Raw genomic sequence first — 72,089 nt, 5'->3', positions numbered from 1 at the left:
TATCACGACAACAAAGAATTCATATCACATGAAAGCAAATTCAATCTTTTATTAGAAATGTTAGCAATAATCGGAAAAACGGATTTATATATAAAATATAAGAAGAAAATTCCTCAAATGCCAACATATGAAGACTGCATAAATTTATCAAACGGTCAGACGCCAAAAGCAGCGATAATTGACTGACAACCAAACAAAAGCGATTACTATCCGGCCGAAGTTGTGGTCGCAAAACAAAAAGAACTTTTAAATATTTATAACAAATGATACTTTATAATATTAAGAATAAATATTAACTTTAATTTTTGTTGTTGTTCACACACAGTATAATATATATTATAATTATTATTTTAATTATTTTTGTCATTTTTGTTTGTTTTAGAACCAACTAAAAAAAATGCTCACAAAAATAAGGTAAATTTACAAAGACATTCAAACGTTTTCAGAAAATTTCAAAGATAAGTTATCAAACTGCTCTGAAGATTCTTTACCAACGCTGAGATTAGCAAATTTAAATCAAAATTGAACAAAGAAAAAAACCAAAAAAGAAAATATGACGGAGAAAGAAAGGAAGACTCTTAAAAGAAAATACAGCAGCAATTTATTTGCTATCAAACACAAACGTCCTCGAATGATAATGGAAAATGGAGAACATAGTTCATTTAATCCAGAGTTGAGACGATACACATACTACACTGAAATGTTTATTAATAAGGCTCAGATATGGCTTGATAAAGATAATCTTTCTAACACGTTTCAAGAACTTTATACCGACAAACCGATACTTTCTTTATTAGATTTATGTAAACGCAAAATGGTATTTATTCGAATAAAAAAAGAAATGACAAGTTTAACTCAAAATGTACTTTGTGTTCTCGAAAAATATTTTGATAAAAAAACTCTTCTTTACTACCTCGAAAAAAGAAAAGAAAATTCGATGAAAAAAAAAGTTGCCAAATATACTAAAAACTGATAAAGTATCAACAAAAAACTTGGACAAGTTTATAAAACCTCATTTAAAATTTTTTATTTTGCAGCATAATGTTTTAATAAATTTAGTTTATTTATTTGCACAAGTATATTATGAAACTGAATATTCAAAAAAAAAAATATTATCACTTGAATAAAGATTATCTGCACCATTTTTTTAAAATTATTTTAAAAACTATTGAATGGTTTACCGATCAATATAACTTTGTCATTTATGAAAAATTTGTTTGTAATAATAGTATACTCGATTATCTTTAATAAATTTTTTTTTTTCAGAACGAAAAACATTAAAAAATACACTTAAAAAATTTGGTGACACGGAAAATTATGAAGAACCTAAAGTTGATTTTTTGTGTGTTTTTCATCGAGATTTAGAAGAAAATATAGTCTGGGAAGAAATAATTAAACGGAAAAAAGCAAAACGAGAAAACAAGTTTATTCCTTTTTTTTACTATTTAAAAGAGGTGGCACAAAACACAAGAATTTGGTTTAATATTGACATTTACGATCAAATCATGAAAGAAATAAAATGTTGCCCCAATGGAGAAATTGATTTGTCATTAAAACAACTCTGTTTAAAAAAATTATCAATAAAAAAGTTAAAAAATAAAATGGAAGCAGTCATGGATGAAATTGAATCTATTTTGGTTAATTTCAAATTTAATTTTGACAAAATCTTGCAGAGATTTCATGACGAATATGGTTTTTCTGAATATAGGACACATAGAATATTTATAAAAAATTTAAACTACACTCGTGGACCGTATTGGCTATGGAGAACTTCTACAGATTTGTCTTCTTTTATTATACAAAAAGCTTTAATAAAAGGACTTCAAAGTATTTTTAGTTGTATTTTTGCAGAAATAAATTTTAAACCTTGTTTGGATAACCAATGCAAAAAATATCTTGACAATATATTTAATATTATTTTAAAAACTATTTATTGGTTAAAAAATCAATACGAATTTATAAATGCAAATTATTTTCTTAATTATAAAATAATTTACGAATATTTTTTATAATTTTTTTAGATGGATAAAAAAATTATAAAAAAAGGAAGAACAGGAAAAAGAAATAGGTATTGAGAAAAAAAGAAACGGAAAACACGTTCTCAACTGAAGGTATGTATACAGTTACATTTATAAACATGTCAAACTTGAGCACAACCTAATCACTTTTTTTTCTTTTTTAGAAATAAATTATGCCTACAAAAAAACAAAAAACGAAAAGGAGATTGATATGAAAAGAAAAAAAATGAAAGAGCTTGAGAAAATTAAAAAAGACTTTGACAAACCGGACAAAAGATATTTTCGCTCTGGTTGCTGTTTATGCAGTTGGCCAGAAAAACCATGCTGCTGGAAAGAATGCTCGTTTATATGGGATATAGACGAACAATGTGCAGGATGTCATTTTTGCATCCCACATTTAAAACAAGATTTTTTTTTAAACTGTAAATAGACTTTATTATAATACATTTTTAATTCATATTTCAATATTTTTTCTTTTTACAACAAGTCAATTTTCAGGATTATTTACTTTTTTATTGCAAAATTGGTATTTTTTATTGCTGTATTCTTTTATATCATGTCTGAAGCAGTCGAATAACAAAAAAGTTTTTTGATTTTTTAAAAAATCTTTTTTCCACCATAACTCTCTTTAATTTAATAGACAGGGAAACTATAGTGCGTGCTTTCGTATGGAATACCATTATGATACTTAATCGTGCTATCGTCTTGAGGGTTGTACGGTTTCACGACTGACGTGCTATCGTCTTGAGGGTTGTACGGTTTCACGACTGATATTTTTTTCGGCTGCTCAAACTGTTGCAACGCTTTATTTTTCTCCATCTAAAAATAATATCAATGCCGAGTTTTTATCGATTATTTTTATCGTTTTCTTGCGTTTTTTATTATACCATTTTTCAACACCTTTTTATTAACAGATTCAAATTTATAAACTTGAAAGTTTTTTTCCTTAAAGAATAACCCGTTTAAAATTTTTTTTTTTAGATTAGAATAAAAATGCCAATTTATTCGCCATCATTGACACAAGGAGAAAAAGATTTTATTGCAGAAGAAGCGTTCAGTTCTGAATTATCTTACAACTGTGAAGAAATAATATAAAAACATTTTTTTTTCTTTTTTAAACTGGTTAATTTATGGCAAACGACCCTATCGAGATTATAAACCGTGGTTTTTTTTAATAAATTCAATAAAATAAACGCGATTTTTTTCATTCTTTTATAAATCACCATGTCACAACATGAACACTGCGACAAGAATGACCCTGTCATGCATGCGTCATTTTCACTTATCACCATGTCACTTGTCACTTGTCACGTGTCACCGTGTCACCATGTCACCACGTGTCACCATGTCACTTGTCACCATGTCACCATGTCACCTTGTCACGTGTCACTTTTCACCACTTGTCACCATTTCACCATATCACCTTGTCGGGTGTCACCACTTGTCACCACTTGTCACCATGTCACCACTTGTCACTTGTCACCATGTCACTTGACACCACCCACTTGTTACACCCCTTGACGCCCCACCTTTTCAACCCATTTAATCTCACCTTTTCGGTCATGTGAGAACCATTACAACCAATCACGTTCTTGGGGCGCAATTATCATAATAAGAAAAAAAAAAAAAAAACCCGATTTATACATCTCATCATATATATATATATATATATATATATATATATATATATATATATATATATATGTATATATATATATATATATATATATATATATATATATATATATATATATATCCATATATATATATATATATATATATATATATATATATATATATATATATATATATATATTTATATATATATATTTATATATATATATGTACATATATTCTTGCGTAATCATTTTTTCAGACAAAAATGAAAAACAACAAAATAAGATTTTTTTTGTCAATATATTTTCCTACTAAATTTTAAAAGGTGAAATAAATTTTTTTGTGTAAGTCTACTAAATTTAAAGTCATTTTTGAAAACTTTTATTACTCAATAATTGATACTTCGTAATGAAGAATTCTCATTAAGCTTAAAACATGTAATCACTTAATAATTTAATTGGCTTTAGTGCTATGCATCAACTGCATTTTTAAATCATTGATAATTTTTTACTTTGATTTAAAATTGTAGGCTTGTAATATCAAAAATAATATTATATTCATAATAATAACTTTTACTTACAATACTTATACTTATAAATACTCATAATACTTAACTTATATTTACAATACTGATAAAATATTTATTGATATAGACTTTTGCATTCAAATTTCCATTATAAAACTTTAATTTAACTTATATATTAATTAGTAGAAGATAATAGTTATAGTTTACATCTAAAGCAACTCTTTTTGCTGATGACTCAAGTTTATACTCCTGTATTGACAAAAATTCTTCTCTTCTTAATCGCTTAGAACAGGTGGCCGATCTTGAATCTCATCTCACTTCTGCGAAAGATTTGGGCTCACAGTGGCTTGTAAAGTTTAACTCCAACAAAGCTCAGTTGAGTACTGAAAACATCTATTACAGTACTGTCATCATTCCTATAATGATGAATGGCAATCCTCTCACTGAGTCCTTTTCTATGTCTTCTTTGATTACCCTTTACTACTGACCTTTCACGGAAACCATATATACAATTGATTGCTAAAATAGCATCTGCTAAGTGTGCTTTATCGTGTTTACCATTTTCTCCATCCTGATTTCATTCTCTACCTCTACAAACCTCTTATTTACCCCTGTATAGAATGCTGTTGTCATTTGGGCTGGTTCTTTTAATGATGCTCTTTCTTTTCTAGTGAAGGCATGAAAACGCATAGTAAACGTAGTTGGACCCAGTCTATCTGCTAAGCTTCTCATCGTCATAAAGTTCCATCAACTAAAACTCGTTCTCGCTTGACTCGTCATTCATCAAAGTCTCATTCTTTTATTGTATCTGTCTCTGCATGCTCCTAAAACTTTTGGTTTGTCTAGCTTTCTACCCTGCACTTTAATCCTTTGAAACTCTCTCCCATCTTCATGTTTTCCTGACTCATACAACTTTCAACTTGGTAAGTCTTCTGTCAACCGTTTCCTTGCTCTATAAATCTATTCTTTTTTTCTAATAATTCCTAACTTAATAGTGGTTGCTTGCAGCCTTGTTGGGAGTAAATCAGAATAAAAATATAAGAATAAAAAAAGGAAAAATTATGAAATTTCGCATTTACTTTACAAAATTAAATCAGTAGTCGTTTCACCTTATATTGAATAATCCACAGTAAGGTCGGATCTCAGACGCCATTTTTGGACATTAACCTGAAGGAAAAAAAAGTCATTTCACTTGTTTAACATGATAATTACTTTAATATAATGTTGAAAAAGTGTTGAATAAGCACTTAATGTAAAACAAACTATTGAGATAATACAAATAATTTGTTAACATTTTGCCGTAAAAACTTAAAAAAGTGTTTTTAAGAAATATATTGTCTCACCGCAAAATTATAATTTTTTTTTTTTTGTTGTAAATTTTTAACATTTATTAATGAGTTTCACCTGCTAAAAGTTCTGCTGGATACAAACCAACTTTTCATCAGACTCGGGTTGAAGCTTTGTTCGTTTAATTGTAACGATTTATCCCGCGTACTGAGAAGACTCTTTTAGATGTTGTAGAAGGAATGGGTATGCAAAATCAACGTAAAGGAAATATATCTTTCTTACTTTCTACCATTTAAATGTATGGCACTATTCGTCTGTTTTTAATCTATTCATAGAAATATAATTTTCCCTCTTTGTTTCAATATCGCTTTTGCACTCCAAACTTAATGAGAGTTTTTCACTAAATTTGTTACAGCAAAAGAAGGTTTTTTGATAAAATCTCGTTTTGTCTCAAAATGTAGCTAGATTAGATCTTTTATTTATTGTTATAACGAGATGGCAACGGTAAATTTTAAGTAAGCGAATGTCTTCCGAAACAATAAATTGCCGATTCAGTTATAAAACATCAATATTTTTATCTTTTAGTTCCCATATGTATTTTGAGAGCAAGGTGTCTTTTAAAAACTTTTTATTTTTAATGGATTGCTTATGATTGGCAGAAGGTTTTTTGCATTCACCATCTGTTGAACCAATATATTATTTATCAGGTACAGTTTTAGAGGAAACCACACATTTATTATACGGATTGCCTCTTCTGGAATAACTGCGTGGCTTTTTGCAAATTAAATTGTTTTATCTAAAATATCTGCAGTTACTGAGGGGTGAAAACCATTAATATCAAACTGAATAAATGTACATTCATTTTTATTTTTGATTATGGATAACCAATTTTATACCATCAGTGGTATTTTTTCACTGTTGTAAGTTTAATTTATTTCTAAAAATGTTATTAATTTTATCCAGTTTGAATTGCTACTTTTTAAATTAATACAACATCCGTACGCCTTTAAAATGGCATCGCTAAAGCCATATAATTCAAATTTAGAATTTAGAAAATTTATGATTTTTGAAATTTAGAATTTAGAAAATTTATTAAGAAGTCAAATTGTGAATTTTCTTGATGTCACATTTGACCACCTTGAAAATTCATTTAAACCTTTCAAAAAACCAAACATTGAATTATTGAATATCAATATCGACTCAAATCACCCACCCCAAATTCTAAAGCAAATCCCAATTTCAATTAATAAAAGGCTAAACCATAACTCTTCTAATAAAAATGTGTTCAAATCCTCGAAACAAATTTATGAAGATGCCCTCAATAAATGTGATTTTTTAAATTACTGACCTAAAATCGAAATAAAACAAGAATGTATATTGTTTCATCCCCACATATGGTAAAAATGATTCCTCAAACATAGGAAAGTTGTTTTTAAAAATGATTGATAAGCATTTCTCACCCTCTTATAAACTACATAAATTTTTTAATCGAAATACAGTTAAAGTTAGCTACAGTTGCACAAAAAATATGGAAAAAATTATATAAGTTCATAATAATGCTTTGTTTAACAAAAAAAAAATCCTAAATGAAATATCGACAAAAAATTTTAAATGTAAACAAAACAAAAAATTGTCCAATGATTGGAAATTGTTTATCAAAAAACGTGATATACAAATGTCTGGTTTCCTCTATGAATATACCTGATAAACAATATATTGGCTTAACAGAGGACGAATGGAAAAAACGTTTTGCCTATCATAAGCAATCCTTTAAAAATAAATAATATTCAAAAGACACCCTGCTTTCAAAACACATATGAAAATTAAAAGATAAAAATTTTGATAAATTCATACTGAATTGGTTCATCCTTAAAAGCACCTGCATATAAAAATGTTCCAAAAAAAAAATATATATATCAAGGGTTTTGTAACTTCCTTTTTTTGGTGTTTCCCCGAGCTATGTTGGCATAATTTATATAGGTGCGAATAATGAGTTATAAAGTTAGGTCAAGGCTTTTTTGTTTAAATATGATCTAGATTTAAAAAAGACTCCGTTACTTTTAGATACTTTCGAGCAAATGTATTCAATATATGTATGTGTGCGTGCGTGCGTGCGTGCGTGTAAGTGTGTGTGTGTGTATATTTATATATACACACACACACACTTACACGCACGCACGCTTTTTATGAATAAAAAGATTTACATAATAGCTTTATTTAATTTATTTATCGGTAACTAAAGGAATGTTATAAATTTATTATATAAATCTCAAGCATGTGCTTACTTATTAGAAGTACATTTTAAAGCATTAAAATAAATTTCAATTATAACATTAAGAAATTTATTTTTCAACCTTAAAAGATGAAAGCTTTATTTTTTATCTGAAGAGTGGTGGGCAGAAATCAAAATATTTTTATAATATATTAAAACAATAAAACCTTGTATGTTATCTATTAAACGTAAGTCTAACAAATAAATTCATTTTTCTTACAGCTGATATTAAAACAAGATATTGTGTCAAGCAAGGGCGGATCCATAGGAAGAGGGGGAGAGGCAATGGCGATCGCCTCCTTACATGACTTGAAAAAGATTTTTTTATTTTTAGTATTTGTAGCCTTTTATAAAAAAGCATACTAGATTTGTTGATTATTTTACCAACTCATATTACAAATTCTAATTTACGATTTCCCTACGCAAAACTACTACGCAAAACTACTACGCAAAACGGTCAACCACTTTTTCAACATTTACTGAAACTTCTCTGTGCACATTAAGGCCAATCCGACTAGTCTGTTTTCTATCATTCGCGTTCTCAGCCAATTTTTAATTCTTCGCAAGGTTGAGAAGCGTCGTTCAGCACTGGCGACACTAACACAACATGACTTGATAACTTGAAACAACTTGTGAGTGATTGGATGTTGCATCTTGTCACACAAATCAAAAACAACTGAAAGATCAGTAAGTAGTGATGTGTTTCTTTTCTCATCTTTCATCCTTATACATTTACACTGTAATAGTTCAACTTCCGAGGTAAATTCAAGTGCAGGTAAGTTTTGGATACTAAGTCCAAGAATGATGCCATAGACATTAGTGATTGCAGAAAGAGTTTCAACAATATCTTCATTAGTCAGCCCAATAATATTTTGAAAAAATTGCATCCTTCCCCTCCTCAATACTTGAAGATCTGAATCCGCCCCGGGTGTCAAGAAAGAGGTTTTCAAATAAGTTGTTTTAACAACGATGAAAAAACTTCCAATTTGCAAGATAACCGTCAAAGCATTCGATACACGAATAAAGAATACTTAAAAAGTTTTCCTATTTTTGACAGTGTAATTTTACAGTATTTTGTTTAAAATATTTCCCAATGGGCTCCCATATGTGTCCCAGTTGCCAACCCATTTGGGCTCTTTACGGTTTTTAAGTACGAAATTCGGCTGGGACCCGTACGGAATACTCGAGGAGCATATCTATATGGGTCCCCTATGGAAACCGCGACTAAGATCCAACGGATACCATTGGTCTTCCATAAAGGTACCCAGTTAATAAACATATGGGCTCCGAACGATACCCATTTGTATATGTTGGCTGGGTACACTCTCAAGAGTGTAGGTAAAGTAATAACTTAACTTACTCACACAATATTTTTGTAAGTTAAGTAACTATGTTTAAGAAATGTATAAAATATAAGTTTTGAAATGTATAAAGTAGAAGCTCATTAGAGCAGTGCCTAGTATAGCATTTATAGAAAAGAGAAAGTGAAGCAATATTAGGGCAATGTGAATATGGTTGAAGGTTTATTATAAATATAAAACTACGTGAAATTTATTATAATATGCTACGTTTCCGTAACGGTTAAACCTTTAAAATTTTAATTTTTCAAAATTATTTATTTGAAATATTATTGGGGGAGGAGGGAGGGGGCAAATGCCTCTGCTGCCCCCCGGTTGCTACGGGCCTGGCATTATTGAGTATTTCAAAAATCTAAAAGTTACAATTGGTGTTTTTATTGACTTCTTAACAGCATTTGAAACGGTCGATCATAATATCATGCTGAAAAAAAAATTGAATTCTAAGTTGGTTCGAAAGTTATCTCTCTTACCAAAAGGAATTTGTTTTTAAGGAAGATTCTCTATCTCAAACATTATTGAACAAAGCATATGGTGTCTGAAAAGGATCCATACTTGGAGCACTTCTTTTCGTTATATTATAAACTATCTTAACAAGGCTATCTTAAGGCTATCTTAACTATCTTAAGGCTATAAGGATAATTACAAACGTAGACCGTTTCTCTCACACTCAAACATTATTTAATAAACTTAATATTCTAAATGTATATAAACTAAACCTTTATCATGTTCTTATCTTCATGTTTAAACTTGATAAAAAATATCACCAATGTTATTTAATTCACTTTTTGAAAAAATAAACCACATATACCCTACCAGATTTTCAAAAAACAATTACATTCAATCCAAAACACATTATTCAGCAACCAAATTCTCAATTGCTAACCAAGGTCCTAAGCTGTGGAATACAATATTAAATAATGAGCTGAAATTTAATTATTCTTTAAACCAGTTTAAAACAAAACTTAAGCAATTACTGATGATACATGAAAATGAATTAAAGTTCTTCTAAAAAGCTTTTTAAACTAGCAAATAAAAACAAAAATTAACCTACTAATTACTCTTTAATATTATATTTAATATTCTAAACAATAGTCTGCTATTGTAAATGTATTTCTTATCTTATAAGTTTTGAATTTACAAACGATTTTTTTAAGTTTTATTATTTGAAATACTAATTACTAAAAATATTGTAAAATTTTATAATTTCAATTTTTATTAAAAAAAGTTATTGTAAATTCTTTTTGTAATATTAATACTTATATATCATCTTATTTTACTAATCAGTTCTTAAATATAAATACTCTTTGAACTACTAAATATTTTAAACGTTATATATTTTATTTTTTGCATTTTGTTAAAACATTTTATTTGATGAATATGCATTTTTTTAGGGGGGGGGCTTAATGATAAGATGAATTTTGTCTTCTTCAAGCCCCAGTCATGTAAATATTTGTTTTTATAAATTACGAGTGTAAATTATTTTCAATCGGCAAATACAATACTAAAAAAAAAAAAAAACAAAAAAACAAAAAAACAAAGCATCTAATTTAAAGACCATATTTTTTGCAGACGACACAAACTTGTTTCAGTGAGCAGTAACAGTATCGAAAAACAGCTAAACTGATCTAATTTGAATATAGACTTTCCGGATTAATATTGAATAAGAGAATAAAATCGAAATAGTGAAAAATGAAAAATCGAAAATTCTAAAAGCAGTATAAGATCGAAATAAGAAGAGAATGAATTACATCGAAATAATTAAAAATCGAATAATTTCGAAAATTGAAAAAATGGTTACGATAAAATTTTTTTTATTTGGATAGACTTCCTGCCCAAACCAAACCCTCTGTCAATGTAGCAGCACTCTTAGCATGTTCTACCTATTTGTCAATCAATTTAGAAGCACTCCTTGCAAGTTCTACCTATTCGTAAGTCGATGTGGTAACACTCCTCGCATCTTTTGCCTCATTGCTAGTTTTTTTTTTAAACGGGCTATCTTTAAACATTGAAAAACAAATGGATACTTTTCTATTCAAACTATGAAAAACAGATACTGCCTTTAAATAAACCTGATCTCTTTATCGACAAAGTCATTTTAAAAAGAGAAAAAAAATTATCACAAAATTTATCGGTGTTTTTATTGAAGAAAATCAGTCTTGAAGATAACACAATAAAATTTCTAATATAGTTGCGAAAAGCATTGGAAGTTTATACAAATTCAGAGGTATTTTGAACAAAAACCAGTTAATACAATCATATTACTCTTTTAGTCATTGTCATATAAATTATGCAAATATTTATAAAAAAATATAAATTATGCAAATATTTATAAAAAAACATAAATTATGCCAATATTATTTGGGAAGTACACATAAAACTAAACTAAAGTTTCTTTAAGTTTAGTTTTATGTGTACTTCCACATAAAATAAACTAAAAGACGCAGCTCACGTAATAAGTTTAAAAAATTGTTTTTCGAACTCTGAACCGCTTTTTAAAGAAATGGACGCCTTAAATGTTATCAACAAAATGTATTTAATGATTTATATTTTGTACAAATGTAAAGAACTTATGCCCTCGATGTTTTTATAAACCTTTACAAAATTAAACCAAAAAACAAATATAACCTACGTAATAATAGCATCATAGAAAAATATATTTGCAAAAATAAACAAACTTAATTTTGTGTATCTATTCGCGGATCTTTTTCTGGAATGAAATAGCACGGTTTAATTTTGTTTTTTTAACTAAATTGACTTATTACTTTTTCAAACAATCTATAAAAAAAAATCATTTTTTCAGCAAAAAATGTTTACGATTTTTTTTTTGATATTTTAAAAAATATTTTCAGTTGTTATGCTGCATATCAATTTTTTATGTTATGCTGCATATTGGTTTTTTATTTTGAGTTTCACTTCTACAGTATTTAATTTATGATATATTTAGAGGTTATATTATTTAGTTATGTATTTATTTTATAAGGTATATAGATATTGCAGAAGAAAAGAGAGTTTTGTATTGTTAAGGGCTTCGTGATATTACGATTTTCTTGAAGTCCTGCCCGTATAATATTATAAATCTTATTGTGAATAATATTGTACGGCAAATAAAATAAATAAAATGAAATAAAAAATATTTATGCTAAATAGTAATAGCTAATTTCACAAAATATAAACTATTCTTGACTCGTGTTATTATTTTTGGTTTAAACACGCAACAAAAACCAAGCCTAACATTTTTCCCAGTTTTGCCAATTGGAGTATTTGCTCAATTTATTTTTACTCAATTTTACCTGTTTTATGTTTCAGATGTAACAGATTATGTGTATAGTTTATTTTATGTTTCAGATGTAACAAATTATTTATATAGTTTGTTTTATGTTTCAGATTTAACAGATTATGTATATAGTTTGTTTTATGTTTCAGATGTAACAGATTATGTATATAGTTTGTTTTATGTTTCAGATGTAACAGATTATGTATATAGTTTGTTTTATGTTTCAGATGTAACAGATTATGTATATAGTTTGTTTTATGTTTCAGATGTAACAGATTATGTATATAGTGTGTTTTATGTTTCAGATGTAACAGATTATGTATATAGTTTGTTTTATGTTTCAGATGTAACAGATTATATATACAGTTTGTTTTATGTTTCAGATGTAACAGATTATGTGTATAGTTTATTTTATGTTTCAGATGTAACAGATTATGTATATAGTGTGTTTTATGTTTTTTTTTTTTTTAATCTGTTACATCTGAAACACAAAACAATTTTTCATCATATCTATATTTTTACTTCTACCTTCTTAATATATATATATATATATTTTTAACCGATAAAAAGGTTGAAAGTGCATAACTTATGTTACGAGCATAATATGAGTTATGTTATGAGCCTTAATTTTGAAGTTTTAGCTGCAAAAATAACTTTTTAAATGAAAAACTACAACAATAAACAAAAAATAACGGCACAGTGATGTTTTTGATTTAGCTCTTCTAAATATGTCAATCTGAAACAGAATTGTGAAGAGATATAAAAGAAGCGCAACCCAGGAAAAAAAGTTTTATAGAATTTCTATAAACTTTTGAAACATATGGTCTATATTTTATCGAACTCTATAGAATTTCTATAAAATATTTGTTAATTTTTATAGAACTTTCTTTTCTACTTTTTTTCTATAGAAAAATAAGTTTTATAGCAATTTCTATAGAAATTAATAGACATTCTATTAAAATTCTATAGAATTCTATAGAATTTCTATTGACCATATTTTTCAAAAGTTTATAGAAATTCTACAAAACATTTTTTCCTTTGAAAGTTACTGAACTTTTATAACAGAAATTCCGGATCAAAATGTTGCAGAAAAAATTTTTTAAAAATAAAAAAAATGAAAAAAGCATATTTAAGGTACTGCTTTCTGAACTCCTTTTCTTTTAAGATGAAAAATGGTGAAATTTGAACGAGCTTACTTATTTACAATCAATTTGTTCTTCTACTGCAAGATTCAGATGACGACTTCAAAACTGGATTCGATGACTGGTGACATTGACAGATTATACAGTGCATGAACAAAGCATATAACTTCTTGATGCAGCCCAGCGTTAAAACATTAACAATTCTTGTAGTAAGTTTTATGACTTGGCATTTACTATTTCAAGAAATTACAACGACCAGCTAGAATTTACAGAACAACCTCTAGAAATTGCTACTGAAAAATGAAAGCCCAAACATTGATTTTTGTGCAGCATATTCTTTAAATTTAGTTGGTATAAATACTGATGGCAGCTGTGAGACTGCAATTGGTTTTTTGAGTTTTTTCAATGTCTGTATAATTTCTGTGCTTCTTTAACTCACAGAAAGCAGATTACTTGTTTTGGTCTTGAGAGTGGTGCAGAAAAGGGCAGGAAAATTATTATCAAAAATTGAGCCAGAGAAGGTGGTTAGCAGAAGATATTTCTATTTAAATTCTACATGCAAAATGCAGTTTTTTTTGTGAAGCATATTTGCTTCCAACAAAACTGCAGGCAACCACTAATTAGAGTTGGAAGTTACTAGAAAAGAAAAGATGATAGAGAAAAATAACGATTGACAGTCGACTTAAACCAAGTGAAAAATAAAACCGCGCCCCACGTGGGTTTCGTGTGGGATTGATGGGATTTACGTGAAATGGATTTTCCCATGTGGTATCCATAAGGAAATTTGTCACTTTAAACCCATGTGGGTAATCCCACATGGGTTACATGTGACATTACCCACATGGTAATCGACATTGCATTGCAGCCAGGCTACATTTATATTGTGTAAATAGATTTTACATTATTTTAGAGAATCGCAAGCAAGTATGTAAGTACCACGAATAATGTTTATCTTTCATTATAAAAATAAGATTAGGATTTGTGCAAATAGACATATCATTAGGATAATATAATAGTTATTTGAATATAGTTCTTGAGTATATTATCTGCAAACAATTGACTGTTCAAATGTTGTCAAAAACCAAGCATGCATGCGTGGGACACTACTGCGTCCCAAAAAGAGATGCAGGTTTGAGAGTCAAAAAATTCCCAATTTTCTTTATTAAAAAAGAAAAAAAATAGGAGGGAGTTGGGTTTCTGTAACTTTTTTAGGCTCTAAAACTTTTAACTTTAGATATAATAAGGTCCATAAGACTTAAGAGACTTAAGGGACAGAATATTTACAGAAACTTTTCAGTTTTTAATCTGGAGTACCACAGTGTTATTGGGAATAAAGTCTCTGGGTCCAGTTTTCAAGGCAATATGATCTAAAGTAATATATAAATAAAATAATATGATTTAAAATGCATAAAGTTAGACATATACTTCCTAATTTTTTAAGGTTATGCTTGAACAAATTAGTACCAATTAATTAAAATTCAAGTTTTAGTTAAAGTTCAAGTTAAAGTTCTTATTTGTTCATTGTTTCTTCACTATTTTATATTTACTTGTTTAATTGTTCAAGTTTGTTAATTAGTACTAATTCTTACTACAGTAAGAATGTTTGTCATTGTTGAACGTGATTTTATTAGAAACTTAATTTTAGTTTCAACATATTGATGTTGGGATGTTGAGAACAAACAATGTCAATTAAAAAATTGACTTAAAAAAAAGTAAAACAATTAAATTTATGCTATCTATGAGCAGGTTTTAGAGGTTAAAGAACTAATAATGATGCTCTAAATTGATTTTAACTTTGTAAATTGACATTAATATAGCATTTTGAAATAATAAATGAAGCTTACATGATTTTTATAATTTGCATTTATTTCCATAAATTATCAGTTGTAAGAATTAAGAGTTGTAAGATTTTATAAAATGAATTAAAAGACTATTTATTTATAGTATAATAATAATTTTACATAAATACTAGTTTTATAATGCTATTATCATCACATTGTTAATGGTATTCATTTTAAAATGAAATTTTGTATCAATTTTATTGTTTTAATGTATATATATATATATATATATATATATATATATATATATATATATATATATATATATATATATATATATATATATATATATATACATACATATATATACATATATGAATATTACAAATTTAATAATAATTAGTGTTGTGATGTGTTATATAAATAAAACCATAATAAATGATGATACGAAAACTAAATAGGATATAAAAACAATGATCAAAGAATAAATTTACTTATAAAAATGTAGATGTTTTTTTATTATTTTCAGAATATTACATTATGTGTGAGGAAATAGTAAAGATACTTTTGCATCCAGTTTCCATTGCGCCCAATGTCTACATCATTGTAAAGTAGGTTTTTACATTTTTGTTTTTGTTTTTTGTTTTTTTGTTTAACGACCTATCCTAATTGATCACTTTAAAATTGCTTTTTCTCTCTCTCTCTCTTTCTCTCTCTCTCTCTCTCTCTCTCTCTCTCTCTCTCTCTCTCTCTCTCTCTCTCTCTATATATATATATATATATATATATATATATATTTATATTTTTAAAAAATGTTTAAAGAAAATTAGAAGATACTAAAACCTTGGTATAATGCAAGCTGAAGCGGTTTTCGCAATTCAATCGACAAAAGACGTAAATCGCAAAAGAAAAAAATGATATTTTCAATACTTATTTTGAATGTATTTATTAATAGCATTTATTTAAAAAAAATTCATTTTGCAACACGTTTTTTAATTTTATGAAACTTCGTTATAATAGTTTGTGGTAAATCCCACATAAGTTATAGGTGAAAAATATCACATGAAAAAGATAAAAAAAATGCTACACATTTTGAATCCTAAATGTGATAAAGTTGCAAATACCAGATTAAGTTAAGCCTCTCTGAAAGCTTCGATAATTAATTTTAAATTACTGTTTAATTAGTTTTTGAATAAAAGGGTTTTTAAAAATTATCATAGAAGCATTCGGACTTTCATTTATCTGGTATTGACTACTTTTATACTATTTGGATTAAAATATGTGGCATTTGAGATCTATAACATGTACCATTTTCCACCTTTATCCCATGAAGGATTTACTTTATAAAACTTATGTGGGATTTAACATACAAAACCCACATGGGACAAAATAATAATCCCCATATGGGTTACATATGTTAAAAACCCACGCGTATCCCATGTGCGCTTTTTCACTTGTAAGGATTGCAAATTATATGAATCAGGAAAGCAAGATGAAGGAAGTTAATTCCAGAGAACCAATGTTCGAGGAAAAAAACTTGAGGTATAAGAGTTTTTGGAGCACTTAGGAACAGTCACAGAAACGGAATGAGACTTAATTGAATGAGGAGTAACACGAGAATGAATTTTAGTAGATGGCACCAAAGAAGCTAGCTCTTTGGAACAGTACCCATTATAGTATTTGTAGAAAAGAGAAAGATGAGCAACATTGCGACAATGTGATAATGGTTGGAAGTTGCTGCAAGAGCAGGTCCAACTATGTTTACAATGCGTTTTTGTACCTTGTCTAAAATAGAAAGAGCATCGTTAGTAGATCCGCCCCAGATATGACAATATTATTCCATACAAGGCCGGATTCGAGATTTATAGAGATCAGAATCCAAAAGTAAGAGTGTGTCAAGCTCGATAAAGAGATGTAACCTTAGAAAATGCTAATTTTGCAATGGATTTGATATATGGTTTCCAAGAAAGATCAGAAGTAAGAGTTAATCCTAGAAGATGAAGGGTAGATGACTCATCGAGTACATTACCGTTCAAAAGTATAGGAAGATCTATATTATTGTGATAACAATTGACTGAAAAAAATTGAGTTTTATCCGAATTAAAGTTCTAAAGCCACTGAGAGCCCCATGCTGTAGCAAAAATGAGACCCTTTTCAAGTTCAAATGCTACCTCCAAGCAATCAGAGAGTGTTTGCTTCTTCTCATGATAAGAATAAATGGTAGTATCATCAGCGAACAATGCCGCCTTAGATGTGAGAATATATGGAAGATCAATAATGTAAATTAAAAAGAGAATAGGGCCAAAAATAGAACCTTGAGGAACCCCTAAAGTTACAAAATAAGAAGAAAAGTTCTGTCCATCGAAGACGACTTTTATACTACGATTGAAAAGGAAGGATTCAATAATTTTAAAAATGTTGCCAGATAGACCATAAGATGAAAGCTTATGGAGAAGACCAGCATGTCAAACTTTATCAAATGCTTTTGAAATGTCAAGAGCAATGCCCTTGATCTCTCCATCTTTATCTAATGCACGATAAAACTCATTGGTTATTACTGTTAGCAAATCAGCTGTAGAACGAGAAGATTGAAATCCATATTGATGATAAGAAAGTAAGTTATTAGGTTCAAGGTGAGAGATTAAATGTTAGTTAATTAAAGATTCAAAAACCTTGCTTATGATAGGAAGAAGACTAATTAGACGGTACTTAGACGAATCAAATCGCTCTCCAGAATTTTTGAAAATAGGGATAACAGATGCCGTTTTTCCAGTAGGCTGGAAAACAAGACACTGATAAGCACTAGTTAAATAGTTTTGAAAGTATAGACGACAGCTCCGGAGAACACATTTGCAAGACTATAACAGGTATGTTGTCCGGACCACAAGCTGTAAAAGCGTCTAAGCAGGAAATAACTTTAGATACAGAAACTGGAGTGATACGAATGTCAAGTAATGGATCAACCTTTTTGACGGCTTTGTCAGCTAGAACGCAACTAGTGTAGTCAAGAAATGATTTTGATGAAAAGTTTTTAGCAAAAAATTCAGCTTTGTCTTTAGATGAGGTGATAAAGCTTGAAACATACAAGAAAGGTGGAATTACAGATTTGCCCTAATTTTTAATACTATTTAAAATTCTCCAGAAGTCACGAGAGCCTAATTTTTGTGATGAAAGATAAGATTTCATGACCTGAGAATAGCGGGCTTTGGCGTAAGACAAAGTCTTTATACAATGGTTTCTAGCAGTAATAAACAGACGTCTGTTTTCTGGAGAACTGTTTTGCTGATAGATATGAAAGCGATGGTTTTGATTGGCAATTGCAGCAGCACAATGTGAGGAAAACCATTCAAAGTAGCAATTTGTATATGAGAAATTATTAACTAGGAACTGTTTAAAACTTTCAAACTTAAAACTCACCCATTTCATTTAATAACAGCTGCAGTTTTTTATAAGCATTATGTAACTTATTGTAAATTTGATTTTTCAAAACTACTTTAATACTCTATTTCTTTTTGTTGAATTTTTTCTAACAATATCAAATGCTCTGTCTCTAAAGAAACATATAATACATATTTATACAAACAAATAATACATATTTATACGAACATAATAATAATTTTTACCATTACTGTAACTATTTTGGTCTCTATTTTATAAAAAATATTTAAGTATGATTACTACTAGTATTGTAGTTACAACTTTAAATTATTATTATTTAAACTATTTTGTCGATAATTTAATTGTATTTTTATTTTTATTAATTTTACTACTATTGTAATGAATGTTTTTTTAATTTTATACCTTTTTTTTTCTTATATTGATCATATCAAGCTAACAACCTATGCTTTTACTATCCCTCATTATTTATATATAGAGTTTAAAAGTGAAAATAAATTTAGTGAGTAATAAATAAATCATATTGAAATAAACTTTTAACCTTTAGTTTTCAATAATTCTTGCAATATAGATATTCCTTCTTTTTTACGATTAAAATAACTTATTAGTTTAGTCTTGTTAAATAAAAATGACTCATTAAAGGAACGTTTACAATCATATTTTGATGAATGACCAGAAATTTTTGAGCAGTTTTTTTTTTCCCACAAAGACTGAATGATTCAAAAATATATATTTGTGTTAAAATATTTTAATACTATAAATATATCTTAATATGATAACATAAAATAAAAAAAATTAAATTACTTCTTTGAATGATCTCACTCCATTTCTTGGTTGCACATTGCAAGTTAAGAGATTAGTAAAAAATTATTTTTTTACTTAAATCTTAAAAATCTTAAAAATAAAATTTTTTAACTGCCTAATTATAAACTTTGCAACTTATACAAAAAAAAAAAAATATTATTTCAAGAATTTTGTAATATTATTTTGTAATATTATTTAAAATTTCAAAATTTTATCATAATACGAAAGTAAAAAAAAAATTGCCGGCCAATAATTTTTCTGGAAAATCACTTGGAAATATTAAAGCTAAACTTATACTTCACTACCACTACATTTATAAAAAATTTTCACAAATGATCTTTGGTTTGTGAGGATAATATTTAGTATGAGATTTTAAAAATGATTTATTATTTTAGGTTTTAAGGCTTTTTGAAAGTTGAAAATGTCAATTTTAGCAAGAAAAAATCAAATATCTCAAGAAATACAATTTAGCTTTTAAAGTCTCTTGCTAAAAAGAAAGATTGTAATCCAAGTATCCTTTTTAGATACTTAACAATAAGTATGGAAGAGGTAACATAATGGTTTATCGATCACCTTTTTTTAGGCATCTATATATTAATACGGTAATGAATAGTGCGCATAGTTAGGCCTAATGTTCGTGTTGTTAATGACGGTTCTGTATTCTGTAAAATACACCATTTCTTAGTTTTCCGAGTAGTTTCTAGACTTTTGAATGCGCGGTTATATATTCCATGCGGTCTTTCGCAAGCAAGCAAGCAAATTAGAGCTGATATATTATTATTTTCGAAAAGAATTGATCTTGTTCATTGTTTAAAATAGAAAATTTAAATAATTGTTTGTTTGTTGTTGGTTGTTTATATTTTTCTAATTTTTATAGCCTGTTTTCATTTTTTAAAAGAAGTTTATAACTAAAATTTCTGTTTTAGTAAACTGTTTCAGTTTTGTCGTTAGTCTTTTTAGAACATTTTAAGCAAGTATTGTTTTATTTTCTGGAGCCATTTAATAATCTGAAAACCATTTTCTAATGAACAAATTATTGCATTCATTAAAACAAAAATGTTAGTATATTATTTTTTATTTTTTTATTTTTGTCACCCTAAACTGTCAACTGGTCATTTCTGAGCTGACATCTAACCAAACTCGCTGCTATTGAAACGTTATATAATTAAAAAAACTGTTTTTTAAAAAAAACGTCTGCTAACTCTAAACTGACATCACTTCTAAACTGTCAAACCAAAAAATAAAATATAAAACCATTTTCTAATAAACAAATTGTTGCTTTCATTAAAAAAAAAGAAGTTAGAATATTATTTTGTATTTTTATTTTTTTTCACTCTAAACTGTCAACTGGTCACTTCTGAGCTGACATCTAACCAAACCATCCTGTAACCAAAAAATAAACTATAAAAACATTTTCTAATAAACAAATTGTTGCTTTCAGTAAAACAAATGTATTAAAGTAATACTTTTTTAAAATACTTTTTAATACATATTTTTTTTTTATCACTCTAAACTCTTATGATGTCACTTCTATACTGTCATCTATGCAAACTGTCATTTAACCAAGAAGCAAAATATAAAACTATGTTCTAATGAACAAATAACAAAAACAATTTCTCTAAAATAACTTCAAAATAAACAAAATACAAATGAAAAATTTAGAATGATTTGAACGATAAAGCAAATTTAAAGTATAAAATAGCAAATAATGGTTTTAACTTAATTAACAGTTCAAAGAGTAGTATTTTTTTAAATAAAATTTTTTTATTTTTATTTCAATAGAATCAAATCACTGTATATATGCATATATATATATATATATATATATATATATATATATATATATATATATATATATATATATATATATATATATATTAGGGTGGTCCTCAAAAATGAAAAGTTGAAATGTTGTGCTCCCACCCCCTACAATTGTTCGTTTATATGATAAGATGTTTGTGTAAAAATATTTATACATTTGGTTGATGTTTAGAGGTCGCCCAAACATGTTCTATAAATGTTATTTTGGCTTATTTAAAAACAAAATTAGTTTATGAAACTTGTTCATGAAACATTGAAACTAATCAACACTTTCACCTTGTGGTCGATTCAGGTGTTTAGTAATATCAACCATCAGCTGATTAAGTAATACGTATTCTTTGATGCATGTTGGTTGACGTCATTTAGCATAAACGTCATTTTTTAAAATATTAATGCGTGTTTTGTGAGATAATTACCAGTTAATGCAATAGAAACGTCTCACTATCTGCAATTCAACTCAGTAAATACAATACAAGGAGTCAAAGGAATCTTCAAACCAGGAATAGTGAGTATAAATTTATCGTTTCATTTTGTTTTTTGCCCCTTGACCAGTTGAAATTGTATTGCGTCATTCGTTGTATTTGTAGGCAGCGCAAAAAATCAATTGCTGTAATTTTTTTTATGCATTGAAAGCAATTTACTACTTATTAATTTTGCATCACTCAACACTTTCTACAATTAATATGAATTTCATGAGCGATTGACCATTTTATCATTTTAAGAAATAGCCTATGGGCCTAACGCATGTCCCATCGCACTGTGTGAACTTTATTTGTTCTTTATTTCACTTTGTAGGCGAAACCTGACAACACGTAGTAAGTCGGCACTATATCTCCTGGGTGAACCAACTACTGCAGTTTCCAGCATCCGCCTTGCATCAAATGGTGAAGCACTAGGGCTTTTCTGTCATCATCATCTCAATCTTGGACTCACAACACGCCAAGCATCATCGTATGTGATTGAAGAGGTGACAAAAGTCTGGAACATTGCTCGTATTCCAACTTGCCGGAAGGATCATGCCATTGCCAAGTTGGAGCTACTGTATAAGGATTGGTCAACTCTGAAAAAGCACAAAACACGCCAGTCGGAGTCGCATACATCAAATAAAACCCAATTTTGTGGCAAAATGAACGATCTCCTTGATATCGCTCACGCTAACGCTGTCACGATGATAAAAATCCAGGAAGATCTCGAGTTTTTTGCCGCACAGCGGGAACCTGGTCGACGAGGTTTTATGGGCTCAATTGACACAGCACTGGTAGCCAAGGAAGAACGGAAGGCAAAGCGTACTGAGCTGGAAAATGCTAGAAGAAAACGAGCGAAGGACCAATGGGCTCAGGCTTCAGCCAGTGCAGTGCTGGATGAAAAAGACTACATCAGTGAAGAAGAGCGCATCGATGATGATGGTGAATTAAGTGCGCATAAGTTCTGTACTCCACCAAAAAAAAAAATAAGAGCAACGAAAAAAGTAATAACACCTCAGTTAGCTGCTGCATTAGATCGCACCAAAATGAGCGACAGGAAAGCCACTTTCGTCATTGCTGAAACTGCTCAAAGTTAGGGATATGACATCAGCAACCTCAGTATAAACCGTAGCACTATAAAGCGTGGACGTGAGAGATATCGGTCGGAAATTGCAGATGCTTTGAAGCACAATTTGTCAATGGATGTACCGTTGACAGTACATTGGGATGGCAAGTTAATGCAGGATCTTTGTTGAAGGTAAGCAAGATGGTTGGTGGAACAGGAAAAAATCAGGCGTCAGCGGTAGTCCAAGCACTTCAAGAGTGGAGAGTCCAAGATCGTGTTATTGGAATGTGTTTCGACACAACCAGCTCAAATACTGGAATTCACATTGGGGCTTGTGTTGAAATTGAGCGAGCACTTGGCAAGGATTTGCTGTACTTGGCATGTCGCCATCATATAATGGAGCTGTTGGCCGGAGCTGCATTTACAGCAAGCCTTACCCTCTCGTCTGCCCCAGAGGTTCTGCTTTTTAAAAGATTTCAGCAGAAATGGTCCGTTTTGGATCAGACAAAGTATGAGACAGGCTCAGAGTTGGGTGAAATTCCGTACGCAGTGAAGCAGGAAACACTGGAATTTGCTCATAGCCAGTTGCTCCGTGAGTCAGTGCGAGACGACTATTGTGAACTCCTCCAGCTGTCCATCATCTTCCTCGGAGGTTCACCCGATCCTGCACGTGGAATCAACTTCATGGCACCAGGTGCCATGCATCACGCTAGATGGATGTCGAAAGTTATATACTCACTCAAAGTCTGGATGTTCCGGTCACAATTTAAGCTCACAGCATTTGAAGAGAAAGGCCTCCGTAAGATGTGCGTCTTCACAGTCATCATATATCTGAAAGCCTGGTTCACTGCACCACTGGCTGCCAGCGCTCCTCGTAATGACCTTCAACTGCTTCAGAATCTCTACAGCTACAGGCAGTTTGACGAAAAAATTGCCATATTGTATCTGTCGGAATATTTAGTGGGCCTTGCCTTTTTCAATCCAAACGTTTCATCCGGGACAAAACGAAACATGGTGAATGCACTCCAGTCCAAACAATCTGTTCAACCTGGTCCAAAACGAATCATTCTAAAAGCCAGCGAGTCATCGCAACATAACTTAGAGGACTTCGTAACTTCAAACACTCGTGATCTTCTCAGCAGTCTCCACATTGGTTCTGATTTCTTGTGCGCGGACCCCGAAACATGGGAGGGCAGAGATGATTACAAGCAAAGCACAACAATTGTGAACAAACTTCTGGTCACAAATGACAATGCTGAACGGGGTGTAGCCCTTGTGCAGGAGTTAAATAAACTCATAACCCATGATGAGGACCAGTTCCAATTCCTTCTGCAAGTTGTGGCCGATCACCGACGTCGCTACCCGGATTGCCTCAAGTCAACACTGCAGGCACAGACTGTCTTATAGGCCTGCTAATTTAGTCATTACTGTGGTGATTTTGAACATTGAACAATTACAACACACTACACTAGTAATACTATATCTCTACACTGCCATTACATTAACTATGAGTTACAAACACTAATAAGAATACTGTTGAACTGTCACTTCAGTCAATTACTCTTTTCGGAATAATCGTAATCGGTGTTCATGTTTGCTATACCCTACAAAAAGACAAGCTGGGCGACCTCACAACACTCTCTGATTGCATAAATATTTTTTGCAGGCTCTCTTGTTACCCAAAGGAACATTTCAAAAGGGTGGGAGCTTAACATTTAAAAAAAAAAAATTTTTTATTGCTTTAAGGACCACCCTAATATATATATATATATATATATATATATATATATATATATATATATATATATATATATGTTCATATACATATACATATATATATATATATATATATATATATATATATATATATATATATATATATATATATATATATATATATATATATATATATATATTAACATTTGTATATATATATATATATATATATATATAATATACATTTCTATTTTTACATATAACTATATTTGTACATATAGTTTTATTAATGTATAAACTAAAGTTATATTTAAAAATAGATTATGATATATCAATAAAAATGGTTTCTATTTATATTTAACTACACTAACCATTTCTTTTTTGTATGCCAACATCAATACCTTTTTTCCAACAATCTAAAACACTAGCAAGTAAGTCATATCTATGCTCATATTCCCTCTGATACAACAGTGGCCGATTTTTGACATAATTGTAAAGTTTTTTTGTATTTTTCATTTTGTGACAAAATTGCAGTTGTTCTTGCTTTTTCATTACTAGTAACTACACTATATTGACCAGGATTACCCTGCACCAGAGATTTTACAACATGATGCTTTGATTTGTAGTAGTCTAATGACCAGCTTGTTGCACACAGCGTTCTGTGAAATAAATTAACTCCTTCCACTTTTCTAACTGCAAAAATGTGCCTACATGGCAATAGCATTGCAGACCTGAACCCACAATCACAAGACAGAACAGTCACTTTTAATTTAGCATATGTTGTTGTAACTTCATATTGGTTCTCGAAAAGCTTTTTTAATGACCTTACTTCTGATGCTAATTCTAACTGCTTTAAAACAAAACTAAATGCATAAGGTGTTAACAATTTCTTGTAAGACTCTTTAACAGAACCAGGGTCATAAAGAATAACAGGTCTTTTATGGAAAATATTTATTGCTTTGTGATCTTGCATAACCCTTGTGGACTGTAAAAACACTAAAAAATCGTCAAAAAACTGTCCAAGGTTTGTGTTTCTAGAACAAACTTGTTTGATCTTTTGATTTAAAGATTCCAGTCTGTTATTGGTTCTGTTCAGGAATGTTAGATTTACAGACTTCAGACCCTCAACCCATTCATTCAATTGTCTTCAAAATAACAAATAACACTATTAATTTTTGTTGATTTCAGAGATTGATAAAGGCTAGCATAGTCTTCTTCTGTTTTTGCATAAGTCATTTTTTGCAAGATCTCTAAACTTAAACGTCTCTCTTCAGATGTAATACCCAAATTCTCTAATGTCAATTTCCTTCTTAAGGTCCTTAGGACATGGAACAAACATAAATGCAACTTTGCTTGTGGGAACTCTATTCTTAAAACTTGTCTCTCGGTCATATCTTTATCTGACATGATATTTAATGTTTTTTCCCAATTAGGATTGACCTTCTTAAAAATGCGTATAATTAATTCAATCATTTTTTTATCCTCATTTGCAACCAGAAACGTTGCAAATATCTCACTATGGCCATTACCATCCTCTCCTAGCAAAATATATAATGGCATATTCAAATTATTAAGTTTGTATGTGGAATCAATAAATAATATTTCTAGAAATGCAGAGAAATAATCCTTCATTGCCTGGTCTTGATTAAAAATACCCAGTAAATTATTGTTTTCATCTGCAATAACTTCCGTTGTTGACTCTAGAAAGATGATTAAAAAGCATGCAATTATTTTACAATTAATTTATTTAACTTAACAAAACTATGTTGTGTTTTTAAAAGTTTAAAATTTTCAAAATATTTTTTGATTTACAAATTGTTTATATGCTTTTCACTCATTCTTTCATAACCAAAATTTCAAAAACATAAAAAATCCACCCATTAGGGGACGTAGTTGCCATAAAATTCCTAGATCCTAGATATTTTTTTTGAAACTTTTCATTTACCTTACTTGTAAGGTAAAGTGGGTGTTTAACAAATATATAAATAAATAAAATAAATAAATCAACTAAAATTTCATTCTACAGATTTTTCTTTAGAACCCTAGGGAACTGTTTATAAGGGTTAAAGTCCATAAAATAATTAAAAGAGCTATTTTTTATCTTAAAAAGATATAAATAATTTAAATATTTCTTACCTTCATTATTTTGCAATTTTTTAACAATACTTTCTACATTATTTTTTCCTATAGACTATGTGACATGATTTGGTTTTATATTTGAAAGGTCACAACCTGTTATTACTTTCCTAGTAATGTTTTTCAAATGATTTTGCAAAACCATCTTATTGCATCGCATTTTTAGTAGTTTGACTGCTTCATCAGAAGCAGATCCAGATAACTTTCTTTGATGAGGTAGATGATAAAATGCTACCTAAAAAAAAAATCAAAATAAAGTAAAGAAGCAATAACACTGTCAGTATTTGTTTATCTAAATTTCTTTATTCACCCTTATACTAAAATAAAAGAGAAAATATTTAAACAAAGTTACCTCACTAGATTGATGGTTATGATTCATATTTAAGGATGCAACTTTAAGGCAAGGACCTTCCTTTTCAACTGTGAATATTATTTCCACTGGACAATTCATTTTGAATGTACTTAATCATATATTATTTTTTATTACAGTTGCCAAAGTTCGTTGCAACAACACTTTCAACAATTTTTAACCTATTTTTCCAGTACATCATTAAAATCTAATGAACATGATATATAAACGAAAATGATCCTATCTTATTACAAAACTTATAATATATTATAGTATAAATTATGTAATTCAGACAAGTTTTCATAATGCAATTTTTTATATAAATGACATTATAGAAAAACAAAGCAATTTTTTTACAACAAGACACCTTTTCTAGAATTAACCTATTTTGCAGATCAGGACTGAATAATTTAATGGTGAAACAATCAATAAGATTACTAACCATGTTGACTTTTTAGATATAGTACAAGTTCTTCCAACCTTAACAAACAAATAAATGTGGGGTGGGGGCGGTAAAGCAATGATTTATTAAAGATCCTCCTGCAAGAAGGAGCTTTAATATATATATATATATATATATATATATATATATATATATATATATATATATATATATATACATATATATATATATATATATATATATATATATATATATATATATATATATATATATATATATATATATATATGATATATATATATATATATATATATATATATATATATATATATATATATATATATATATATATATATATATATATATATATATATATATATATATACATATATATATATATTTTTTTTAGGTGCCCCAAGAAGTCTGAAGGGTCTTCTTAGGGCAACTAAAAAAAAGAGCACCACGGAAGTGCATTTAACCAGGAACTTCACGCCTCCTTCCTTACCGTGTCAGGAAAATTTGTCCAGAGCTCATATCGAACCTGGAACTACTGCTTATAAAGAAGGTGCTCTAACCACTGCACCACGGCCGCACACACACCTTCACACACACACATATATATATATTTTAAAAATGAAGACAACTTTTTTTATTTAGAAAATACATGTTTCTACTATGTACAATTCATCATCAGTTTTAAAGTATATAGTCATGTATTTTTAAAATAAACAAATTTGTCAATTTAAAAAAAAAAATCTTTAGGTCATTCTATGCTAAGTGGAAAAAAAGTACCTATATAGACCATTCTGATTTTGCTAAAACTTTTTGATTTTGCACATATGAGATATGCGAGAAATGAATGTTTTATAAAGTTAAGATCAATAACTAATACAGTTCTTGAGAAAACACTACTTAAGTGATGGTATATTTTGCAAAAAATTTCACTCTTCAAAGTTTTTTCATCATTTGCAACAGCTAATAACTTTTGAACACGCTGATTTTATACTTTAATTATTTCAAGATGGCAAAAATGTGATGGATAGCAAATAGAGCCACAACCTAATGATATTGGGAGAGCTTGGCAGGTAAAGCAGGCCCAACTACGCCTACAATGAGTTTTTGGACGTTGTCTTGGAAAGATATAGTACCATTAAAAGAACCAGCATAAAATGAAAATATTATTTCATACAGGGGCGAATAAGATATTTGTATATGGAATCAGGAGAAAGAAAATGTTAAGCACAATAAAAAGAAGCAACCTTGGCAGGCTCTAACATAGCAATCGATTGCATTCTATATTATTAATTTATGTAGAAAAGAAACAATTAATGTAGATTAGTATCAATACAGGCCAATACTAATACAGATCAAGGATTTCAAAAGCTTTCAAGCATTTCTTTAACAATAGAATGTTAAAAATTTATTAATAATATAAAAAAGGATGATCGGAAAATAGCTTTAGGGGACAGAGAGTTCTCCAGAGTTTTTTATAGTGGAACCATAGATGCTATTTTCTAGCAGGCAGGATAACAAGATTCAGCCAAGCACTTATTAAATACTTTAGAATTGAAGAGAGTTCTGGAAAGCAATTATGTAAGACCATAAAAGGAATGTAGTCTAGAACACAAGACATACAAGAGTTTAATTGAAAAATGACTTTAGCAGCAAAAGTCAGAGTGATTTGGATATCTAAAAACGGGTTAACTGGAAAGGCAGAAAGAGTTAGGCCATTAGATTTAAGAGTCATATTAGAGGAAAAGTTATTTGCAAATAATAGTTCTTTGAGAAGGCATTGAGATCAAACCCATGAACTAGAGATAAAATGTTTGATTTATCATGGTTAATGACAAAGTTGAAGATTAAGATGTACATATATGTATATATATATATATATATATATATATATATATATATATATATATATATATATATATCTGGTACCTTTACAGTTATGCGGTGTAAAATAATTTAATTTTTTTCTTTTTAAAAATGTATCTATAATAAATAATGATAAAAAATTCATGACATAAAGCATGAACACAAATATACTTTTATTGGTCTCTAGAAGAGCTTTTTCAATGCGTTTATAATCGATATTACCACAGCAGCATTTCTGGCATCCGACGTAAGAGATATGGACCTCCTTTTGATCATCGGATGGACACTGACAAGAAAGTTTGTATTGTAAGTAAGAACCATCTGAAGTTTTAAACTCGTCGTCATTTACGCATTCGATGAGATTTTCAGTGGGGTGAGGAATTGTCAAACGTACAAATTAAGCTATTAACATTATTCCAAAAATAACTATCAGCATTATTCCAAAAATAACTATCAATGTTGGTAACTATTAAAAAAAGTAAACATCAAAATATATACATTTTGATTCAAGTTATTATGATTGCATTGCATAAAAGGTATAAAAAAAAAATAAAAAAATTGGGACCTTTCAACCTATAAATAGGAAACTCTTTTGGAACTTCCTATTTAGAATTTCCTATTTCAAAATAACATTGAGCAAGCACGAGAAATTTTTTATTGTTTCGGAAGTTTCCTTCAAAAATATTTGGAATTTGAAAAAAAAATTAAAAAGAAATTCTGATGTGGAATTATACTTTTGCAACACAAAAGTATATTTCTACATCAGAATGTGATTTATCCCATACTTAAAAAGTATATCTTTTTAAGTACGGGATAAATCACATGAGACTATGGCGGGAATAAGTCAGCAAAAATCCTAGTCCATGGCCTAGCAAGATTTAAGGACCGGCGAGGCCCTCAAACCTGAGTAGGGCAAAATTTTTCAAGAACCGAATTAAACAGAAAGACGAGTTTAAATCATAGGCGTAGACCGAGTTTAAATGAAAGATGAATTTAGGCCGTATATGTAACCGTTTATTCTAGTTTAATCTAAAATTGTAAAGAACTTTATACTACTTTGTCTTCTACTTTGAAAATTTCGACTGGGAACTATTATTCTCTGTGACTAAGTGTATGTTACAAAATGTTATAGTATCAGAAAGTTGCTGTTTTTGGAAAACCAATGAAATGATTTCTTTTTTAAAATGTGTTTTAGATGTTATGATAAATTGTTATGTAAGTTTTATGTTTGATGATACTAAATTTCTTTTGAAAATGTTATGAAAGCCAATGAACAAATAAATTTCTAGTATTTATGTGATCAAATTCATTTAACTCTGCACACCATGAAAATCTAGGAAAATCTGAAACAATATTTCATCAAATCCTTTTAATCAATGATTGTGTATATTATAACGTTCTCATCACACCAAAAATTGAAATCGTAGTTTGAAATCTAACAGAGATCTTTTGATTTAAATATTTTGTGCAGAAAGTTAATTTTGACCGTTATTTTAATGATAGATATCACCTTATTTTACAAATTTTTAATTATCAAAGTTGTTAAAAAGTGTTAAAATGATCACATTAAATGCTTTATATGTACTTATAAAGAGCCTATCTGGAATTTCAATCAACATTTGTGAGCTTAAAGAATTTACTCAGCTTATTCCTATCAGGTACTTATTGTTTAGGTCTATGGAAAAAATATCTAATTTTAGGCGCGCATAAAACTTGTTTTCTATCATGCATACGTTTGCCGAAAACCATGAAGACTGCAGAAAATTTGTTTGCTTAATCTGTATAAAAATAGCAGACAGGCAATTGATAGAATCTTACCAAAAGAAAATTCACGAGATTATCTCAAATACTTTCAACTTTAGGGGTGGGTCTGTGTGTTCAGGAACTTGAAAGACTTAAAGATTTAAGATCAATAAGCCAAGTGGTAAAAATTTTCCAGACTTTATCAATTCATCGACTCCGCTGTTGTTAGAATCATCAGACGGCAAATAGCTAAGTGTGATTATTTGATCTGTTAAATTGCCAAAACCAACAAAAAAAAGAGAAACACTGTCCACAATTTAATGAAGGTTAAGCTAGTCCACATACTCCTGCAGCTAAAAAAGGTGTACAACATACGTATCAGTGCTTGCTCGTGGACATCCTCAAATGTGTAAAACAACTGCACCAAGAGGAACCTGAAAAATTTGTGTCGCCTGAATTATTTATTGAGAAGTGTTTTTACAGCCAATACGTTTGTTAATAAAAAAAAAGAGTAATAAAATAAATCAGGAATCAATTCTGTGTATTTCTATTTAATATTTAGACTTTTTTGAGTGAAATAGTTTTATTTGGGATAAGTCATAAGTCGTTATAACTTGAGATGAATATCAGTTGTAGAAAAATATTATTAACTCTGTAGGATTTCAATACAAGTTTTTAAAACCTCATTATGGATACTTTATGGTATACAGTATTACCACTATAAAGGATTTTGATGGGAATTTTCATCAGCATTAGGGTTTCAAGTTTTTAGGGTGCGTTTCTACTTTTTTTTATATAGATTAAGCAAAATGGATTTTCTGCAGTCTTTATGGTTTTATGTCTTTATGGCAAACGTCGGCATTATGTAAATCAAATTTTTGGCGCGCGGAAATGAAATATTTTATTGCATGGAAGTAAACAATAAGTACGTGATAGAGATATGCTGAGTGATTTCTCTATGCTTAAAAATATCGGTTGAAATAAATAACCTTTACAAAGTTTAGTATGAGCAAATATGACTTTGATAATTAAAAACTTGTAAAATGCATATTTAAGAGCTGATATCTATCATTAAATAACTGTCAAATTTAACTTTCTGAACAAAATACCCAAATAAAATTATTTCTAACTATGATTTCAATTTTTGGTGTTATGAGAACCTTATAACATACACAATCATTAGTTAAAAGGATTTTGATGGGATTTTTTTTAGCATTAAGTCCCAGATTTTCAATTCATTGTCAGTTTATTGTTTCCAAAGTTATAAAGGTCAAGTAATTCCTAATGTTTTAAGAACAATTCTTTTAACTGTTACATTTAACACGCATAAGAATGTCAAAAAATTGTAGAAGAATATCATATGATAACGTATGCAATCAGACAGATTAGTTAAAGAGAGAAAAATGCACCATATGATAATGTTTAGTCTGAGGGTTGAAAATGCAACAAAAGTGGTGTGTAATTTCTAAAAACAGGTTATTTTTATGAATTGAAGTTACCTCTATTGTAGTTTTTATACTTTTTTTAAGTTTCAACTTTCAAAAAATGCGTTATCATAGTTTTTTTTTCTTATACATTTTAGCTTGACTGGAGTGAAATACTTTTCAAATATTCGTATAAAGTTTTCAAATGTCAAATTTGTTGCTCTAATAATTAAGTTTCCTAAATACTACTAAATTTAGAATAGATGAAAACGTCAATTCGACGAAGATTAGTTAATCGAATGGACAACTATTTCTACAATAATTAACATTCTTTATAAATAACAGTAATGAACATCTTAGTTAATAACTCTAGTCTTTAAAAAACAGTTTTTAATAAAAAATGACTTAAAAAATAAATTAAAACAGTATATTTATTATTTAATTTTTCATAAGCTTTATTGTAATAAAGTTATTGACAAATTAAATGATAAATATATTGTTAAATATAATTATTTAGTTAACTAAATAATTATATTTAACAATAGTTAATTAGTTATTAAAAGTATAATTTATTTAAGTTCTATTGAAAATTTATAATAACTTATAGTTTACTAAAACAATTAATATACCTATGTTATGAATGTTGTTATATATTTTGTTATATATATTTTTATATTTTTTTAACTTGAAAGACTCGGTGTAAAGACTAAGAAAGTTTGCGTCTTGTTCTTGGCAGTATTTATATGCGTACTCAATTTATCTAATAGTAAATATCATCATATATTTAAAAAAGAATAAAAATAAAATAAGAAAGTATTATTGTAAAAAAAAAGAAATAATTTTACAAGAGACTTTAAAAAAATAAAAAAAAATCACAAAGCTTTTCCGAAATGTTTCACCAAAATAATAAGATATAATATTTTATGTAAAAATATGGATTTTCACATAAATGATAACATGTCAAAATTAAGTTGACCTAATCAATGCTCAAAAATATTTTTAGGCACTTAAACTATATAATTAAAAATTTTCATTACATTTCAAAGCACGAAGAAAGATTAATGTTAAAAAAAACATTTAAAAATTGTTTTACGCTTCTTCTTATAAATATTTTTATCGAGTAACTTGATTTTTTTTTTAATTTTTATTATTATTTTAATAACTTTTGTATTTTCTTAGGTAAACTAATAAAAAAAATGGAATTCTTTCGAGATTATAAATGTGGAAAATACATCTCTCGTAAATATAGAAAGTTGGATAAACTTAACGCAGATGTTGCTGCTGAATATAAAATAGTAAAATGTTTTGTTAAATATGGTGATAATTTTAAAGATTTTTTTAAAAATTTTCATGACGATATGTTAAATGAAGCAGTAGTTGAACTGAACCAATTAATAAAAAAAGATGCTGAAAAAGATGGTTTTATAAACAGATTAAGAACTTTGCAACTGTATTATCAAGCCATGTACAAATTATTTACGACAAATCATAAAAATATTGAATGGCTTAAAACAGATGTAGAAGAAGATATAAAGAAAAACAAAAAGAAAGAGATGTGGCTATGTTTGAGTATATTGAAAAAAATGTCCCTGAATTTCGCAAAGTAATGAATCGTTTTTCTTTTGTCAACAAGACTGAAAAAACAATACGTATTCGCGAAGAATTACAACTTTCTTTTTTAAAAACAATGGAATATTTGAGTACCTTTTTGATTAAATTTTTTTTTCTCTTTAGATAACATAATAAAAAAATGGTAAAATTAATAGTTCGACCAACAAACAGCATTACGGCAACAACACCAACAATTTGTCAATACATAGAATTGTGTCATCACAAAGAATGTCAAAAGACTAAACTTGTTTATGCGATGAATGTCGAAAAAAAATTTTACATCAATAATATCATTTTTAGATAATTTTTATTGTAATTTTTTTATAATTTTTATTGTAATTTTTTTATAATTTTTATTGTATTTTTTTTAGATTACATAATAAAAAATGGAAAATGAAACAGATACAAAAGAAGAACTTTTTGAAGAAGAATTTTCAGAAGAACTTTTTAGTTAAGAAAAATTACAAGAATTTTCAGAAGAACTTTTTAGTTAAGAAAAATTACAAAGAAGTTTCAGCTGTTGATTATTTAGAACTTTGTGAATGTGAAAAAAACTCATGTTTAGAATGTAAAAAGCGTTTTAAAGATATAACGGAAGTGTTATCAGAACTTAAAACATTAATGAATAATTTTTTTATTGTATTTTATTATATTTTTTTATTGTATTTTTTTTAGATTACATAATAAAAAATGTCAAACTTTAAATTACATGTTGAACATCACATCACTCAACTTTTATTATTAACAGCTGTTATTCACGATCAAACTCGAACGATTGGGAGGTTATTGGATCAAACAGAATCTTGTTCAAAAGAAAGTTGTACTGGCTTGAGTCCTTGTGATTCTTGCAAAACAATATATGATTTTGTGAAACATTATATTCGTGAAGAAAATATTAAAAAAACTGTGCTTGAAATGTTTGAAAATTATACTTATATTATAAAACTTTTGTAATTATTTTTTAATAATTTTTTTGTAATTTTTAGGTTACATAATTAAAAAATGGTTATGGTTTATGTATTTGAAAACAACGCTAAAGATTTTTTTAAGAATAAAAGTGGTTGTTTGGAAGATTGTTTGGAAGATTATCATCTTAAAGAATTGTTTCAAGAAGAAATGACTCAAGATGAATTTGATGAATTTGTAAAACAAGTGCAACAAATTAAACCTAAAAAACTACGAGTTGATAAATATTCAGAAGAAAAAACTTTTAAAAGAGAAAAAGAAATTTTTGAAGCATTTTGATTTTTAGATTGGCGTATGAGTGAACAAGCTTCTGAAATGTGTGAAAAAGTAGCTAAAAAAATAGGAGTTAACAAAACAATACTCTTATTTGTTTGTAAAAAACCTGATTTTGTTTACGAAGTTTTATGTAAAATAGCTCAATGTGAATGTATATCGAATTGTGTATTTTGTATTTTAAATGCTTGTTACATTTATGCTGAAATAGGAAGAATTTTTTAAATTTTTTAAAAAAATGTATTTTTTTTAGATTACATAATAAAAAATGGAAAAAAATATAATATTAGCTTGCAAAAAGTTGGGATTGTCTGAAGTGTTGATAAAAAAGACTTTTCGTTATCATAAAGATGGTATTAATAGTTTAGCTTCGTGTGCTTGTGAATCGGATGATATGTGTCAAAAATGTAAAAAGATTGTGTTGGAAATAATATTTTCAGAAAATAAAGATTATGTGTTAAAATATAAACAACCTTTATATATGGATAATATTGAATAATAATATTGAATTTTTGTATATATATTTTTTTGTATTTTTTATATTGAATTTTGTTTAAACTTTGTATATATTTTTTGTATTTTTTAGATTTCATAATAAAAATGGAAAATACTACAATGTTGGAATTAACAGAAAAAACAAAGAAAAGACTGAATTATTTAGCTTTTTGCACTTGCAATATGATCAATATGTGTAAAGATTGTAAAAAAATTGCTTTGGAATTGAGTACAGAAAAAATAGACTTTAAAACAATATACAAACATTTTTTAGATACGATTATTTAAACACGCTCATGTTATATTTAAGTAATAAAAAAATTTTTTTTTTATATTTTGTTTAAATTTTGTATATATTATTTTTTATATTTTTTTATATCGAATTTTGTATACATTTTTTGTATTTTTTTTAGATTACATAATAAAAAAAATAGAACAAGATGAGATATTGTGGTGTAACTATTCTATTATATTAAAAGCTTCAAAAAAAATGGATTTGTCTAAAAAACAACTCTTGGAAGATTATAAAAAACAAAAGAAATTTTTAACCGAATGTCAATGTGATGAATACGAACCATCATTTCTTTGTATGTGTTGTAGTTCTTGTGTGGATACAGCTTCAAAAAAAATGGATTTAACTAAAGAACAACTCTTGGAAATTTATAGAAATCAAAAGAAAAAGATTAAATTTTTGGCTGAATGTCAATGTCAGGAATACGACGAATATCATTTTCTTTGTTTGTGTTGTAGTTATTGTGTGGATGCAGTAAAAGAATTTTACATTTCAATAATAAAAGCTTCTAACAAACTTGGTTTATCGACGGTTTTATTAAACAAAACTTTTCATATTCATAAATATGTAATACGTGATTTAGCAAAATGTAATTGTGATTTTGAACAAATGTGTGATGATTGTAAATTTGAAAAAATATTTGTTTTATCAATGGGAGGATTAAATAAACTAATTTATATTATTTTTACTTTTTTTAGATTACATAATAAAAAATGCAACTAACAGAAAATGATTTGGATTTTTTGATGGAAAAAATATGCCCAATTCAATCAAGCTCACCCAGCTACTTTGGAAGAAATTCGAATGCATGCGATTAGTTCAAGAAAAATTTTATGTCGTCGTTGTAAATGGCATGGTTTCGAATACAAGTGGGATGAATTTTTCAATCAAGAAATGAAACGAGTACCTCATTTATTGATTTTGATGGTTTTTCAATATATTAAAAAACATTATCATGTTTTTTTGAATTTAAATTTTGAATCTTTTTATGATTTTTTTAAATTAAAATGTAAAGAAGATGTTTTAAATCATGTAAAAGATTAATGTGAAGAGATTGAAAGTTGTAAACATTATTTAAACGAATGTGAAGAGTGTGATGAGTATAGAGTAACTGATGGAGAGAGTTGTTCATTTATATATTGTGAAAAATGTTTTAATTCTCAATATTAATTTTTTTTAGATGAATATAATAAGAGAAAACCATAATAAAAAAATGTTCAAGATGATGATCAAACAAAACCAATTGCCTGAAAACGAAATGATGGTTGCAAAGTTTTTGGTTAATGAACCAGATGATTTATATTGTAAAGTGGAGCAAGTTGTCGATCAGAACATTATATATATGATGTTTTTTATAAAATATGCTGTAATATATTTACATTCAAAATAAAAAAAAAATTTTTTTTCAGATGAATAATATAAATGAAAATAAAAAAATGTTGGAGAAGATTATAAATATGAATTCTTTGTTGAAAGAAAATCGCAAAACTTTAACTGTCGAGGAGAAAGAAAATTGCAAAACATTAACTGACGAGGAAATGGCATCTTTGAAATTTTTGTTAGATGAAAACGATAGTGACTTTTTATTTAAAATACGAACGAATTTAAATGTTAAAGTGATTTTGTTATTCTTTTTTATCAAATACACTTATATGTATTTTTTCAGTAAATGAAAAAAATATTTTTTTTTCAGCAAATAATAAAAAAAATGTTATCTTTGCAACAACAAAAAGCACTTCAATGGCTTGATGAAGAAAAGAATTTTTTTATTACTGGTGGTGCTGGATGTGGTAAAAGTTATATTGTCAACCAAATTGCTCAAAGTGAACAAATTTATAAAACAATACATATTACTGCGAGTACAGGAAAAGCATCTTATTTAATCAATGGTGTCACCATACATGCTTTTGCTGGTATAGAAACTGGTGTTAAAAGTGTTGATTATTATAAACGTCATATGCATCCAGACATTAAAAAAACGTGGTTGGAAACTGATGTTTTAATTATTGATGAAATTTCAATGATTAACGCTTCAACATTTGATTTATTACATTCAATAGCTTGTGAAATTAGACAATACTACGATGAATTATTTGGTGGTGTACAAGTGATTGCTTGTGGTGATTTTTTTCAGTTGCCACCTGTTTCAGGTCAATTTGTTTTTAAATCACAAATATGGCAACACTACATGACAGAAGTGTTTGTTTTAACTCAATGCTTTCGACAAAAAGACGACGAACAATTTTTTGGAGCTTTAAATGAACTACGTGTTGGTCAAGTTTCAGACAAAACTATTGATTATTTTATGACGCGTTGTTTTGAAAAAGATGAAAATTTAAACTCTAAATATACAAGATTGTTTTTTAGAAACATCGAAGTGGATGTTTATAACAATCAAAAAATGGAAACTATCAAACAGAAGGGTATTGGTTTTATGCTAAAGATGTTATTAAAAATCGAAATATTCCATGCTCGTTTCAAATTCCGGCAGCTGTTTATCTTAAAATAGGTGCTACTGTGATGCTTGTAAGAAATATTAATGTGGAAGAAGGTTTGTGCAATGGTACTATTGGTACCATTATTTTAATAGAAAGTAATGCAGTTTGGGTGATGATGAATAAAAAAGAAGTCAAAATTGAATGTGTCAAAGAAAAAATTTTAGATTGTTCCGATGCTGTCGTAGGCTCAAGATTTGGTTTGCCTTTAAAATTAGCATTTTCTTTTACGGTTCATAAAGCACAAGGAAGTACCATGAATAAAGCCGTTGTTCAATTTAATTCAAAAGCTTTTATTAATAGTCTTTATTATGTTTCTTTATCACGAGTTTGTAATATTAACGATATATTTATAATTATTAATAATAAATTTGATTTACGAACACTATTTAAAAGTATTACTGTTGATTCTGATGTTTTGGAATTTTATAAAAAATACATGTAAATTTTTTTTTTAGAATAAAAAAAAATGAAATTTGAATATCAAACTGAGGACTCTCGTTTTAGTAATAACAGTATATACACGGAATATTATTTTTACATTAAAGATCGTTATAAAGATGAAGATATTGGAGATGAATCACAACTTTACTCTGAAACTCAAAGTCCTGATGAAATTGTTTATCATGTTGAACAAAAAACAATGAAAGGATTTGAAACACAAATGAAAAACAGTATTCTTTTTGGTGACTTGTTTCAAAATTTCTTATTGGGTTGTAGTATTGTTACTTTGTGTTGCAAGTCTATTGAAAATGGTTATTGTAATATAATGAAACGTTGTTACAATTCGCCTGTTTATTTTATAAAACCTTATAAACACTCATCTGGTTTACCCCAGAAGAACGACATTTTTCTTATTATCTTTTTGATAATTTTACATTGGATAAAACAAACAAATTTGTCCACGAAAATCAATCACAACTTACTTTGAAAGATTTATGTTAAAGAAGATTGGCACAAGAACGAATTCAATTTGAATTTGATCAATTGCAGAAAAAAATGTTTGTTTATTCGATAAAACCAAACTACCACTCACCAAATGAAAACATGGAGATAATATTCGATTATTGTTTTACACCTATTATCAATTACGTTTTATAAGTTAACGTTTATCCTTTTTTTATTTTTAAAGACGATATCTTTATACTTTATTTCATTTACTTTTCACAGAAATATCCTGTTTTGCTGATCCACGTAAACAGCTGGAAATACATCTAATGCGAAAATTATATCGTTTAATTATGGAATATATAAATTGGTCCAAAGAACAATATTTTTATACTACTGAATCTTGTTTTATTCATTTTAATATTAATAATCAATTTTTTTAATTTTTTTTTTTTGAATAACTAATAAAAAAAATGCAAAGAAGCAAACGCTTTTATAAATACGACATTATCCACATTGTTAGTTGGTTTACATCCGAAACAAAAAATAACATAGATCGAGACTTGAAAACGTTAAAAGAATTATGTAAAAGAAAATTGGCTGTTAGAAGAATTAAAATCGAATTTGAATTATTAAAAGATCAGCTTGGAGATTTATATTTTCGTTATGATGAAAACAGTTCTAATGTTGACTTTTTTTATACTTGTGAATTTAGTTCTTTAATCGATCATAATTTATTTTATTGGTTACAAAGGAAAAATTATATATTCTTTATTCGAAATATTTAGATCGCACTATAATAATCATTATATTAAAAGTGTAGAACTTTTAATATAATGATTTTTTTTATAATTGTATTAGAAAATACATTCAATAGGCATAAGATCAATAGTATTATATTCACGAAAATAATTTTGTACATTATAAAAATAACACTTTATATTTATAGACAAACTAATAAAATGACCAACAAACAGCATTATGGCAACAACACCAACAATTTGTCAATACATAGAATTGTGTCATCACAAAGAATGTCAAAAGACTAAACTTGTTTATGCGATGAATGTCGAAAAAAAATTTTACATCAATAATATCATTTTTAGATAATTTTTATTGTAATTTTTTTATAATTTTTATTGTAATTTTTTTATAATTTTTATTGTAATTTTTTTATAATTTTTATTGTATTTTTTTTAGATTACATAATAAAAAATGGAAAATGAAACAGATACAAAAGAAGAAGTTTTTGAAGAAGAATTTTCAGAAGAACTTTTTAGTTAAGAAAAATTACAAGAATTTTCAGAAGAACTTTTTAGTTAAGAAAAATTACAAAGAAGTTTCAGCTGTTGATTATTTAGAACTTTGTGAATGTGAAAAAAACTCATGTTTAGAATGTAAAAAGCGTTTTAAAGATATAACGGAAGTGTTATCAGAACTTAAAACATTAATGAATAATTTTTTTATTGTATTTTATTATATTTTTTTATTGTATTTTTTTTAGATTACATAATAAAAAATGTCAAACTTTAAATTACATGTTGAACATCACATCACTCAACTTTTATTATTAACAGCTGTTATTCACGATCAAACTCGAACGATTGGGAGGTTATTGGATCAAACAGAATCTTGTTCAAAAGAAAGTTGTACTGGCTTGAGTCCTTGTGATTCTTGCAAAACAATATATGATTTTGTGAAACATTATATTCGTGAAGAAAATATTAAAAAAACTGTGCTTGAAATGTTTGAAAATTATACTTATATTATAAAACTTTTGTAATTATTTTTTAATAATTTTTTTGTAATTTTTAGGTTACATAATAAAAAAATGGTTATGGTTTATGTATTTGAAAACAACGCTAAAGATTTTTTTAAGAATAAAAGTGGTTGTTTGGAAGATTGTTTGGAAGATTATCATCTTAAAGAATTGTTTCAAGAAGAAATGACTCAAGATGAATTTGATGAATTTGTAAAACAAGTGCAACAAATTAAACCTAAAAAACTACGAGTTGATAAATATTCAGAAGAAAAAACTTTTAAAAGAGAAAAAGAAATTTTTGAAGCATTTTGATTTTTAGATTGGCGTATGAGTGAACAAGCTTCTGAAATGTGTGAAAAAGTCAGCTTAAAAAAATATTGCGCTAACAAAACAATACTCTTATTTGTTTGTAAAAAACCTGATTTTGTTTACGAAGTTTTATGTAAAATAGCTCAATGTGAATGTATATCGAATTGTGTATTTTGTATTTTAAATGCTTGTTACATTTATGCTGAAATAGGAAGAATTTTTTAAATTTTTTAAAAAAATGTATTTTTTTTTAGATTACATAATAAAAAATGGAAAAAAATATAATATTAGCTTGCAAAAAGTTGGGATTGTCTGAAGTGTTGATAAAAAAGACTTTTCGTTATCATAAAGATGGTATTAATAGTTTAGCTTCGTGTGCTTGTGAATCGGATGATATGTGTCAAAAATGTAAAAAGTTTGTGTTGGAAATAATATTTTCAGAAAATAAAGATTATGTGTTAAAATATAAACAACCTTTATATATGGATAATATTGAATAATAATATTGAATTTTTGTATATATATTTTTTTGTATTTTTTATATTGAATTTTGTTTAAACTTTGTATATATTTTTTGTATTTTTTAGATTTCATAATAAAAATGGAAAATACTACAATGTTGGAATTAACAGAAAAAACAAAGAAAAGACTGAATTATTTAGCTTTTTGCACTTGCAATATGATCAATATGTGTAAAGATTGTAAAAAAATTGCTTTGGAATTGAGTACAGAAAAAATAGACTTTAAAACAATATATAAACATTTTTTAGATACGATTATTTAAACACGCTCATGTTATATTTAAATAATAAAAAATTTTTTTTTTTATATTTTGTTTAAATTTTGTATATATTATTTTTTATATTTTTTTATATCGAATTTTGTATACATTTTTTGTATTTTTTTTAGATTACATAATAAAATTACATAATAAAAAAAATAGAACAAGATGAGATATTGTGGTGTAACTATTCTATTATATTAAAAGCTTCAAAAAAAATGGATTTGTCTAAAAAACAACTCTTGGAAGATTATAAAAAACAAAAGAAATTTTTAACCGAATGTCAATGTGATGAATACGAACCATCATTTCTTTGTATGTGTTGTAGTTCTTGTGTGGATACAGCTTCAAAAAAAATGGATTTAACTAAAGAACAACTCTTGGAAATTTATAGAAATCAAAAGAAAAAGATTAAATTTTTGGCTGAATGTCAATGTCAGGAATACGACGAATATCATTTTCTTTGTTTGTGTTGTAGTTATTGTGTGGATGCAGTAAAAGAATTTTACATTTCAATAATAAAAGCTTCTAACAAACTTGGTTTATCGACGGTTTTATTAAACAAAACTTTTCATATTCATAAATATGTAATACGTGATTTAGCAAAATGTAATTGTGATTTTGAACAAATGTGTGATGATTGTAAATTTAAAAAATATTTGTTTTATCAATGGGAGGATTAAATAAACTAATTTATATTATTTTTACTTTTTTTAGATTACATAATAAAAAATGCAACTAACAGAAAATGATTTGGATTTTTTGATGGAAAAAATATACCAATTCAATCAAGCTCACCCAGCTACTTTGGAAGAAATTCGAATGCATGCGATTAGTTCAAGAAAAATTTTATGTCGTCGTTGTAAATGGCATGGTTTCGAATACAAGTGGGATGAATTTTTCAATCAAGAAATGAAACGAGTACCTCATTTATTGATTTTGATGGTTTTTCAATATATTAAAATACATTATCATGTTTTTTTGAATTTAAATTTTGAATCTTTTTATGATTTTTTTAAATTAAAATGTAAAGAAGATGTTTTAAATCATGTAAAAGATTAATGTGAAGAGATTGAAAATTGTAAACATTATTTAAACGAATGTGAAGAGTGTGATGAGTATAGAGTAACTGATGGAGAGAGTTGTTCATTTATATATTGTGAAAAATGTTTTAATTCTCAATATTAATTTTTTTTAGATGAATATAATAAGAGAAAACCATAATAAAAAAATGTTCAAGATGATGATCAAACAAAACCAATTGCCTGAAAACGAAATGATGGTTGCAAAGTTTTTGGTTAATGAACCAGATGATTTATATTGTAAAGTGGAGCAAGTTGTCGATCAGAACATTATATATATGATGTTTTTTATAAAATATGCTGTAATATATTTATATTCAAAATAAAAAAAAATTTTTTTTTTAGATGAATAATATAAATGAAAATAAAAAAATGTTGGAGAAGATTATAAATATGAATTCTTTGTTGAAAGAAAATCGCAAAACTTTAACTGTCGAGGAGAAAGAAAATTGCAAAACTTTAACTGACGAGGAAATGGCATCTTTGAAGTTTTTGTTAGATGAAAACGATAGTGACTTTTTATTTAAAATACGAACGAATTTAAATGTTAAAGTGATTTTGTTATTCTTTTTTATCAAATACACTTATATGTATTTTTTCAGTAAATGAAAAAAATATTTTTTTTTCAGCAAATAATAAAAAAAATGTTATCTTTGCAACAACAAAAAGCACTTCAATGGCTTGATGAAGAAAAGAATTTTTTTATTACTGGTGGTGCTGGATGTGGTAAAAGTTATATTGTCAACCAAATTGCTCAAAGTGAACAAATTTATAAAACAATACATATTACTGCGAGTACAGGAAAAGCATCTTATTTAATCAATGGTGTCACCATACATGCTTTTGCTGGTATAGAAACTGGTGTTAAAAGTGTTGATTATTATAAACGTCATATGCATCCAGACATTAAAAAAACGTGGTTGGAAACTGATGTTTTAATTATTGATGAAATTTCAATGATTAACGCTTCAACATTTGATTTATTACATTCAATAGCTTGTGAAATTAGACAATACTACGATGAATTATTTGGTGGTGTACAAGTGATTGCTTGTGGTGATTTTTTTCAGTTGCCACCTGTTTCAGGTCAATTTGTTTTTAAATCACAAATATGGCAACACTACATGACAGAAGTGTTTGTTTTAACTCAATGCTTTCGACAAAAAGACGACGAACAATTTTTTGGAGCTTTAAATGAACTACGTGTTGGTCAAGTTTCAGACAAAACTATTGATTATTTTATGACGCGTTGTTTTGAAAAAGATGAAAATTTAAACTCTAAATATACAAGATTGTTTTTTAGAAACATCGAAGTGGATGTTTATAACAATCAAAAAATGGAAACTATCAAACAGAAGGGTATTGGTTTTATGCTAAAGATGTTATTAAAAATCGAAATATTCCATGCTCGTTTCAAATTCCGGCAGCTGTTTATCTTAAAATAGGTGCTATTGTGATGCTTGTAAGAAATATTAATGTGGAAGAAGGTTTGTGCAATGGTACTATTGGTACCATTATTTTAATAGAAAGTAATGCAGTTTGGGTGATGATGAATAAAAAAGAAGTCAAAATTGAATGTGTCAAAGAAAAAATTTTAGATTGTTCTCATGCTGTCGTAGGCTCAAGATTTGGTTTGCCTTTAAAATTAGCATTTTCTTTTACGGTTCATAAAGCACAAGGAAGTACCATGAATAAAGCCGTTGTTCAATTTAATTCAAAAGCTTTTATCAATAGTCTTTATTATGTTTCTTTATCACGAGTTTGTAATATTAACGATATATTTATAATTATTAATAATAAATTTGATTTACGAACACTATTTAAAAGTATTACTGTTGATTCTGATGTTTTGGAATTTTATAAAAAATACATGTAAATTTTTTTTTTAGATTAAAAAAAAATGAAATTTGAATATCAAACTGAGGACTCTCGTTTTAGTAATAACAGTATATACACGGAATATTATTTTTACATTAAAGATCGTTATAAAGATGAAGATATTGGAGAAGAATCACAACTTTATTCTGAAACTCAAAGTCCTGATGAAATTGTTAATCATGTTGAACAAAAAACAATGAAAGGATTTGAAACACAAATGAAAAACAGTATTCTTTTTGGTGACTTGTTTCAAAATTTCTTATTGGGTTGTAGTATTGTTACTTTGTGTTGCAAGTCTAATGAAAATGGTTATTGTAATATAATGAAACGTTGTTACAATTCGCCTGTTTATTTTATAAAACCTTATAAACACTCATCTGGTTTACCCCAGAAGAACGACATTTTTCTTATTATCTTTTTGATAATTTTACATTGGATAAAACAAACAAATTTGTCCACGAAAATCAATCACAACTTACTTTGAAAGATTTATGTTAAAGAAGATTGGCACAAGAACGAATTCAATTTGAATTTGATCAATTGCGAGAAAAAAATGTTTGTTTATTCGATAAAACCAAACTACCACTCACCAAATGAAAATATGGAGATAATATTCGATTATTGTTTTACACCTATTATCAATTACGTTTTATAAGTAAACGTTTATCCTTTTTTTATTTTTAAAGACGATATCTTTATACTTTATTTCATTTACTTTTCACAGAAATATCCTGTTTTGCTGATCCACGTAAACAGCTGGAAATACATCTAATGCGAAAATTATATCGTTTAATTATGGAATATATAAATTGGTCCAAAGAACAATATTTTTATACTACTGAATCTTGTTTTATTCATTTTAATATTAATAATCAATTTTTTTAATTTTTTTTTTTTGAATAACTAATAAAAAAAATGCAAAGAAGCAAACGCTTTTATAAATACGACATTATCCACATTGTTAGTTGGTTTACATCCGAAACAAAAAATAACATAGATCGAGACTTGAAAACGTTAAAAGAATTATGTAAAAGAAAATTGGCTGTTAGAAGAATTAAAATCGAATTTGAATTATTAAAAGATCAGCTTGGAGATTTATATTTTCGTTATGATGAAAACAGTTCTAATGTTGACTTTTTTTATACTTGTGAATTTAGTTCTTTAATCGATCATAATTTATTTTATTGGTTACAAAGGAAAAATTATATATTCTTTATTCGAAATATTTAGATCGCACTATAATAATCATTATATTAAAAGTGTAGAACTTGATTTTTTTTATAATTGTATTAGAAAATACATTCAATAGGCATAAGATCAATAGTATTATATTCACGAAAATAATTTTGTACATTATAAAAATAACACTTTATATTTATAGACAAACTAATAAAATGACCAACAAACAGCATTATGGCAACAACACCAACAATTTGTCAATACATAGAATTGTGTCATCACAAAGAATGTCAAAAGACTAAACTTGTTTATGCGATGAATGTCGAAAAAAAATTTTACATCAATAATATCATTTTTAGATAATTTTTATTGTAATTTTTTTATAATTTTTATTGTAATTTTTTTATAATTTTTATTGTAATTTTTTTATAATTTTTATTGTATTTTTTTTTAGATTACATAATAAAAAATGGAAAATGAAACAGATACAAAAGAAGAACTTTTTGAAGAAGAATTTTCAGAAGAACTTTTTAGTTAAGAAAAATTACAAGAATTTTCAGAAGAACTTTTTAGTTAAGAAAAATTACAAAGAAGTTTCAGCTGTTGATTATTTAGAACTTTGTGAATGTGAAAAAAACTCATGTTTAGAATGTAAAAAGCCTTTTAAAGATATAACGGAAGTGTTATCAGAACTTAAAACATTAATGAATAATTTTTTTATTGTATTTTATTATATTTTTTTATTGTATTTTTTTTAGATTACATAATAAAAAATGTCAAACTTTAAATTACATGTTGAACATCACATCACTCAACTTTTATTATTAACAGCTGTTATTCACGATCAAACTCAAACGATTGGGAGGTTATTGGATCAAACAGAATCTTGTTCAAAAGAAAGTTGTACTGGCTTGAGTCCTTGTGATTCTTGCAAAACAATATATGATTTTGTGAAACATTATATTCGTGAAGAAAATATTAAAAAAACTGTGCTTGAAATGTTTGAAAATTATACTTATATTATAAAACTTTTGTAATTATTTTTTAATAATTTTTTTGTAATTTTTAGGTTACATAATAAAAAAATGGTTATGGTTTATGTATTTGAAAACAACGCTAAAGATTTTTTTAAGAATAAAAGTGGTTGTTTGGAAGATTGTTTGGAAGATTATCATCTTAAAGAATTGTTTCAAGAAGAAATGACTCAAGATGAATTTGATGAATTTGTAAAACAAGTGAACAAATTAAACCTAAAAAACTACGAGTTGATAAATATTCAGAAGAAAAAACTTTTAAAAGAGAAAAAGAAATTTTTGAAGCATTTTGATTTTTAGATTGGCGTATGAGTGAACAAGCTTCTGAAATGTGTGAAAAAGTAGCTAAAAAAATAGGAGTTAACAAAACAATACTCTTATTTGTTTGTAAAAAACCTGATTTTGTTTACGAAGTTTTATGTAAAATAGCTCAATGTGAATGTATATCGAATTGTGTATTTTGTATTTTAAATGCTTGTTACATTTATGCTGAAATAGGAAGAATTTTTTAAATTTTTTAAAAAAATGTATTTTTTTTTAGATTACATAATAAAAAATGGAAAAAAATATAATATTAGCTTGCAAAAAGTTGGGATTGTCTGAAGTGTTGATAAAAAAGACTTTTCGTTATCATAAAGATGGTATTAATAGTTTAGCTTCGTGTGCTTGTGAATCGGATGATATGTGTCAAAAATGTAAAAAGATTGTGTTGGAAATAATATTTTCAGAAAATAAAGATTATGTGTTAAAATATAAACAACCTTTCCTGTATCTGGATAATATTGAATAATAATATTGAATTTTTGTATATATATTTTTTTGTATTTTTTATATTGAATTTTGTTTAAACTTTGTATATATTTTTTGTATTTTTTAGATTTCATAATAAAAATGGAAACTACTACAATGTTGGAATTAACAGAAAAAACAAAGAAAAGACTGAATTATTTAGCTTTTTGCACTTGCAATATGATCAATATGTGTAAAGATTGTAAAAAAATTGCTTTGGAATTGAGTACAGAAAAAATAGACTTTAAAACAATATATAAACATTTTTTAGATACGATTATTTAAACACGCTCATGTTATATTTAAATAATAAAAAATTTTTTTTTTTATATTTTGTTTAAATTTTGTATATATTATTTTTTATATTTTTTTATATCGAATTTTGTATACATTTTTTGTATTTTTTTTAGATTACATAATAAAATTACATAATAAAAAAAATAGAACAAGATGAGATATTGTGGTGTAACTATTCTATTATATTAAAAGCTTCAAAAAAAATGGATTTGTCTAAAAAACAACTCTTGGAAGATTATAAAAAACAAAAGAAATTTTTAACCGAATGTCAATGTGATGAATACGAACCATCATTTCTTTGTATGTGTTGTAGTTCTTGTGTGGATACAGCTTCAAAAAAAATGGATTTAACTAAAGAACAACTCTTGGAAATTTATAGAAATCAAAAGAAAAAGATTAAATTTTTGGCTGAATGTCAATGTCAGGAATACGACGAATATCATTTTCTTTGTTTGTGTTGTAGTTATTGTGTGGATGCAGTAAAAGAATTTTACATTTCAATAATAAAAGCTTCTAACAAACTTGGTTTATCGACGGTTTTATTAAACAAAACTTTTCATATTCATAAATATGTAATACGTGATTTAGCAAAATGTAATTGTGATTTTGAACAAATGTGTGATGATTGTAAATTTAAAAAATATTTGTTTTATCAATGGGAGGATTAAATAAACTAATTTATATTATTTTTACTTTTTTTAGATTACATAATAAAAAATGCAACTAACAGAAAATGATTTGGATTTTTTGATGGAAAAAATATACCAATTCAATCAAGCTCACCCAGCTACTTTGGAAGAAATTCGAATGCATGCGATTAGTTCAAGAAAAATTTTATGTCGTCGTTGTAAATGGCATGGTTTCGAATACAAGTGGGATGAATTTTTCGATCAAATGAAACGAGTACCTCATTTATTGATTTTGATGGTTTTTCAATATATTAAAATACATTATCATGTTTTTTTGAATTTAAATTTTGAATCTTTTTATGATTTTTTTAAATTAAAATGTAAAGAAGATGTTTTAAATCATGTAAAAGATTAATGTGAAGAGATTGAAAATTGTAAACATTATTTAAACGAATGTGAAGAGTGTGATGAGTATAGAGTAACTGATGGAGAGAGTTGTTCATTTATATATTGTGAAAAATGTTTTAATTCTCAATATTAATTTTTTTTAGATGAATATAATAAGAGAAAACCATATTAAAAAAATGTTCAAGATGATGATCAAACAAAACCAATTGCCTGAAAACGAAATGATGGTTGCAAAGTTTTTGGTTAATGAACCAGATGATTTATATTGTAAAGTGGAGCAAGTTGTCGATCAGAACATTATATATATGATGTTTTTTATAAAATATGCTGTAATATATTTATATTCAAAATAAAAAAAAATTTTTTTTTTAGATGAATAATATAAATGAAAATAAAAAAATGTTGGAGAAGATTATAAATATGAATTCTTTGTTGAAAGAAAATCGCAAAACTTTAACTGTCGAGGAGAAAGAAAATTGCAAAACATTAACTGACGAGGAAATGGCATCTTTGAAATTTTTGTTAGATGAAAACGATAGTGACTTTTTATTTAAAATACGAACGAATTTAAATGTTAAAGTGATTTTGTTATTCTTTTTTATCAAATACACTTATATGTATTTTTTCAGTAAATGAAAAAAATATTTTTGAGTCAGCAAATAATAAAAAAAATGTTATCTTTGCAACAACAAAAAGCACTTCAATGGCTTGATGAAGAAAAGAATTTTTTTATTACTGGTGGTGCTGGATGTGGTAAAAGTTATATTGTCAACCAAATTGCTCAAAGTGAACAAATTTATAAAACAATACATATTACTGCGAGTACAGGAAAAGCATCTTATTTAATCAATGGTGTCACCATACATGCTTTTGCTGGTATAAGAAACTGGTGTTAAAAGTGTTGATTATTATAAACGTCATATGCATCCAGACATTAAAAAAACGTGGTTGGAAACTGATGTTTTAATTATTGATGAAATTTCAATGATTAACGCTTCAACATTTGATTTATTACATTCAATAGCTTGTGAAATTAGACAATACTACGATGAATTATTTGGTGGTGTACAAGTGATTGCTTGTGGTGATTTTTTTCAGTTGCCACCTGTTTCAGGTCAATTTGTTTTTAAATCACAAATATGGCAACACTACATGACAGAAGTGTTTGTTTTAACTCAATGCTTTCGACAAAAAGACGACGAACAATTTTTTGGAGCTTTAAATGAACTACGTGTTGGTCAAGTTTCAGACAAAACTATTGATTATTTTATGACGCGTTGTTTTGAAAAAGATGAAAATTTAAACTCTAAATATACAAGATTGTTTTTTAGAAACATCGAAGTGGATGTTTATAACAATCAAAAAATGGAAACTATCAAACAGAAGGGTATTGGTTTTATGCTAAAGATGTTATTAAAAATCGAAATATTCCATGCTCGTTTCAAATTCCGGCAGCTGTTTATCTTAAAATAGGTGCTACTGTGATGCTTGTAAGAAATATTAATGTGGAAGAAGGTTTGTGCAATGGTACTATTGGTACCATTATTTTAATAGAAAGTAATGCAGTTTGGGTGATGATGAATAAAAAAGAAGTCAAAATTGAATGTGTCAAAGAAAAAATTTTAGATTGTTCTCATGCTGTCGTAGGCTCAAGATTTGGTTTGCCTTTAAAATTAGCATTTTCTTTTACGGTTCATAAAGCACAAGGAAGTACCATGAAAAAAGCCGTTGTTCAATTTAATTCAAAAGCTTTTATCAATAGTCTTTATTATGTTTCTTTATCACGAGTTTGTAATATTAACGATATATTTATAATTATTAATAATAAATTTGATTTACGAACACTATTTAAAAGTATTACTGTTGATTCTGATGTTTTGGAATTTTATAAAAAATACATGTAAATTTTTTTTTTTAGATTAAAAAAAAATGAAATTTGAATATCAAACTGAGGACTCTCGTTTTAGTAATTACAGTATATACACGGAATATTATTTTTACATTAAAGATCGTTATAAAGATGAAGATATTGGAGAAGAATCACAACTTTATTCTGAAACTCAAAGTCCTGATGAAATTGTTAATCATGTTGAACAAAAAACAATGAAAGGATTTGAAACACAAATGAAAAACAGTATTCTTTTTGGTGACTTGTTTCAAAATTTCTTATTGGGTTGTAGTATTGTTACTTTGTGTTGCAAGTCTATTGAAAATGGTTATTGTAATATAATGAAACGTTGTTACAATTCGCCTGTTTATTTTATAAAACCTTATAAACACTCATCTGGTTTACCCCAGAAGAACGACATTTTTCTTATTATCTTTTTGATAATTTTACATTGGATAAAACAAACAAATTTGTCCACGAAAATCAATCACAACTTACTTTGAAAGATTTATGTTAAAGAAGATTGGCACAAGAACGAATTCAATTTGAATTTGATCAATTGCGAGAAAAAAATGTTTGTTTATTCGATAAAACCAAACTACCACTCACCAAATGAAAATATGGAGATAATATTCGATTATTGTTTTACACCTATTATCAATTACGTTTTATAAGTAAACGTTTATCCTTTTTTTATTTTTAAAGACGATATCTTTATACTTTATTTCATTTACTTTTCACAGAAATATCCTGTTTTGCTGATCCACGTAAACAGCTGGAAATACATCTAATGCGAAAATTATATCGTTTAATTATGGAATATATAAATTGGTCCAAAGAACAATATTTTTATACTACTGAATCTTGTTTTATTCATTTTAATATTAATAATCAATTTTTTTAATTTTTTTTTTGAATAACTAATAAAAAAAATGCAAAGAAGCAAACGCTTTTATAAATACGACATTATCCACATTGTTAGTTGGTTTACATCCGAAACAAAAAATAACATAGATCGAGACTTGAAAACGTTAAAAGAATTATGTAAAAGAAAATTGGCTGTTAGAAGAATTAAAATCGAATTTGAATTATTAAAAGATCAGCTTGGAGATTTATATTTTCGTTATGATGAAAACAGTTCTAATGTTGACTTTTTTTATACTTGTGAATTTAGTTCTTTAATCGATCATAATTTATTTTATTGGTTACAAAGGAAAAATTATATATTCTTTATTCGAAATATTTAGATCGCACTATAATAATCATTATATTAAAAGTGTAGAACTTGATTTTTTTTATAATTGTATTAGAAAATACATTCAATAGGCATAAGATCAATAGTATTATATTCACGAAAATAATTTTGTACATTATAAAAATAACACTTTATATTTATAGACAAACTAATAAAATGACCAACAAACAGCATTATGGCAACAACACCAACAATTTGTCAATACATAGAATTGTGTCATCACAAAGAATGTCAAAAGACTAAACTTGTTTATGCGATGAATGTCGAAAAAAAATTTTACATCAATAATATCATTTTTAGATAATTTTTATTGTAATTTTTTTATAATTTTTATTGTAATTTTTTTATAATTTTTATTGTAATTTTTTTATAATTTTTATTGTATTTTTTTTAGATTACATAATAAAAAATGGAAAATGAAACAGATACAAAAGAAGAACTTTTTGAAGAAGAATTTTCAGAAGAACTTTTTAGTTAAGAAAAATTACAAGAATTTTCAGAAGAACTTTTTAGTTAAGAAAAATTACAAAGAAGTTTCAGCTGTTGATTATTTAGAACTTTGTGAATGTGAAAAAAACTCTGTTTAGAATGTAAAAAGCGTTTTAAAGATATAACGGAAGTGTTATCAGAACTTAAAACATTAATGAATAATTTTTTTATTGTATTTTATTATATTTTTTTATTGTATTTTTTTTAGATTACATAATAAAAAATGTCAAACTTTAAATTACATGTTGAACATCACATCACTCAACTTTTATTATTAACAGCTGTTATTCACGATCAAACTCGAACAATTGGGAGGTTATTGGATCAAACAGAATCTTGTTCAAAAGAAAGTTGTACTGGCTTGAGTCCTTGTGATTCTTGCAAAACAATATATGATTTTGTGAAACATTATATTCGTGAAGAAAATATTAAAAAAACTGTGCTTGAAATGTTTGAAAATTATACTTATATTATAAAACTTTTGTAATTATTTTTTAATAATTTTTTTGTAATTTTTAGGTTACATAATAAAAAAATGGTTATGGTTTATGTATTTGAAAACAACGCTAAAGATTTTTTTAAGAATAAAAGTGGTTGTTTGGAAGATTGTTTGGAAGATTATCATCTTAAAGAATTGTTTCAAGAAGAAATGACTCAAGATGAATTTGATGAATTTGTAAAACAAGTGCAACAAATTAAACCTAAAAAACTACGAGTTGATAAATATTCAGAAGAAAAAACTTTTAAAAGAGAAAAAGAAATTTTTGAAGCATTTTGATTTTTAGATTGGCGTATGAGTGAACAAGCTTCTGAAATGTGTGAAAAAGTAGCTAAAAAAATAGGAGTTAACAAAACAATACTCTTATTTGTTTGTAAAAAACCTGATTTTGTTTACGAAGTTTTATGTAAAATAGCTCAATGTGAATGTATATCGAATTGTGTATTTTGTATTTTAAATGCTTGTTACATTTATGCTGAAATAGGAAGAATTTTTTAAATTTTTTAAAAAAATGTATTTTTTTTTAGATTACATAATAAAAAATGGAAAAAAATATAATATTAGCTTGCAAAAAGTTGGGATTGTCTGAAGTGTTGATAAAAAAGACTTTTCGTTATCATAAAGATGGTATTAATAGTTTAGCTTCGTGTGCTTGTGAATCGGATGATATGTGTCAAAAATGTAAAAAGATTGTGTTGGAAATAATATTTTCAGAAAATAAAGATTATGTGTTAAAATATAAACAACCTTTATATATGGATAATATTGAATAATAATATTGAATTTTTGTATATATATTTTTTTGTATTTTTTATATTGAATTTTGTTTAAACTTTGTATATATTTTTTGTATTTTTTAGATTTCATAATAAAAATGGAAACTACTACAATGTTGGAATTAACAGAAAAAACAAAGAAAAGACTGAATTATTTAGCTTTTTGCACTTGCAATATGATCAATATGTGTAAAGATTGTAAAAAAATTGCTTTGGAATTGAGTACAGAAAAAATAGACTTTAAAACAATATATAAACATTTTTTAGATACGATTATTTAAACACGCTCATGTTATATTTAAATAATAAAAAATTTTTTTTTTGTATTTTGTTTAAATTTTGTATATATTATTTTTTATATTTTTTTATATCGAATTTTGTATACATTTTTTGTATTTTTTTTAGATTACATAATAAAATTACATAATAAAAAAAATAGAACAAGATGAGATATTGTGGTGTAACTATTCTATTATATTAAAAGCTTCAAAAAAAATGGATTTGTCTAAAAAACAACTCTTGGAAGATTATAAAAAACAAAAGAAATTTTTAACCGAATGTCAATGTGATGAATCTCAACCATCATTTCTTTGTATGTGTTGTAGTTCTTGTGTGGATACAGCTTCAAAAAAAATGGATTTAACTAAAGAACAACTCTTGGAAATTTATAGAAATCAAAAGAAAAAGATTAAATTTTTGGCTGAATGTCAATGTCAGGAATACGACGAATATCATTTTCTTTGTTTGTGTTGTAGTTATTGTGTGGATGCAGTAAAAGAATTTTACATTTCAATAATAAAAGCTTCTAACAAACTTGGTTTATCGACGGTTTTATTAAACAAAACTTTTCATATTCATAAATATGTAATACGTGATTTAGCAAAATGTAATTGTGATTTTGAACAAATGTGTGATGATTGTAAATTTAAAAAATATTTGTTTTATCAATGGGAGGATTAAATAAACTAATTTATATTATTTTTACTTTTTTTAGATTACATAATAAAAAATGCAACTAACAGAAAATGATTTGGATTTTTTGATGGAAAAAATATACCAATTCAATCAAGCTCACCCAGCTACTTTGGAAGAAATTCGAATGCATGCGATTAGTTCAAGAAAAATTTTATGTCGTCGTTGTAAATGGCATGGTTTCGAATACAAGTGGGATGAATTTTTCAATCAAGAAATGAAACGAGTACCTCATTTATTGATTTTGATGGTTTTTCAATATATTAAAATACATTATCATGTTTTTTTGAATTTAAATTTTGAATCTTTTTATGATTTTTTTAAATTAAAATGTAAAGAAGACGTTTTAAATCATGTAAAAGATTAATGTGAAGAGATTGAAAATTGTAAACATTATTTAAACGAATGTGAAGAGTGTGTAATGATAGAGTAACTGATGAGAGGTTGCTTTTTGATTCTATATTCTAAAAATCTTTTAATTCTCAATATTAATTTTTTTTAGATGAATATAATAAGAGAAAACCATAATAAAAAAATGTTCAAGATGATGATCAAACAAAACCAATTGCCTGAAAACGAAATGATGGTTGCAAAGTTTTTGGTTAATGAACCAGATGATTTATATTGTAAAGTGAGAGCGAGTTGTTCGATCAGAACATTATATATATGATGTTTTTTTATAAAATATGCTGTAATATATTTATATTCAAAATAAAAAAAAATTTTTTTTTAGATGAATAATATAAATGAAAATAAAAAAATGTTGGAGAAGATTATAAATATGAATTCTTTGTTGAAAGAAAATCGCAAAACTTTAACTGTCGAGAAGAAGAAAATTGCAAAACTTTAACTGACGAGGAAATGGCATCTTTGAAGTTTTTGTTAGATGAAAACGATAGTGACTTTTTATTTAAAATACGAACGAATTTAAATGTTAAAGTGATTTTGTTATTCTTTTTTATCAAATACACTTATATGTATTTTTTCAGTAAATGAAAAAAAAATTTTTTTTCAGCAAATAATAAAAAAAATGTTATCTTTGCAACAACAAAAAGCACTTCAATGGCTTGATGAAGAAAAGAATTTTTTTATTACTGGTGGTGCTGGATGTGGTAAAAGTTATATTGTCAACCAAATTGCTCAAAGTGAACAAATTTATAAAACAATACATATTACTGCGAGTACAGGAAAAGCATCTTATTTAATCAATGGTGTCACCATACATGCTTTTGCTGGTATAGAAACTGGTGTTAAAAGTGTTGATTATTATAAACGTCATATGCATCCAGACATTAAAAAAACGTGGTTGGAAACTGATGTTTTAATTATTGATGAAATTTCAATGATTAACGCTTCAACATTTGATTTATTACATTCAATAGCTTGTGAAATTAGACAATACTACGATGAATTATTTGGTGGTGTACAAGTGATTGCTTGTGGTGATTTTTTTTCAGTTGCCACCTGTTTCAGGTCAATTTGTTTTTAAATCACAAATATGGCAACACTACATGACAGAAGTGTTTGTTTTAACTCAATGCTTTCGACAAAAAGACGACGAACAATTTTTTGGAGCTTTAAATGAACTACGTGTTGGTCAAGTTTCAGACAAAACTATTGATTATTTTATGACGCGTTGTTTTGAAAAAGATGAAAATTTAAACTCTAAATATACAGTTGTTTTTAGAAACATCGAAGTGGATGTTTATAACAATCAAAAAATGGAAACTATCAAACAGAAGGGTATTGGTTTTATGCTAAAGATGTTATTAAAAATCGAAATATTCCATGCTCGTTTCAAATTCCGGCAGCTGTTTATCTTAAAATAGGTGCTACTGTGATGCTTGTAAGAAATATTAATGTGGAAGAAGGTTTGTGCAATGGTACTATTGGTACCATTATTTTAATAGAAAGTAATGCAGTTTGGGTGATGATGAATAAAAAAGAAGTCAAAATTGAATGTGTCAAAGAAAAAATTTTAGATTGTTCTCATGCTGTCGTAGGCTCAAGATTTGGTTTGCCTTTAAAATTAGCATTTTCTTTACGGTTCATAAAGCACAAGGAAGTACCATGAATAAAGCCGTTGTTCAATTTAATTCAAAAGCTTTTATCAATAGTCTTTATTATGTTTCTTTATCACGAGTTTGTAATATTAACGATATATTTATAATTATTAATAATAAATTTGATTTACGAACACTATTTAAAAGTATTACTGTTGATTCTGATGTTTTGGAATTTTATAAAAAATACATGTAAATTTTTTTTTTAGATTAAAAAAAAATGAAATTTGAATATCAAACTGAGGACTCTCGTTTTAGTAATAACAGTATATACACGGAATATTATTTTTACATTAAAGATCGTTATAAAGATGAAGATATTGGAGAAGAATCACAACTTTATTCTGAAACTCAAAGTCCTGATGAAATTGTTAATCATGTTGAACAAAAAACAATGAAAGGATTTGAAACACAAATGAAAAACAGTATTCTTTTTTGGTGACTTGTTTCAAAATTTCTTATTGGGTTGTAGTATTGTTACTTTGTGTTGCAAGTCTAATGAAAATGGTTATTGTAATATAATGAAACGTTGTTACAATTCGCCTGTTTATTTTATAAAACCTTATAAACACTCATCTGGTTTACCCCAGAAGAACGACATTTTTCTTATTATCTTTTTGATAATTTTACATTGGATAAAACAAACAAATTTGTCCACGAAAATCAATCACAACTTACTTTGAAAGATTTATGTTAAAGAAGATTGGCACAAGAACGAATTCAATTTGAATTTGATCAATTGCGAGAAAAAAATGTTTGTTTTCTCGATAAAACCAAACTACCACTCACCAAATGAAAATATGGAGATAATATTCAATTATACACCTCTCTTATCAATTACGTTTTATAAGTAAACGTTTATCCTTTTTTTATTTTTAAAGACGATATCTTTATACTTTATTTCATTTACTTTTCACAGAAATATCCTGTTTTGCTGATCCACGTAAACAGCTGGAAATACATCTAATGCGAAAATTATATCGTTTAATTATGGAATATATAAATTGGTCCAAAGAACAATATTTTTATACTACTGAATCTTGTTTTATTCATTTTAATATTAATAATCAATTTTTTTAATTTTTTTTTTTTTGAATAACTAATAAAAAAAATGCAAAGAAGCAAACGCTTTTATAAATACGACATTATCCACATTGTTAGTTGGTTTACATCCGAAACAAAAAATAACATAGATCGAGACTTGAAAACGTTAAAAGAATTATGTAAAAGAAAATTGGCTGTTAGAAGAATTAAAATCGAATTTGAATTATTAAAAGATCAGCTTGGAGATTTATATTTTCGTTATGATGAAAACAGTTCTAATGTTGACTTTTTTTATACTTGTGAATTTAGTTCTTTAATCGATCATAATTTATTTTATTGGTTACAAAGGAAAAATTATATATTCTTTATTCGAAATATTTAGATCGCACTATAATAATCATTATATTAAAAGTGTAGAACTTGATTTTTTTTATAATTGTATTAGAAAATACATTCAATAGGCATAAGATCAATAGTATTATATTCACGAAAATAATTTTGTACATTATAAAAATAACACTTTATATTTATAGACAAACTAATAAAATGACCAACAAACAGCATTATGGCAACAACACCAACAATTTGTCAATACATAGAATTGTGTCATCACAAAGAATGTCAAAAGACTAAACTTGTTTATGCGATGAATGTCGAAAAAAAATTTTACATCAATAATATCATTTTTAGATAATTTTTATTGTAATTTTTTTATAATTTTTATTGTAATTTTTTTATAATTTTTATTGTAATTTTTTTATAATTTTTATTGTATTTTTTTTAGATTACATAATAAAAAATGGAAAATGAAACAGATACAAAAGAAGAACTTTTTGAAGAAGAATTTTCAGAAGAACTTTTTAGTTAAGAAAAATTACAAGAATTTTCAGAAGAACTTTTTAGTTAAGAAAAATTACAAAGAAGTTTCAGCTGTTGATTATTTAGAACTTTGTGAATGTGAAAAAAACTCATGTTTAGAATGTAAAAAGCGTTTTAAAGATATAACGGAAGTGTTATCAGAACTTAAAACATTAATGAATAATTTTTTTATTGTATTTTATTATATTTTTTTATTGTATTTTTTTTAGATTACATAATAAAAAATGTCAAACTTTAAATTACATGTTGAACATCACATCACTCAACTGTTATTATTAACAGCTGTTATTCACGATCAAACTCGAACGATTGGGAGGTTATTGGATCAAACAGAATCTTGTTCAAAAGAAAGTTGTACTGGCTTGAGTCCTTGTGATTCTTGCAAAACAATATATGATTTTGTGAAACATTATATTCGTGAAGAAAATATTAAAAAAACTGTGCTTAATCGAAATGTTTGAAAATTATACTTATATTATAAAACTTTTGTAATTATTTTTTAATAATTTTTTTGTAATTTTTAGGTTACATAATAAAAAAATGGTTATGGTTTATGTATTTGAAAACAACGCTAAAGATTTTTTTAAGAATAAAAGTGGTTGTTTGGAAGATTGTTTGGAAGATTATCATCTTAAAGAATTGTTTCAAGAAGAAATGACTCAAGATGAATTTGATGAATTTGTAAAACAAGTGCAACAAATTAAACCTAAAAAACTACGAGTTGATAAATATTCAGAAGAAAAAACTTTTAAAAGAGAAAAAGAAAATTTTGAAGCATTTTGATTTTTAGATTGGCGTATGAGTGAACAAGCTTCTGAAATGTGTGAAAAAGTAGCTAAAAAAATAGGAGTTAACAAAACAATACTCTTATTTGTTTGTAAAAAACCTGATTTTGTTTACGAAGTTTTATGTAAAATAGCTCAATGTGAATGTATATCGAATTGTGTATTTTGTATTTTAAATGCTTGTTACATTTATGCTGAAATAGGAAGAATTTTTTAAATTTTTTAAAAAAATGTATTTTTTTTTAGATTACATAATAAAAAATGGAAAAAAATATAATATTAGCTTGCAAAAAGTTGGGATTGTCTGAAGTGTTGATAAAAAAGACTTTTCGTTATCATAAAGATGGTATTAATAGTTTAGCTTCGTGTTGAAACTTCCATGTAATGATAAGTGATGTATTGTTCGTCATTCGACAAAGAGTTGTTTCGTTCTCACGAATACCTCTTTCTCCTGATTTATTGCATTCAGTTATGATTTAAGACTTGCTATTTTTTTCTATCCATACTTAAATACAACATAACAAAATTAGAAAAAAGTCGTAATGTAAAGTATCTTTAGTAGATGTTCCTCCAAATCGTGGAAGAAGTTGAAACTACAAATAATTTAATAAAAAATGCACTTTTTAATATCTATGGAATTTCAGTTTATAATCAAAATATAAATTCTGCTCGTTTAGTAAAAGCAAAACCTATTTAAATATAAACAGTCTTGAATAAAATTTTTTAAATCATAGTCAAATTTTAAATGACAGAATATTGGACTTGAAATAGAAAATATGAGCTTTTTACAAAAGTTGTTTTATTTGCAAGTATCCCACACTGCTCCTCTAAATTTCTATACCCATTCAAGGTTTGATTAGGTCCAGCAATAACTTCTAGATGAACTTCACCACTTTCTATGTGCTCTGAACTTGGAATACCCATTATTTCAACTGATATTCTCAACTCTTTAATTTTATTTGCCAAATTTGCTAGCTGATAAAGACTTTTTCTTCGGAACTCTGTTAAATACATTACATTATTCAGATAAGAAACATATTTTAAAAAAACTATTAAAATTTTGGTGCACTAACTTAATTTTTTTTTAAATCTATTTTAAAATGTATGTTGTCAAATGTATGCTTAAAAAATTTTATGCAATATTTAATCAAAGTCCATATTTCATAGTTATAAGATCCAAAGATGAAAGAAAGATTATAGCTTAAGCAACTGCATTGGCTACATCAAGCATAAGACAATAAAATTGAAAAACTTTACAAGTTTGATAACTTTCTCGCTTGATAAATTTCATTGACTTGGGGTGCAGTTGCCATACAACTGCTGTTTGTTTGAAAGTTTCTGTTTAATTTTAGGGGTGGTTGTGGAAATACAGATGGTTTGACTACAATATATGAGATATAGTATGTTGGAAAAGTGTGTAAAGACACTAAGACGCCTTTTATTGACACGTCAAGTGAGTTGAGAGAGGGCCCGTCAAATGACGGACGCCAAGTGACGGTAAAATAGTGGGGAGGGGAAAAAAATGTTAGGAATTTTAATTTGTTTAATGAAGCGTGATGCGCGTGCGCAGATATAATAGAGGTTCAGGTGTAAAAAAATTTATTCATATAAAAAACCTATTACAATCAAAAAATGTTACAATAAAAAAATGGTTACAATATTGATTTTTTTTCTTCTCTGAAAATAGGGTATTTTTCTTTCACATCATTTTCAAAGGTCATGTTTGGGTAAAATTGTTTTCCAATCGTAATGTAGAGATTATAAATATTGAGTTCTTCAACAAATGGTTTGTTAAATTTTGTAGACATTTCCAAAACGAATAGTGCTTCTTCAACTGACAAAACAATCTTTTTTTTCACCAGACAATTAGAATTTCCACACATTGTATTAGTTAGCTAAAAAATAAAAAAAATAAATTTATTCATATAAATATTTACAATTGAGTTTAAACGGTGGGGCATCACATATCCACACTTCTTTAAGCTCAAAGGGTGGGGCGTCACATATCCACTCTTCTGTTTCTTCGACTTCTTTTTCTTCTTTTTTTTCTGTTTTTAAGTTCTTTACTTCAAGTTTTGCGCATTTTTCAAAATTAAGACCTCGGAGAGGTCTTTTTAATTTCGTGTTGTTAATTTTAATTTCAAAACTTTCACCATCGAGTTCAAAATCCCAAGCATCAATTTTAGTTGTATTATTCATTTTTTTATCTGAAAAAAAATAAAATGTTAGTATAAAGTTGTATAAAATAGGAATAAATAAGCAATAAAAAAAAATAAGGAAAAAAAAAGACAAAAATGTAATAAAAAATATATATTCTGAATAAAAAGTTATTATTTTTGGATAGGCAACTTTGGCAAACGCCACATTTTTTTGAACAAAAATATCTCTTGTTGATCGATTGCGAATGCTGCAAAGCTTCTTTGTTCATGATAAAAAAATAAGGGTACATTGCTGAAAAAAAAGAAAAAAATTGGTTGAACTCAAAAATTTTTTAATTTTTTACTTTTTTAGTTGATTTTTTCTTAGCATAACCACTTGTTTTATATATTTTGTTTATTTTTTTTTAGCTATTAATATAAAATAACATCTTTCAGATGTACAAAATTATGAGATGAAATAAAATGATACGCTCTGTAGCCCAATTTACATAATCTTTTAATAAAATATAAAATTGATCATATTGAGCATTATTTAAATAAGAATGAAAATAATGAGATAAAAATATTTCACTGCTTATATATAAAAATAGGCTTGTTCGTAAAAAAATTCTAAATGTTCTCTATATAAAAAACGAGGTCCACAATGAGTTGATATGTAAAAGGATTGATCCCAAATAATATATTTAATATCGTAGTATTGAAATGGTATCAGTTTAGGTAGTTTTTTTAAAAATGCTTTAATTTCGACTAGTATTCTAGCATAACCCATTTTCTTTTACAAAGTTGTTTTAACGTAGGCACTTTTTCATGTTTGTAGTTTAGTCTTGTTTGTCCACAAAACCATACCCATTTTTCATAATGCATATCGTATTCTTTGAAAGTTTTTCTTTGTACTTGTATTTTTTTATAAGTTATCTAAAAAAACTAAAAAAATTGATTTACAATATTAACATAAATAAAAAAAGGTTCTGTAATATTAAAATAATGTTGATTTGCCCAGTATATATAAGACATTATTAAACGATATAGTGTTTTTATTAAATCTGTTTCTAGTTGTTCATGAGGGTTAGCTAAATACGATATTTCTGTAAAAAGCAAATGAAATAGTCGGTGTAAATAACGTCTTTGAAGATGAAAAAATAATAAATGTTTCTTTTTTTTAACATTCCATTCGTAAAAGATGTGTTATTGATAACCATCGAATAATTTTCTAATTTCATCTTTATTTTTCCATTTTGAGGGTAGTTTAGTTTTATCAAATAAAGAAGTGATTTTTTTTGTAATTGTTCTAATTCGATAATGATTCGTTGATGTGCCAAGGTTCTTTTACATAAATCTTTCAAGGTTAATTGAGATTGATTTTCGTTGGTAAATTTGTTCGAGTTATCCAATGTACTATCATCGTAATCAAAAAGATAATAAGAAAATTGTCGTTCACAAGGTTCAAACCAATTTATTGTTTCGTGTTCAAAATTTTCAATGCGTGAATGAATGTTATTTAAATAACTCCAACTATCTTTAGTTTTTTTGTCCAATTTTTTGACTTTTTTTTCTCGTTCCATTTGTTTTCTATGTTTATGCAGTAAGTAGTGTAATGAAGTAAATTCTTTTTCAAGTATGTAACCAATTTTGCCCCAGTTGCTGCCCATTTTTCTAATTAGTTATCTAAAAAAATTATAAATATATAAAAAATACAATAAAAAAAATTATGTTTGGGAAAGAAGTCATAGTTTTACTATACAAGTAAAAAACTATGAATTCTTTCCCAAAAAAAAAGTTTTTAGAAGAAATCAGGTTCTTGGGCACATTCAGGTGCTTCAGGTGGTTCAGCGTTAAGAAAATGATAAAATTTGAAAAGTTCTTCTTGCTTGGCCTCAACGACAGCACTTGGATAAAATGTGTTTGGTGGAGAATAAACAGGTGGTAGATTTTTAACTACGCTTTCTTCATAAGTAGGTAGTCGTGGTATTTGATTTTTATATTTTTTTACAATGTCTAAACGATGAATGTTTTTACACAATACAAGTAAAAATTCCAATTTGCTTTCCAATGATTCATAAATATGTCCTTGTTCGTCTTCTATAATGTTGTCTTTAAAGTACTCTATAATATCCATGGCAGTTTTTAAATTTTCTTTGATTCCAAATGGTATTTTCAACATAAAACTGATACTTTTCACTTTGGCAATAGTTAGTTCAAGACTGATTTGTCTGAATATTTCTACTGAATTCATTTTTTTTTTATTAGTTAATCTAAAAAAATAAACGAAGTATAACAAAAATATGAATACATAGTGACATAAAAAATATGAATGCATCCAAAAAAATGAGAAAAAATCATTTTTTTACATAAATATATTATTGAATAGTAATCGTAATAAATAAATTATTAATAATAATAAATTGTTTTAGTTCTTCGTGCAAAATGAAATTGGGGAAACCAACAGCTACATTATATTCTTTGGTAGGTTTATCAAAAGAACTTGCGTTTAAACTTTGAATATAATTTTCTGGGGTGATAGTATGAGCAAAAAATTTATCATTATTTCTTAGAGTAAAAGTTATTATTTTGGTAAAGGGCCATTTTAAAACATCATCGAGCTTGCTTCGAATGAGTTGGAAGAAAGTGGCAAAATTGTTTACATTTGTGCTTCGAGTATATATTTTTATTCGATAATAATACCCATCTGGTGAGTAAACAGCTTGCGAATAATAAGCTTCATCTGATAGCAGTCTTAGATTCATTTGATCAAGTTTGATGATATGTTTGTCTTTAAAGAGGTGTTGTTTTACTTGTGGTTGTTGAACTGATTTTTTTAATACTAAGAATTCTGTGCTGTTTTCTTCTACAATTTGATTGAGTTTTATGATTTCTTGTTTGAGATTTTGTACATCTTCTTGATTTGTTAACATGGCTATGCTGTCATATATAAGATTTTTTAATTCTAGCATTTCGTTGTTGGTTTCTTCCAAGGTTTTTAGTAATTTAGCATTCTGTTCATTTAGATTTTTTATTTCTTGATCGTCTTCTCTTTGCTTTTGTAAAATATCTTTATAATCAACAATTTGTCTGGCAATAGTATCTTAAAGATTTTTGACACTGTTTATGCTGTAGTTGAATCAAAGATTTAAATAGTTTAAGTTTGATTCACCATCTTGAATAATTTGCTCCATATGTTGATTTTGTTGATCTTTATACTGATGGAAACAAATAACAGAGTGTTCATAATAGTTGTCAACAATAACAGTATTACAGAAAAAACATATTTTTGGTTCATTTTTGAGAACTTCGTAATCACACTCGTGATTTAATGAATCTTTTACTTTTTTTTGCATGTAAAACACTCATGAAAGTTGATTTGATCAAATTTATCTTTGGTGCATTTGACTTGATGATCCATGAGTTGTTCTACAACAAATTTTTCATCACAAAACCAACATGGAAATTTGTCCATTTCTTATTAGTTGCTGAAAATAAAAACATTTATTTATATAAAAAAACATAATAAAAAATACACCAGTTTTTAAGAACAAAATAGAATGATTAAATATATAGAGTTAATAAACATGGCGACCAGGTTAAATAAAAGAAAAAAATCGTCCATTTCAATGTGTTTTTGATATAATAAAGTTAAAACTCTAAAGATTCTTTCATTCGTGTCTCGATAGTCTTGTTGTATACATTCAATTTCTCTTCTTTTATATCAGAGGTATTGAGCCAAACTTTCCCATTGCCATTGTAAACGTCCAGCTTTTTTCAGTTTAATTTGAAAAAAATTCATTTTTTTATTTTTGCTAACAAATATAATAACTAATGTAAACAATTTAATATAAATATTTACATAGTGATAAACTAAATAAAAGTTTTTCATTATCAATTTCATTTTCCCACATTGATAAAATAAACTATAAGTAATTTATTGCTCTTTTTTTGTTTGTGTTGTGTTGAAAAACGAATAGTGTTAAAATAATTTTTAATTTATCCGAGTTTTTTACATAATTGTCATCTATTTTCTTAATATGATTTCTTTTAAATTTTAAATATACTGCCAGTTGTTTCCATTCGCCATGGAGTTGTTTGCTCATTTTTATTATTATTTGTTTAATCATTTTTTTCTATTGTATTAGAAAAAAGTTAACATAAAAATGCAAAAAAAAATATAAACAAAATTAATATAAACACACAAAAAAAAAAGAATATAAAAAAATTTATTTTCTACAAAAAATAATTTACATAAAATTTTATAAATTTTGACTTTCATGATACGGATTTTTAAAAAAAAAAAATGAGAGGGAAATATTAAAAAAATGTATTTATTTTTTATTAATAAAAGCACTAAAGTTAAACTATGAGAAGGCGACTCGTCAAGCCTTTACTTTTTTCTAAGTATTTGAATTAAATCGTTAACAGCTGACTGTCGTTCATCTAAAAGAAAAAATATTTTTATAAAGTTATTGATAATAATAAATTTTCAAAAAAAAAATATAAACAAAAAAAATGAAAAAATTACCCAATTTAGCATTGTAAGGTTTTACTTGAGCTATGAGTATTTTTTTCCCATCTCTTACTATAAATAGTTTTGGAAATACAGGACTGTTATCTTTTTCTAATGGGTACATTCTTTTATTTATTTTTATATAATAAATTTTTTTTACTAAAAAAATGATTAGTTGTTTTATATAAAAAACTCCATGTTCTTTTTTGTAATAAGCAAAAAATATATATATATATATAAAAATATCATTTTTTATAAAATGCCTAAAATAAGGTATACTCCTAGATCGTTAAACTCTGTCAATATGGCACGTACAAAAACAACAGTTCCTAGAGCAAAAAATGCAGTTCAAACACAAACGAGTACAAAACAGAGTTCAACATTGACACAGACTGAAAGTCAGTATTTACCGAGCAATTGTAAAAGAATATTATCTTGTTTACGAAGAACAAATAACAGATATAAAGATAATAAAACAAACCGTAAACTTGGAAGAGTTGGTAAAAGAATAAAACGCTTGATTCATACTGCTGAATCATATGTCGATATTAAACATCAATTAAAAGAAGCAAACATAAGACGAAAAAAATAGAAACAAATAATATATTTTATAATTTATTATAACTTTTTAAAAATTTTTTTTTAAAAAAAATCGCACTTTCTTTTATTGTTGTATCAAATGCGATTTTTATTCTTTTTTTCTAAAAAAATAAAAAAAATCTTTAAAAAAAATGTATTTTTTTTATAAAAAAAATATTTATATAAAAATAACTTCGTTCTTCGTTCGTTGTAAATAATTTTTTAAATATTTCTTCATCGTCTTCGATGAGTATAATTTCCTTTTTATTAGTTATTTCTTCATTAGTTATATCGATATCGCTGAATTCTAAATCTTGCGGAATAAACTCTTCCATTTTACTCGACTTTAATATACAACGTTTCACAAATCTTGTTCTTGCCATTTAATTTTGTTAACAAAAAACACGCTTTTCATGTATAAAATTTAATCTCTACAGATTAATGCGAAATAAAAGACAAAGTGATGTAACTTTATGCAATGAAAAGAAAATGCTGAGTCATGCTAGTTAAATTTAGAAAGTTTTAATACCGCTTTTATAAACAAGATTAAAGAGATTAAAATACGGAGTAAACAACTTTTTAAAAACACTGCGAAGAAAAAAACTCTGCGTAAAGTGCTAAAATGTTAATTCAAATGAATTCAAAACTTCATGAACCAACACATCAACGTAGCATAGTGCATTCGCTCGCCGCACTATGTTTTAATCGCCATGTCATTAGACCGTTGTAGGTTCGACTCTCGTTGAAGGTAGTAGAAAGTTTAGAAAGATTAGAAAGTTTAGAAAGTTTAGAAAGTTTAGAAAGTTTAGAAAGTTTAGAAAGTTTAGAAAGTTTAGAAAGTTTAGAAAGTTTAGAAAGTTTAGAAAGTTTAGAAAGTTTAGAAAGTTTAGAAAGTTTAGAAAGTTTAAAAAGTTTAGAAAGTTTTAAACTTGTAAACTAAAATGTAAACAGGGGGCGCTAACACCGCTCACTGATGTAATGTGGAGTGTGTGTGAACGAGTGAGCGTACGAGTGTGTGAGTAAATAGGTTAAAGAAATCAGGCAGGACTAAGAAAGTTAAGTAAGGACTAAGTAAGGTTAAGTAAGTAAGTAAGAAATACGGCCGTATAAAAAATAAACACTATAAGAAAAACATAAGTAAGTAGGCCTACTAAGACAAAGTAAAGATGAAATAAGTAAGGTTGTGTCAGGGTGACACCATGTTTTTTATCTTGTAAAATTAAAAAGATAAAAAAAAAGTTAAAGTCAAAAAGTTAAAGTCAAAAAGACAAGTCAAAAAAATGAGTGCAGATGATATTGATTTTTCCAGTATGATTGTAAGACGGAATTTGTTTTCAAGACCTGCCTATTGTAAAAGTAATTTAAGACCCAAATATACTTCTAAATTACCCAAATATACACTTGATGGAAAATAGCCTTTTTATAGAGATGCTTTTTTTGAATTTTTTGATAGGATCCTAATAATACAGAACTAAGAGTACTAAGACGTAGAAGAATTAAGAAAAATTTGAAAAAAATAAAGCGTCAATATTGTAGAAAAGCACTGATGTGTTATCGAAAAATAAAAAGCAAGTATATAAATAATAAACAAAATCGTGAAATGGATCGAGTAGGAAAACCGATATATCGTTTTGTTTTAACAAAAGTGGATCGCGATAAACAAAGAAATATTTTTTAAAAAATGAGACATCGAAGGCATAGAGGTCATAGGACTGCTAAAAGGTATATTTTTTTTCATCGAAAATCGAGACCTCATCCTAGATCTCATTATTCTTTAATTGGTAAAGGGCTAAAACGTATACTTAGAAAACGTGGTAAAGGTATCCTTGGTAGCCTATTAGGAAATATATCCGTACTTGGTGGTGTGTTTAAAACTATATTTTAATCGGATTAAAAAACAAGTATAAAAAAGCTCAACTCTACAAAACGTTTATTTACAAAAATGAATTCAACAAAAGTGTGTAAACATGCGAGAAGAAAAACTCATATTAGAAAGTATTGCGAAAATTGTTTTATCGAAAGAATGAGAAAACACGTCCAAGAAAATTTAAAAGAAATATCTATGGTTGTTAGAAAACATGAAAAAACACAAGAACGATGAGTTAAAAAATTTATGAAATGATACTAGTGCGTTTGGCGATTACATTCTGACTTATGAATACAAAAATGGCATCGTTGAAATCAGAAGCGGCGACAAAGAAAATGGACACTTGAAAACATCCACTTCTTTTGGTGGATTTATATTTGATTTTGATATTATAAATAAATTATATTGTCTTTCACATATAAAGGACGGTGTGTTTTATGTTGGTAATAAAATACCAAAAATAAATTGATAAAAAAAAATATTTAATGGTGTTTTTTCTATTGTTTTTTTTTTAAAAAATACTATAAATTTAGAATGTTTTTTTTGAAATAAAAAAATTCATTTAAAAAAATTGTTGTAAAGAAAAAAAAAAATGGAGTTTAAAACTTGTTTAAATGAATTTTATAAATCTATTATAAAAGTAGAAACTTCCAAGTTTGAAGCAAATGATAGTTTAAAACAAGTCCAAGGCAATTTCAAATTAGTATTTCGTTTAGATGGACTAGCTGAAATTAAAGTAACTCGCTCAAACGAAAACGCTCATATTGATTTTATTTATGATAAAATCAACCAAGAATTTGAAATGGTATATGAAGACTTTGTTGATGTTATTAAAGAGTCATTTAACATTTGGCTACTTGAAGAAGTAGAGCTTATAAAAAATGACTTTTTAAACTTATGCAGAGGATTGTTATCCGTTTCCACAATAATCTGATTTTTATATTTCACTATTTAAAGCTAGTAGTAATGCAAAGGGAGATTTTTCCTTGTCACATCGTTTAAAACAGGGACAAATTATTAAAGTAACTCGTTCCAATGATAAACTCAATATTGTGTTTATATATGAAAATGGAGAAGAACATTCTTATGAAATAACTGAAAAAAATATTTTATCGTTAGCTTTAAAACCTCTTGGAGGATGGTTTATTGACGAAAAAGGCAGCAAAGACATTATAGATCTAAAATACGTAAGCGAGGAAGAGTCAGACGAGGATGAGGATTAGCTGATTTTATAACCCCTAAAAATGTAACGAACGCATTTCAAGTGGGTTCGCTGTTATACGGTATAAAAAAAGCGTGGAAAGGCAAAAAAACAAAAACTACTACTGTTCCTGTTGTTACAAAACCCGTCAACCCTTATATACCTCCGGATAAAGTGTTTGAAGTATATTAAAATAAAAGACAGTTGTAAAAAAATATTATTTCATCAAAGGATAAACATGTATAAACAAAATATTGTTTTATTTTTCTTCTTCTTTTTTCTTTTTATATCGTTTTATGGTAATTGTTTTTTTTCCCTTGCAAGTTAAGCAACACGTCTTGCGAAGATGTATTTTTGCACTTTTTTTTGTATTTATGTTATAAATCCATACTTCGTTGTTTAATACGCGTATAGTACAATCTTTTAACAATGCATTATTTTTTTTTCTTTTAAGACCACGAAAAAAAGCTCGCCATAACCATTACACGTAACACATTTTTCTTCTACAACGTCTTCAAGTAGCGTGTGTGCTGTTCTCTTCATGTTTGTTTATATTAAATTCAGAGCTATCTGCCTTTTTATTTCTTTTTAAGTCATGACATCATCAATAGGTACATCCAAAAAATTGATTAGCAGTCTTTAATCGTGTGTAATTGTTTGCATAAATCCTATCCATTTCAGTTTGGATCATGTAATAAATATTTTCTCGTTCATCACAGATGGATTAGCTTGAATATCCAATACAAATAATTTGTCCCACGTAGCTTCATAATTTGTTCTTAAGAATCCAGAATCTTTTAAAAATCTTTTAATAGCATTTTGTGCCAATATTTGTTTTTCATAAATATCATAATTCAAAGGAATTTGTTTTGTTTTCATAGACCACGTTTCAGATTTTCCTGTTTTCTCATATATAAATGCAATTGCATGTCTTTTTCAAACAGTTGTTTGGCAGTGTTATCAAGGTGTGGAAAGAGTTCTCTTTTAATAAATTGAAAAAATGAATAAAGATTTAGTTGAATTTGTGCAGAGGCATGAAGAGTTGTTACTTCATAAAAATAATGGTTTAACAGTCTGCACAATGAAGGTAAATAAATTTGATCAGTATATAATACATTTTTACTGCGAAAGACTAGAGATACAAAATAAGCGGCAAATGCTTCACATAAACTACTATCAGTCCATTGAAAAGGAAACTTGTTGTATGAAAAAAATACGTTTTGATTGCCAGTAACTATATTTTTAAATAAATTTGGTAAACCAATAAAATTCGCGATTTTCTGCGGTCCATTCTGTAGGAAAATGATTTGATTGTCGCATATAAGAATTAATTTCAATTTCATTGTAGTTTATGTTAATAGTGTTGATTTGTATATTGCTATTGACTTCGTCTACTACTTCAAACAAATATATATAAAATCTTAAATGTTTTAGAATTTGTTGCAACACACTTTCTTCTCCTAAACTATCATAACAAAAAAAATGACCCTTGTCT

General features: G+C 26.7%; 2 protein-coding genes and 1 long non-coding RNA gene across 3 annotated transcripts; 2 read left to right on the top strand and 1 right to left on the bottom strand.

Annotated features, from left to right (window-relative positions):
- Nucleotides 1–18,780: 18,780 nt before the first annotated feature.
- On the bottom strand, nucleotides 18,781–19,323 carry LOC136084987 (uncharacterized). The gene is made up of 2 exons (XR_010640977.1): nucleotides 19,213–19,323; nucleotides 18,781–18,825 (listed from the first exon to the last, which is right to left on the bottom strand). It is a non-coding gene; the product is annotated as an uncharacterized LOC136084987 (long non-coding RNA).
- A 23,756-nt stretch (nucleotides 19,324–43,079) lies between these two features.
- LOC136085226 (ATP-dependent DNA helicase PIF1-like) lies at nucleotides 43,080–45,305 on the top strand. The gene is made up of 5 exons (XM_065806514.1): nucleotides 43,080–43,292; nucleotides 43,546–43,683; nucleotides 43,775–43,981; nucleotides 44,059–44,788; nucleotides 44,875–45,305. Exons 1-5 carry the CDS (start codon nucleotides 43,080–43,082, stop codon nucleotides 45,303–45,305), a joined length of 1,719 nt encoding a protein of 572 aa, XP_065662586.1.
- Nucleotides 45,306–50,564: 5,259 nt separating this feature from the next.
- Nucleotides 50,565–53,492, top strand: LOC136085225 (ATP-dependent DNA helicase PIF1-like). Its single transcript, XM_065806513.1, has 4 exons — nucleotides 50,565–51,030; nucleotides 51,117–51,434; nucleotides 51,652–51,896; nucleotides 53,484–53,492. Exons 1-4 carry the CDS (start codon nucleotides 50,565–50,567, stop codon nucleotides 53,490–53,492), a joined length of 1,038 nt encoding a protein of 345 aa, XP_065662585.1.
- Nucleotides 53,493–72,089: the final 18,597 nt, after the last annotated feature.

This window comes from Hydra vulgaris, chromosome 09 (genome assembly GCF_038396675.1).
Source record: "Hydra vulgaris chromosome 09, alternate assembly HydraT2T_AEP".
Lineage (NCBI taxonomy): Eukaryota > Metazoa > Cnidaria > Hydrozoa > Anthoathecata > Hydridae > Hydra > Hydra vulgaris.
This window is presented reverse-complemented; position numbering and strand designations above follow the sequence as displayed.

Bases quoted from the DNA above. Each gene is read 5' to 3' on its own strand.
- LOC136085226 (XM_065806514.1), top strand. From the start codon at position 43,080: ATGCAACTAACAGAAAATGATTTGGATTTTTTGATGGAAAAAATATAC. The intron at 43,293-43,545 runs GTTTTTCAATAT...AATTTTTTTTAG, and splicing joins CTCATTTATTGATTTTGATG to ATGAATATAATAAGAGAAAA. The intron at 43,982-44,058 runs GTGATTTTGTTA...TTTTTTTTTCAG, and splicing joins GAACGAATTTAAATGTTAAA to CAAATAATAAAAAAAATGTT.
- LOC136085225 (XM_065806513.1), top strand. From the start codon at position 50,565: ATGCATCCAGACATTAAAAAAACGTGGTTGGAAACTGATGTTTTAATT. The intron at 51,031-51,116 runs GTATTGGTTTTA...ATCTTAAAATAG, and splicing joins GGAAACTATCAAACAGAAGG to GTGCTACTGTGATGCTTGTA. The intron at 51,435-51,651 runs GTAATATTAACG...TTTACATTAAAG, and splicing joins TGTTTCTTTATCACGAGTTT to ATCGTTATAAAGATGAAGAT.